The sequence below is a fragment of the Phyllobates terribilis genome, unplaced genomic scaffold (genome assembly GCF_046119375.1).
Source record: "Phyllobates terribilis strain yellow unplaced genomic scaffold, ASM4611937v1 Scaffold_3__8_contigs__length_932513732, whole genome shotgun sequence".
Taxonomy (NCBI): Eukaryota; Metazoa; Chordata; class Amphibia; order Anura; family Dendrobatidae; genus Phyllobates; species Phyllobates terribilis.
Window position 1 is genome coordinate 634,121,737 of NW_027362763.1, and position 72,089 is coordinate 634,193,825.

A 72,089-nucleotide genomic window follows, 5' to 3' on the forward strand; every position below is an offset into this window, starting at 1 on the left:
TCAAAAATTCAGAAAATTTGCTAAAAACGACTAAATATCAAGAACTCATCGGGCGAATCGCTCTGGAACTGAAATCGGAACACTCACTGACATTTTCCCTCTCTGAAAGTCTGATAAACTCCGGAGAAATGACTAAGTCCAAAAAAAATTTTCTTTAACTTTTTTAAATTTTACCCCCGTGGGATATATATTCTACCCACACACATTTGGAACTCTCCTGGGGTACCCTCACACATATTATTCCTTCATTTAATGGATATTTTCACAAAAAAGTGAAATTTTGAAAAATTCAGAAAATTGGCTGAAAACGACTAAATATCAAGAACTTATCGGGCGAATCGCTCTGGAACTGAAATCGGAACACTCACTGACATTTTCCCTCTCTGAAAGTTTGATAAGCTCCGGAGAAATTACTAAGTCCAAAAAAAAATTATTTACAACTTTTTTCAATTTTATCCCCGTGGGATATATATTCTACCCACACACATTTGGAACTCTCCTGGGGTACCCTCACACATATTATTCCCTCATTTAGCAGATATTTTCACAAAAATGTGAAATTTTCAAAAATTCAGAAAATTGGCTGAAAACGACTAAATATCAAGGACTCATCGGGCGAATCGCTTTGGAACTGAAATCGGAATGCTCACTGACACTTCCCCTCTCTGAAAGTCTGATAAACTCCGGAAAAATGACTAGGTTAAAAAAAAAATTTTTTTTAACTTTTTTCAATTTTACACCGTGGAATACATATTCTACCCATACACATTTGGAACTCTCCTGGGGTACCCTCACACATAAAATTCCCTCATTTAGCGGATATTTTCACAAAAAGTGAAATTTTCAAAAATTCTGAAAATTGGCTGAAAACGACTAAATATCAAGAGCTCATCGGGCGAATCGCTCTGGAACTGAAATGGTAACACTCACTGACATTTTCCCTCTCTGAAAGTCTGATAAACGCCGGAAAAATGACTAAGTCCAAAAAAAATTTATTTATAACTTTTTTCAATTTTACACCCGTGGGATATATATTGTACCCACACACATTTGGAACTCTCCTGGGGTACCCTCACACATATTATTCCCTCATTTAGCGGATATTTTCACAAAAAAGTGAAATTTTCAAAAATTCAGAAAATTGGCTGAAAACGACTAAATATCAAGGACTCATCGGGCGAATCGCTCTGGAACTGAAATCGGAACACTCACTGACATTTTCCCTCTCTGAAAGTCTGATAAACTCCGGAGAAATGACTAGGTTAAAAAAAAATTTTTTTTTAACTTTTTTCAATTTTACACTGTGGGATACATATTCTACCCACACACATTTGGAACTCTCCTGGGGTACCCTCACACATATTATTCCCTCATTTAGCGGATATTTTTACAAAAAAGTGAAATTTTTAAAAATTCCGAAAATTGGCTGAAAACGACTAAATATGAAGAACTCATCGGGCGAATCACTCTGGAACTGAAATCGGAACACTCACTGAAATTTCCCCTCTCTGAAAGTCTGATAAATGCCTGAAAAATGACTAAGTCCAAAAAAGAATTTTTTTTAACTTTTTTCAATTTTTACCCCCGTGGGATATATTTTCTGTCCACACACATTTGGAACTCTCCTGGGGTACCCTCACACATATTATTCCCTCATTTAGCGGATATTTTCACAAAAAAGTGAAATTTTCAAAAATTCTGAAAATTGTCTGAAAACGACAAAATATCAAGGACTCATCGGGCAAATCGCTCTGGAACTGAAAACGGAACGCTCACTGACATTTCCCCTCTCTAAAAGTGTGATAAACGGCGGAAAAATGACTAAGTCGAAAAAAGAATTTTTTTTAACTTTTTTCAATTTTTACCCCCGTGGGATATATATTCTACCCACACACATTTGGAACTCTCCTGGGGTACCCTCACACATATTATTCCCTCATTTAGCGGATATTTTCACAAAAAAGTGAAATTTTCAAAAATTCAGAAAATTGGCTGAAAACGACTAAATATCAAGAACTCATCAGGCGAATCGCTCTGGAACTGAAAGCGGAACACTCACTGACATTTTCCCTCTCTGAAAGTCTGATAAACGCCGGAAAAATGACTAAGTCCAAAAAAGAATTTTTTTTAACTTTTTTCAATTTTTACCCCCGTGGGATATATTTTCTGTCCACACACATTTGGAACTCTCCTGGGGTACCCTCACACATATTATTCCCTCATATAGCGGATATTTTCACAAAAAAGTGAAATTTTCAAAAATTCAGAAAATTGGATGAAAACGATTAAATATCAAGGACTCATCGGGCAAATCGCTCTGGAACTGAAATCGGAATGCTCACTGACATTTCCCCTCTCTGAAAGTCTGATAAACGACGGAAAAATGACAGTCCAAAAAAAATTTTTTTTCGACTTTTTTCAATTTTACCCCCGTGGGATATATATTCTACCCACACACATTTGCAACACTCCTGGGGTACCCTCACACATATTATTCCCTCATTTAGCGGATATTTTCACAAAAAAGTGAAATTTTCAAAAATTCTGAAAATTGTCTGAAAACGACAAAATATCAAGGACTCATCGGGCAAATCGCTCTGGAACTGAAATCGGAATGCTCACTGACATTTCCCCTCTCTGAAAGACTGATAAACTCCGGAAAAATGAATAAGTCCAAAAAAAAATTATTTACAACTTTTTTCAATTTTATCCCCGTGGGACATATATTCTACCCACACGCATTTGGAACTCTCCTGGGGTACCCTCACACATATTATTCCCTCATTTAGCGGATATTTTCTCAAAATAGTGAAAATTTCAAAAATTCAGAAAATTGGCAGAAAACCACTAAATATCAAGAACTCATCGGGCGAATCACTCTGGAACTGAAATCGGAACACTCACTGAAATTTCCCCTCTCTGAAAGTCTGATAAATGCCTGAAAAATGACTAAGTCCAAAAAAGAATTTTTTTTAACTTTTTTCAATTTTTACCCCCGTGGGATATATTTTCTGTCCACACACATTTGGAACTCTCCTGGGGTACCCTCACACATATTATTCCCTCATTTAGCGGATATTTTCACAAAAAAGTGAAATTTTCAAAAATTCTGAAAATTGTCTGAAAACGACAAAATATCAAGGACTCATCGGGCAAATCGCTCTGGAACTGAAATCGGAACGCTCACTGACATTTCCCCTCTCTAAAAGTGTGATAAACGGCGGAAAAATGACTAAGTCCAAAAAAGAATTTTTTTTAACTTTTTTCAATTTTTACCCCCGTGGGATATATATTCTACCCACACACATTTGGAACTCTCCTGGGGTACCCTCACACATATTATTCCCTCATTTAGCGGATATTTTCACAAAAAAGTGAAATTTTCAAAAATTCAGAAAATTGGCTGAAAACGACTAAATATCAAGAACTCATCAGGCGAATCGCTCTGGAACTGAAAGCGGAACACTCACTGACATTTTCCCTCTCTGAAAGTCTGATAAACGCCGGAAAAATGACTAAGTCCAAAAAAGAATTTTTTTTAACTTTTTTCAATTTTTACCCCCGTGGGATATATTTTCTGTCCACACACATTTGGAACTCTCCTGGGGTACCCTCACACATATTATTCCCTCATATAGCGGATATTTTCACAAAAAAGTGAAATTTTCAAAAATTCAGAAAATTGGATGAAAACGATTAAATATCAAGGACTCATCGGGCAAATCGCTCTGGAACTGAAATCTGAATGCTCACTGACATTTCCCCTCTCTGAAAGTCTGATAAACGACGGAAAAATGACAGTCCAAAAAAAATTTTTTTTCGACTTTTTTCAATTTTACCCCCGTGGGATATATATTCTACCCACACACATTTGCAACACTCCTGGGGTACCCTCACACATATTATTCCCTCATTTAGCGGATATTTTCACAAAAAAGTGAAATTTTCAAAAATTCTGAAAATTGTCTGAAAACGACAAAATATCAAGGACTCATCGGGCAAATCGCTCTGGAACTGAAATCGGAATGCTCACTGACATTTCCCCTCTCTGAAAGACTGATAAACTCCGGAAAAATGAATAAGTCCAAAAAAAAATTATTTACAACTTTTTTCAATTTTATCCCCGTGGGACATATATTCTACCCACACGCATTTGGAACTCTCCTGGGGTACCCTCACACATATTATTCCCTCATTTAGCGGATATTTTCTCAAAATAGTGAAAATTTCAAAAATTCAGAAAATTGGCTGAAAACCACTAAATATCAAGAACTCATCGGGCGAATCACTCTGGAACTGAAATCGGAACACTCACTGACATTTCCCCTCTCTGAAAGTCTGATAAATGCCTGAAAAATGACTAAGTCCAAAAAAGAATTTTTTTTAACTTTTTTCAATTTTTACCCCCGTGGGATATATTTTCTGTCCACACACATTTGGAACTCTCCTGGGGTACCCTCACACATATTATTCCCTCATTTAGCGGATATTTTCACAAAAAAGTGAAATTTTCAAAAATTCTGAAAATTGTCTGAAAACGACAAAATATCAAGGACTCATCGGGCAAATCGCTCTGGAACTGAAATCGGAACGCTCACTGACATTTCCCCTCTCTAAAAGTGTGATAAACGGCGGAAAAATGACTAGGTCGAAAAAAAAAAATGTTCAACTTTTTTCGATTTTACCCCCGTGGGATAGATATTCTACCCACACACATTTGGTACTCTCCTGGGGTACCCTCACACATATTATTCCCTCATTTAGCTGATATTTTCTCAAAAAAGTGATATTTTCAAAAATTCAGAAAATTGGCTGAAAACGACTAAATATCAAGAACTCATCGGTCGAATCGCTCTGGAACTGAAAGCAGAACACTCACTGACATTTTCCCTCTCTGAAAGTCTGATAAACGCCGGAAAAATGACTAAGTCCAAAAAAATTTTATTTATAACTTTTTTCAATTTTACATCCGTGGGATATATATTCTACCCACACACATTTGGAACTCTCCTGGGGTACCCTCACACATATTATTCCCTCATATAGCGGATATTTTCACAAAAAAGTGAAATTTTCAAAAATTCAGAAAATTGGATGAAAACGATTAAATATCAAGGACTCATCGGGCAAATCGCTCTGGAACTGAAATCGGAATGCTCACTGACATTTCCCCTCTCTGAAAGTCTGATAAACGACGGATAAAAGACAGTCCAAAAAAAATTTTTTTTCGACTTTTTTCAATTTTACCCCCGTGGGATATATATTCTACCCACACACATTTGGAACTCTCCTGGGGTACCCTCACACATATTATTCCCTCATTTAGCGGATATTTTCACAAAAAAGTGAAATTTTCAAAAATTCAGATAAATTGGCTGAAAACGAATAAATATCAAGGACTCATCGGGCGAATCGCTCTGACACTGAAATCGGAACGCTCACTGACATTTTCCCTCTCTGAAAGTCTGATATGCTCCGGAGAAATGACTAGGTTCAAAAAAAAATTTTTTTTAACTTTTTTCAATTTTACACCGTGGGATACATATTCTACCCACACACATTTGGAACTCTCCTGGGGTACCCTCACACATATTATTCCCTCATTTAGCGGATATTTTCACAAAAAAGTGAAATTTTCAAAAATTCTGAAAATTTGCTGAAAACGACAAAATATCAAGGACTCATCGGGAAATCGCTCTGGAACTGAAATCGGAATGCTCACTGACATTTCCCCTCTCTGAAAGTCTGATAAACGCGGGAAAAATGACTAAGTCCAAAAAGAATTTTTTTTCAACTTTTTTCAATTTTACCCCGTGGGATATATATTCTACCCACACACATTTGGAACTCTCCTGGGGTACCCTCACGCATATTATTCCCTCATTTAGCAGATATTTTCACAAAAAAGTGAAATTTTCAAAAATTCTGAAAATTGGCTGAAAACGACTAAATGTCAAGGACTCATCGGGCAAATCGCTCTGGAACTGAAATCGGAACGCTCACTGACATTTCCCCTCTCTGAAAGACTGATAAACTCCGGAAAAATGAATAAGTCCAAAAAAAAATTATTTACAACTTTTTTCAATTTTATCCCCGTGGGACATATATTCTACCCACACGCATTTGGAACTCTCCTGGGGTACCCTCACACATATTATTCCCTCATTTAGCGGATATTTTCTCAAAATAGTGAAAATTTCAAAAATTCAGAAAATTGGCAGAAAACCACTAAATATCAAGAACTCATCGGGCGAATCACTCTGGAACTGAAATCGGAACACTCACTGAAATTTCCCCTCTCTGAAAGTCTGATAAATGCCTGAAAAATGACTAAGTCCAAAAAAGAATTTTTTTTAACTTTTTTCAATTTTTACCCCCGTGGGATATATTTTCTGTCCACACACATTTGGAACTCTCCTGGGGTACCCTCACACATATTATTCCCTCATTTAGCGGATATTTTCACAAAAAAGTGAAATTTTCAAAAATTCTGAAAATTGGCTGAAAACGACTAAATGTCAAGGACTCATCGGGCAAATCGCTCTGGAACTGAAATCGGAACGCTCACTGACATTTCCCCTCTCTGAAAGACTGATAAACTCCGGAAAAATGAATAAGTCCAAAAAAAAATTATTTACAACTTTTTTCAATTTTATCCCCGTGGGACATATATTCTACCCTCACGCATTTGGAACTCTCCTGGTGTACCCTCACACATATTATTCCCTCATTTAGCAGATATTTTCTCAAAATAGTGAAAATTTCAAAAATTCAGAAAATTGGCTGAAAACCACTAAATATCAAGAACTCATCGGGCGAATCACTCTGGAACTGAAATCGGAACACTCACTGACATTTCCCCTCTCTGAAAGTCTGATAAACTCCGGAGAAATGACTAAGTTCAAAAAAAAAATTTTTTTACTTTTTTAAATTTTACCCCAATGGGATATATATTCTACCCACACACATTTGGAACTCTCCTGGGGTACCCTCACACATATTATTGCCTCATTTAGCGGATATTTTCACAAAAAAAGTGAAATTTTCAAAAATATTGCAAATTGGCTGAAAACGACTAAATATCAAGGACTCATCGGTCGAATCGCTCTGGAACTGAAATCGTAACACTCACTGACATTTCCCCTCTCTGAAAGTCTGATAAACGCTGGAAAAATGACTAAGCCAAAAAAAAATTATTTACAACTTTTTTCAATTTTATCCCCGTGGGATATATATTCTACCCACTCACATTTGGAACTCTCCTGGGGTACGCTCACACATATTATTCCCTCATTTAGCGGATATTTTCACAAAAAAGTGAAATTTTGAAAAATTCAGAAAATTGGCTTAAAACGACTAAATATCAAGCACTCATCAGGCGAATCGCTCTGGAACTGAAATCGGAACACTCACTGTCATTTTCCCTCTCTGAAAGTATGATAAACGCCGGAAAAATGACTAAGTCCAAAAAAAAATTATTTACAACTTTTTTAAATTTTACCCCCATGGGATATATATTCTACCCACACACATTTGGAACTCTCCTGGGGTACCCTCACACATATTATTGCCTCATTTAGCAGATATTTTCACAAAAAAGTGAAATTTTCAAAAATTTAGAAAATTTGCTAAAAATGACTAAATATCAAGGACTCATCAGGCAAATCGCTCTGGAACTGAAATCGGAACACTCACTGACATTTCCCCTCTCTGAAAGACTGATAAACTCTGGAAAAATGACTAAGTCCAAAAAAAATTTTTTTTAACTTTTTTAAATTTTACCCCCGTGGGATATATATTCTACCCACACACATTTTGAACTCTCCTGGGGTACCCTCACACATATTATTGCCTCATTTAGCGGATATTTTCACAAAAAAAGTGAAATTTTCAAAAATACTGCAAATTGGCTGAAAACGACTAAATATCAAGGACTCATCGGTCGAATCGCTCTGGAACTGAAATCGTAACACTCACTGACATTTCCCCTCTCTGAAAGTCTGATAAACGCCGGAAAAATGACTAAGTCCAAAAAAAAAATTTTTTCAACTTTTTTCAATTTTACCCCCGTGGGATATATTTTCTGTCCACACACATTTGGAACTCTCCTGGGGTACCCTCACACATATTATTCCCTCATTTAGCGGATATTTTCACAAAAAAGTGAAATTTTCAAAAATTCTGAAAATTGTCTGAAAACGACAAAATATCAAGGACTCATCGGGCAAATCGCTCTGGAACTGAAATCGGAACGCTCACTGACATTTCCCCTCTCTAAAAGTGTGATAAACGGCGGAAAAATGACTAGGTCGAAAAAAAAAAATGTTCAACTTTTTTCGATTTTACCCCCGTGGGATAGATATTCTACCCACACACATTTGGTACTCTCCTGGGGTACCCTCACACATATTATTCCCTCATTTAGCTGATATTTTCTCAAAAAAGTGAAATTTTCAAAAATTCAGAAAATTGGCTGAAAACGACTAAATATCAAGAACTCATCGGTCGAATCGCTCTGGAACTGAAAGCAGAACACTCACTGACATTTTCCCTCTCTGAAAGTCTGATAAACGCCGGAAAAATGACTAAGTCCAAAAAAATTTTATTTATAACTTTTTTCAATTTTACATCCGTGGGATATATATTCTACCCACACACATTTGGAACTCTCCTGGGGTACCCTCACACATATTATTCCCTCATATAGCGGATATTTTCCCAAAAAAGTGAAATTTTCAAAAATTCAGAAAATTGGATGAAAACGATTAAATATCAAGGACTCATCGGGCAAATCGCTCTGGAACTGAAATCGGAATGCTCACTGACATTTCCCCTCTCTGAAAGTCTGATAAACGACGGAAAAGAGACAGTCCAAAAAAAATTTTTTTTCGACTTTTTTCAATTTTACCCCCGTGGGATATATATTCTACCCACACACATTTGGAACTCTCCTGGGGTACCCTCACACATATTATTCCCTCATTTAGCGGATATTTTCACAAAAAAGTGAAATTTTCAAAAATTCAGATAAATTGGCTGAAAACGAATAAATATCAAGGACTCATCGGGCGAATCGCTCTGACACTGAAATCGGAACGCTCACTGACATTTTCCCTCTCTGAAAGTCTGATATGCTCCGGAGAAATGACTAGGTTCAAAAAAAAATTTTTTTTAACTTTTTTCAATTTTACACCGTGGGATACATATTCTACCCACACACATTTGGAACTCTCCTGGGGTACCCTCACACATATTATTCCCTCATTTAGCGGATATTTTCACAAAAAAGTGAAATTTTCAAAAATTCAGAAAATTTGCTGAAAACGACAAAATATCAAGGACTCATCGGGAAATCGCTCTGGAACTGAAATCGGAATGCTCACTGACATTTCCCCTCTCTGAAAGTCTGATAAACGCGGGAAAAATGACTAAGTCCAAAAAGAATTTTTTTTCAACTTTTTTCAATTTTACCCCGTGGGATATATATTCTACCCACACACATTTGGAACTCTCCTGGGGTACCCTCACGCATATTATTCCCTCATTTAGCAGATATTTTCACAAAAAAGTGAAATTTTCAAAAATTCTGAAAATTGTCTGAAAACGACAAAATATCAAGGACTCATCGGGCAAATCGCTCTGGAACTGAAATCGGAACGCTCACTGACATTTCCCCTCTCTGAAAGACTGATAAACTCCGGAAAAATGAATAAGTCCAAAAAAAAATTATTTACAACTTTTTTCAATTTTATCCCCGTGGGACATATATTCTACCCACACGCATTTGGAACTCTCCTGGGGTACCCTCACACATATTATTCCCTCATTTAGCGGATATTTTCTCAAAATAGTGAAAATTTCAAAAATTCAGAAAATTGGCAGAAAACCACTAAATATCAAGAACTCATCGGGCGAATCACTCTGGAACTGAAATCGGAACACTCACTGAAATTTCCCCTCTCTGAAAGTCTGATAAATGCCTGAAAAATGACTAAGTCCAAAAAAGAATTTTTTTTAACTTTTTTCAATTTTTACCCCCGTGGGATATATTTTCTGTCCACACACATTTGGAACTCTCCTGGGGTACCCTCACACATATTATTCCCTCATTTAGCGGATATTTTCACAAAAAAGTGAAATTTTCAAAAATTCTGAAAATTGTCTGAAAACGAGAAAATATCAAGGACTCATCGGGCAAATCGCTCTGGAACTGAAATCGGAACGCTCACTGACATTTCCCCTCTCTAAAAGTGTGATAAACGGCGGAAAAATGACTAAGTCCAAAAAAGAATTTTTTTTAACTTTTTTCAATTTTTACCCCCGTGGGATATATATTCTACCCACACACATTTGGAACTCTCCTGGGGTACCCTCACACATATTATTCCCTCATTTAGCGGATATTTTCACAAAAAAGTGAAATTTTCAAAAATTCAGATAAATTGGCTGAAAACGAATAAATATCAAGGACTCATCGGGCGAATCGCTCTGACACTGAAATCGGAACGCTCACTGACATTTTCCCTCTCTGAAAGTCTGATAAGCTCCGGAGAAATGACTAGGTTCAAAAAAAAATTTTTTTTTACAATTTTTTCAATTTTACACCCGTGGGATACATATTCTACCCACACACATTTGGAACTCTCCTGGGGTACCCTCACACATATTATTCCCTCATTTAGCGGATATTTTCACAAAAAAGTGAAATTTTCAAAAATTCTGAAAATTTGCTGAACACGACAAAATATCAAGGACTCATCGGGCAAATCGCTCTGGAACTGAAATCGGAATGCTCACTGACATTTCCCCTCTCTGAAAGTCTGATAAACGCGGGAAAAATGACTAAGTCCAAAAATAATTTTTTTTCAACTTTTTTCAATTTTACCCACGTGGGATATATATTCTACCCACACACATTTGGAACTCTCCTGGGGTACCCTCACGCATATTATTCCCTCATTTAGCGGATATTTTCACAAAAAAGTGAAATTTTCAAAAATTCTGAAAATTGGCTGAAAACGACTAAATGTCAAGGACTCATCGGGCAAATCGCTCTGGAACTGAAATCGGAACGCTCACTGACATTTCCCCTCTCTGAAAGACTGATAAACTCCGGAAAAATGAATAAGTCCAAAAAAAAATTATTTACAACTTTTTTCAATTTTATCCCCGTGGGACATATATTCTACCCTCAAGCATTTGGAACTCTCCTGGGGTACCCTCACACATATTATTCCCTCATTTAGCAGATATTTTCTCAAAATAGTGAAAATTTCAAAAATTCAGAAAATTGGCTGAAAACGACTAAATATCAAGGACTCATCGGTCGAATCACTCTGGAACTGAAATCGTAACACTCACTGACATTTCCCCTCTCTGAAAGTCTGATAAACGCCGGAAAAATGACTAAGTCCAAAAAAAAATTATTTACAACTTTTTTCAATTTTACCCCCGTGGGATATATATTCTACCCACACACATTTGGAACTCTCCTGGGGTACCCTCACACATATTATTGCCTCATTTAGCGGATATTTTCACAAAAAAGTGAAATTTTCAAAAATTCTGAAAATTTGCTAAAAATGACTAAATATCAAGGACTCATCAGGCAAATCGCTCTGGAACTGAAATCGGAACACTAACTGACATTTCCCCTCTCTGAAAGACTGATAAACTCCGGAAAAATGACTAAGTCCTAAAAAAATTTTTTTTAACTTTTTTAAATTTTACCCCCGTGGGATATATATTCTACCCACACACATTTTGAACTCTCCTGGTGTACCCTCACACATATTATTGCCTCATTTAGCGGATATTTTCACAAAAAAGTGAAATTTTCAAAATTACTGCAAATTAGCTGAAAACGACTAAATATCAAGGACTGATCGGGCGAATCGCTCTGGAACTGAAATCGGAACACTCACTGACATTTTCCCTCTCTGAAAGTCTGATAAACGCTGGAAAAATGACTAACTTCAAAAAAAATTTTTTTTAACTTTTTTAAATTTTACCCCAATGAGACATATATTCTACCCACACACATTTGGAACTCTCCTGGGGTACCCTCACACATATTATTCCCTCATTTAGTGGATATTTTCGCAAAAAAGTGAAATTTTTAAAAAATCTGAAAATTGGCTGAAAACGACTAAATATCAAGAACTCATCGGGCGAATCGCTCTGGAACTGAAACTGTAACACTCACTGACATTTCCCCTCTCTGAAAGTCTGATAAACACCGGAAAAATGACTAAGTCCAAAAAAAAATTATTTACAACTTTTTTCGATTTTACCCCCGTGGGATATATATTCTACCCACACACATTTGGAACTCTCCTGGGGTACCCTCACACATATTATTCCCTCATTTAGCGGATATTTTCACAAAAAAGTGAAATTTTCAAAAATTCAGAAAATTGGCTGAAAACGACTAAATATCAAGGACGCATCGGGTGAATCGCTCTGGAACTGAAATCGGAACGCTCACAGACATTTCCCCTCTCTAAAAGTGTGATAAACGGCGGAAAAATGACTAGGTCGAAAAAAAAAATTTCAACTTTTTTCGATTTTACCCCCGTGGGATATATATTCTACCCACACACATTTGGTACTCTCCTGGGGTACCCTCACACATATTATTCCCTCATTTAGCGGATATTTTCACAAAAAAGAGAAATTTTCAAAAATTCAGAAAATTGGCTGAAAACGACTAAATATCACGAACTCATCGGTCGAATCGCTCTGGAACTGAAATCGGAACGCTCACAGACATTTCCCCTCTCTAAAAGTGTGATAAACGGCGGAAAAATGACTAGGTCGAAAAAAAAAAATTTCAACTTTTTTCGATTTTACCCCCGTGGGATATATATTCTACCCACACACATTTGGTACTCTCCTGGGGTACCCTCACACATATTATTCCCTCATTTAGCGGATATTTTCACAAAAAAGAGAAATTTTCAAAAATTCAGAAAATTGGCTGAAAGCGACTAAATATCAAGAACTCATCGGTCGAATCGCTCTGGAACTGAAATCGTAACACTCACTGACATTTCCCCTCTCTGAAAGTCTGATAAACGCCGGAAAAATGACTAAGTCCAAAAAAAAATTATTTACAACTTTTTTCAATTTTACCCCCGTGGGATATATATTCTACCCACACACATTTGGAACTCTCCTGGGGTACCCTCACACATATTATTCCCTCATTTAGCGGTTATTTTCACAAAAAAGTGAAATTTTCAAAAATTCAGAAAATTTGCTAAAAATGACTAAATATCAAGAACTCATCGGGCGAATCGCTCTGGAGCTGAAATCGGAACACTCACTGACATTTTCCCTCTCTGAAAGTCTGATAAATGCCGGAAAAATGACTAAGTCCAAAAAAAAATTATTTACAACTTTTTTCAATTTTACCCCCGTGGGATATATATTCTACCCACACACATTTGGAACTCTCCTGGGGTACCCTCACACATATTATTGCCTCATTTAGCGGATATTTTCACAAAAAAGTGAAATTTTCAAAAATTCAGAAAATTTGCTAAAAATGACTAAATATCAAGGACTCATCAGCCAAATCGCTCTGGAACTGAAATCGGAACGCTCACAGACATTTCCCCTCTCTAAAAGTGTGATAAACGGCGGAAAAATGACTAGGTCGAAAAAAAAAAAATTTCAACTTTTTTCGATTTTACCCCCGTGGGATATGTATTCTACTCACACACATTTGGTACTCTCCTGGGGTACCCTCACACATATTATTCCCTCATTTAGCGGATATTTTCACAAAAAAGAGAAATTTTCAAAATTACTGCAAATTGGCTGAAAACGACTAAATATCAAGGACTCATCGGGCGAATCGCTCTGGAACTGAAATCGGAACACTCACTGACATTTTCCCTCTCTGAAAGTCTGATAAACGCTGGAAAAATGACTAACTTCAAAAAAAATTTTTTTTAACTTTTTTAAATTTTTCCCCAATGGGATATATATTCTACCCACACACATTTGGAACTCTCCTGGGGTAACCTCACACATATTATTGCCTCATTTAGCGGATATTTTCACAAAAAAAGTGAAATTTTGAAAATTACTGCAAATTGGCTGAAAACGACTAAATATCAAGGACTCATCGGTCGAATCGCTCTGGAACTGAAATCGTAACACTCACTGACATTTCCCCTCTCTGAAAGTCTGATAAACGCCGGAAAAATGACTAAGTCCAAAAAAAAAATTTTTTCAACTTTTTTCAATTTTACCCCCGTGGGATATATTTTCTGTCCACACACATTTGGAACTCTCCTCGGGTACCCTCACACATATTATTCCCTCATTTAGCGGATATTTTCACAAAAAAGTGAAATTTTCAAAAATTCTGAAAATTGGCTGAAAACGACTACATATCAAGGACTCATCGGGCGAATCACTCTGGAACTGAAATCGGAACGCTCACAGACATTTCCCCTCTCTAAAAGTGTGATAAACGGCGGAAAAATGACTAGGTCGAAAAAAAAAAATTTCAACTTTTTTCGATTTTACCCCCGTGGGATATATATTCTACCCACACACATTTGGTACTCTCCTGGGGTACCCTCACACATATTATTGCCTCATTTAGCGGATATTTTCACAAAAAAAGTGAAATTTTCAAAAATATTGCATATTGGCTGAAAATGACTAAATATCAAGGACTCATCGGTCGAATCGCTCTGGAACTGAAATCGTAACACTCACTGACATTTCCCCTCTCTGAAAGTCTGATAAACGCTGGAAAAATGACTAAGTCCAAAAAAAAATTATTTACAACTTTTTTCAATTTTATCCCCGTGGGATATATATTCTACCCAATCACATTTGGAACTCTCCTGGGGTACGCTCACACATATTATTCCCTCATTTAGCGGATATTTTCACAAAAAAGTGAAATTTTCAAAAATTCTGAAAATTTGCTAAAAATGACTAAATATCAAGGACTCATCAGGCAAATCGCTCTGGAACTGAAATCGGAACAGTCACTGACATTTCCCCTCTCTGAAAGACTGATAAACTACGGAAAAATGACTAAATCCCCAAAAAAATTATTTACAACTTTTTTCAATTTTATCCCCGTGGGATATATATTCTACCCACACACATTTGGAACTCTCCTGGGGTACGCAAACACATATTATTCCCTCATTTAACGGATATTTTCACAAAAAAGTGAAATTTTGAAAAATTCAGAAAATTGGCTGAAAACGACTAAATATCAAGAACTCATCAGGCAAATCGCTCTGGAACTGAAATCGGAACACTCACTGTCATTTTCCCTCTCTGAAAGTCTGATAAACGCCGGAAAAATGACTAAGTCCAAAAAAAAATTATTTACAACTTTTTTCAATTTTACCCCTGTGGGATATATATTCTACCCACACACATTTGGTACTCTCCTGGGGTACCCTCACACATATTATTGCCTCATTTAGCGGATATTTTCACAAAAAAGTGAAATTTTCAAAAATTCAGAAAATTTGCTAAAAACGACAAAATATCAAGAACTCATCGGGCGAATCGCTCTGGAACTGAAATCGGAACACTCACTGACATTTTCCCTCTCTGAAAGTCTGATAAACTCCGAAGAAATGACTAAGTCCAAAAAAAATTTTTTTTAACTTTTTTAAATTTTACCCCCGTGGGATATATTTTCTACCCACACACATTTGGTACTCTCCTGGGGTACCCTCACACATATTATTCCCTCATTTAGCGGATATTTTCACAAAAAAGAGAAATTTTCAAAAATTCTGAAAATTGGCTGAAAACTACTAAATATAAAGGACTCATCGGGTGAATCGCTCTGACACTGAAATCGGAACACTCACTGACATTTTCCCTCTCTGAAAGTCTGATAAACTCCGGAGAAATGACTAAGTCCAAAAAAAATTTTTTTTAACTTTTTTAAATTTTACCCCTGTGGGATATATATTCTACCCACACACATTTTGAACACTCCTGGGTACCCTCGCACATATTATTGCCTCATTTAGCGGATATTTTCACAAAAAAAGTGAAATTTTCAAAAATACTGCAAATTGGCTGAAAACGACTAAATATCAAGGACTCATCGGTCGAATCACTCTGGAACTGAAATCGTAACACTCACTGACATTTCCCCTCTCTGAAAGTCTGATAAACGCCGGAAAAATGACTAAGTCCAAAAAAAAATTATTTACAACTTTTTTCAATTTTACCCCCGTGGGATATATATTCTACCCACACACATTTGGAACTCTCCTGGGGTACCCTCACACATATTATTGCCTCATTTAGCGGATATTTTCACAAAAAAGTGAATTTTTCAAAAATTCTGAAAATTTGCTAAAAACGACTAAATATCAAGGACTCATTGGGCGAATCGCTCTGGAACTGAAATCGGAACACTCACTGACATTTTCCCTCTCTGAAAGTCTGATAAACTCCGGAGAAATGACTAAGTTCAAAAAAAATTTTTTTTAACTTTTTTAAATTTTACCCCAATGGGATATATATTCTACCCACACACATTTGGAACTCTCCTGGGGTACCCTCACACATATTATTCCCTCATTTAGCGGTTATTTTCACAAAAAAGTGAAATTTTCAAAAATTCTGAAAATTTGCTAAAAATGACTAAATATCAAGAACTCATCGGGCGAATCGCTCTGGAACTGAAATCGGAACACTCACTGACATTTTCCCTCTCTGAAAGTCTGATAAATGCCGGAAAAATGACTAAGTCCAAAAAAAAATTATTTACAACTTTTTTCAATTTTACCCCCGTGGGATATATATTCTACCCACACACATTTGGAACTCTCCTGGGGTACCCTCACACATATTATTGCCTCATTTAGCGGATATTTTCACAAAAAAGTGAAATTTTCAAAAATTCAGAAAATTTGCTAAAAATGACTAAATATCAAGGACTCATCAGGCAAATCGCTCTGGAACTGAAATCGGAACACTCACTGACATTTCCCCTCTCTGAAAGACTGATAAACTCCGGAAAAATGACTAAGTCCTAAAAAAATTTTTTTTAACTTTTTTAAATTTTACCCCCGTGGGATATATATTCTACCAACACACATTTTGAACTCTCCTGGGGTACCCTCACACATATTATTGCCTCATTTAGCGGATATTTTCACAAAAAAGTGAAATTTTCAAAATTACTGCAAATTAGCTGAAAACGACTAAATATCAAGGACTGATCGGGCGAATCGCTCTGGAACTGAAATCGGAACACTCACTGACATTTTCCCTCTCTGAAAGTCTGATAAACGCTGGAAAAATGACTAACTTCAAAAAAAAATTTTTTTAACTTTTTTAAATTTTACCCCAATGGGATATATATTCTACCCACACACATTTGGAACTCTCCTGGGGTACCCTCACACATATTATTCCCTCATTTAGTGGATATTTTCGCAAAAAAGTGAAATTTTTAAAAAATCTGAAAATTGGCTGAAAACGACTAAATATCAAGAACTCATCGGGCGAATCGCTCTGGAACTGAAACTGTAACACTCACTGACATTTCCCCTCTCTGAAAGTCTGATAAACACCGGAAAAATGACTAAGTCCAAAAAAAAATTATTTACAACTTTTTTCGATTTTACCCCCGTGGGATATATATTCTACCCACACACATTTGGAACTCTCCTGGGGTACCCGCACACATATTATTGCCTCATTTAGCGGATATTTTCACAAAAAAGTGAAATTTTCAAAAATACTGCAAATTGGCTGAAAACGACTAAATATCAAGGACTCATCGGTCAAATCGCTCTTGAACTGAAATCGTAACACTCACTGACATTTCCCCTCTCTGAAAGTCTGATAAACGCCGGAAAAATGACTAAGTCCAAAAAAAAAAATTTTTTCAACTTTTTTCAATTTTACCCTCTGGGATATATATTCTACCCACACACATTTGGAACTCTCCTGGGGTACCCTCACACATATTATTCCCTCATTTAGCGGATATTTTTACAAAAAAGTGAAATTTTCAAAAATTCAGAAAATTTGCTAAAAACGACTAAATATCAAGAACTCATCGGGCGAATCGCTCTGGAACTGAAACTGTAACACTCACTGACATTTCCCCTCTCTGAAAGTCTGATAAACACCGGAAAAATGACTAAGTCCAAAAAAAAATTATTTACAACTTTTTTCGATTTTACCCCCGTGGGATATATATTCTACCCACACACATTTGGAACACTCCTGGGGTACCCTCACACATATTATTCCCTCATTTAGCGGATATTTTCACAAAAAAGTGAAATTTTCAAAAATTCAGAAAATTGGCTGTAAACGATAAAATATCAAGGACTCATCGGGTGAATCGCTCTGGAACTGAAATCGGAACGCTCACAGACATTTCCCCTCTCTAAAAGTGTGATAAACGGCGGAAAAATGACTAGGTTGAAAAAAAAAAAATTTCAACTTTTTTCGATTTTACCCCCGTGGGATATATATTCTACCCACACACATTTGGTACTCTCCTGGGGTACCCTCACACATATTATTCCCTCATTTAGCGGATATTTTCACAAAAAAGTGAAATTTTCAAAAATTCAGAAAATTGGCTGAAAACGACTAAATATCAAGGACTCATCGTGCGAATCGCTCTGACACTGAAATCGGAATGCTCACTCACATCTTCCCTCTCTGAAAGTCTGATAAACTCCGGAGAAATGACTAGGTTCAAAAAAAAATTTTTTTCAACTTTTTTCAATTTTACACCGTGGGATACATATTCTACCCATACACATTTGGAACTCTCCTGGGGTACCCTCACACATATTATTCCCTCATTTAGCGGATATTTTCACAAAAAGTGAAATTTTCAAAAATTCTGAAAATTGGCTGAAAACGACTAAATATCAAGAACTCATCGGGCGAATCGCTCTGGAACTGAAATGGTAACACTCACTGACATTTTCCCTCTCTGAAAGTCTGATAAACGCCGGAAAAATGACTAAGTCCAAAAAAATTTTTTTTTAACTTTTTTAAATTTTACCCCTGTGGGATATATATTCTACCCACACACATTTGGAACTCTCCTGGGGTACCCGCACACATATTATTGCCTCATTTAGCGGATATTTTCACAAAAAAGTGAAATTTTCAAAAATACTGCAAATTGGCTGAAAACGACTAAATATCAAGGACTCATCGGTCAAATCGCTCTTGAACTGAAATCGTAACACTCACTGACATTTCCCCTCTCTGAAAGTCTGATAAACGCCGGAAAAATGACTAAGTCCAAAAAAAAAAATTTTTTCAACTTTTTTCAATTTTACCCTCTGGGATATATATTCTACCCACACACATTTGGAACTCTCCTGGGGTACCCTCACACATATTATTCCCTCATTTAGCGGATATTTTTACAAAAAAGTGAAATTTTCAAAAATTCAGAAAATTTGCTAAAAACGACTAAATATCAAGAACTCATCGGGCGAATCGCTCTGGAACTGAAATCGGAACACTCACTGACATTTTCCCTCTCTGAAAGTCTGATAAACTCCGAAGAAATGACTAAGTCCAAAAAAAATTTTTTTTCACTTTTTTAAATTTTACCCCCGTGGGATATATATTCTACCCACACACATTTTGAACACTCCTGGGGTACCCTCACACATATTATTGCCTCATTTAGCGGATATTTTCACAAAAAAAGTGAAATTTTCAAAAATACTGCAAATTGGCTGAAAACGACTAAATATCAAGGACTCATCGGTCGAATCACTCTGGAACTGAAATCGTAACACTCACTGACATTTCCCCTCTCTGAAAGTCTGATAAATGCCGGAAAAATGACTAAGTCCAAAAAAAAAATTTTGTCAACTTTTTTCAATTTTACCCTCTGGGATATATATTCTACCCACACACATTTGGAACACTCCTGGGGTACCCTCACACATATTATTCCCTCATTTAGCGGATATTTTCACAAAAAAGTGAAATTTTCAAAAATTCAGAAAATTGGCTGTAAACGACAAAATATCAAGGACTCATCGGGTGAATCGCTCTGGAACTGAAATCGGAACGCTCACAGACATTTCCCCTCTCTAAAAGTGTGATAAACGGCGGAAAAATGACTAGGTCGAAAAAAAAAAAATTTCAACTTTTTTCGATTTTACCCCCGTGGGATATATATTCTACCCACACACATTTGGTACTCTCCTGGGGTACCCTCACACATATTATTCCCTCATTTAGCGGATATTTTCACAAAAAAGTGAAATTTTCAAAAATTCAGAAAATTGGCTGAAAACGACTAAATATCAAGGACTCATCGGGCGAATCGCTCTGACACTGAAATCGGAATGCTCACTGACATCTTCCCTCTCTGAAAGTCTGATAAACTCCGGAGAAATGACTAGGTTCAAAAAAAAATTTTTTTCAACTTTTTTCAATTTTACACCGTGGGATACATATTCTACCCATACACATTTGGAACTCTCCTGGGGTACCCTCACACATATTATTCCCTCATTTAGCGGATATTTTCACAAAAAGTGAAATTTTCAAAAATTCTGAATTTTGGCTGAAAACGACTAAATATCAAGAACTCATCGGGCGAATCGCTCTGGAACTGAAGTGATAACACTCACTGACATTTTCCCTCTCTGAAAGTCTGATAAACGCCGGAAAAATGACTAAGTCCAAAAAAAATTTTTTTTAACTTTTTTAAATTTTACCCCCGTGGGATATATATTCTACCCACACACATTTGGAACTCTCCTGGGGTACCCTCACACATATTATTGCCTCATTTAGCGGATATTTTCACAAAAAAAGTGAAATTTTCAAAAATACTGCAAATTGGCTGAAAACGACTAAATATCAAGGACTCATCGGTCAAATCGCTCTGGAACTGAAATCGGAACACTCACTGACATTTCCCCTCTCTGAAAGTCTGATAAACGGCGGAAAAATGACTAAGTCCAAAAAAAAAAATTTTTTCAACTTTTTTCAATTTTACCCTCTGGGATATATATTCTACCCACACACATTTGGAACTCTCCTGGGGTACCCTCACACATATTATTCCCTCATTTAGCGGATATTTTCACAAAAAGTGAAATTTTCAAAAATTCTGAAAATTGGCTGAAAACGACTAAATATCAAGAACTCATCGGGCGCATCGCTCTGGAACTGAAATGGTAACACTCACTGACATTTTCCCTCTCTGAAAGTCTGATAAACGCCGGAAAAATGACTAAGTCCAAAAAAAAATTATTTACAACTTTTTTCAATTTTACCCCCGTGGGATATATATTCTACCCACACACATTTGGAACTCTCCTGGGGTACCCTCACACATATTATTGCCTCATTTAGTGGATATTTTCACAAAAAAGTGAAATTTTCAAAAATTCAGAAAATTTGCTAAAAACGACTAAATATCAAGAACTCATCGGGCGAATCGCTCTGGAACTTAAATCGGAACACTCACTGACATTTTCCCTCTCTGAAAGTCTGATAAACTCCGGAGAAATGACTAAGTCCAAAAAAAATTTTTTTTATCTTTTTTCAATTTTACCCTCTGGGATATATATTCTACCCACACACATTTGGCACTCTCCTGGGGTACCCTCACACATATTTTTCCCTCATTTAGCGGATATTTTCGCAAAAAAGTGAAATTTTTAAAAATTCAGAAAATTGGCTGAAAACGACTAAATATCAAGAACTCATCGGGCGAATCACTCTGGAACTGAAACTGTAACACTCACTGACATTTCCCCTCTCTGAAAGTCTGATAAACACCGGAAAAATGACTAAGTCCAAAAAAAAATTATTTACAACTTTTTTCGATTTTACCCCCGTGGGATATATATTCTACCCACACACATTTGGAGCTCTCCTGGGGTACCCTCACACATATTATTCCCTCATTTAGCGTATATTTTCTCAAAAAAGTGAAATTTTCAAAAATTCAGAAAATTGGCTTAAAACGACTAAATATCAAGGACTCATCGGGCGAATCGCTCTGGAACTGAAATCGGAACGCTCACAGTCATTTCCCCTCTCTAAAAGTGTGATAAACGGCGGAAAAATGACTAGGTCGAAAAAAAAAAAATTTCAACTTTTTTCGATTTTACCCCCGTGGGATATATATTCTACCCACACACATTTGGTACTCTCCTGGGGTACCCTCACACATATTATTCCCTCATTTAGCGTATATTTTCACAAAAAAGAGAAATTTTCAAAAATTCAGAAAATTGGCTGAAAACGACTAAATATCAAGAACCCTCACACATATTATTGCCTCATTTAGCGGATATTTTCACAAAAATTTGCTAAAAACGACTAAATATCAAGAACTAATCGGGGGAATCGCTCTGGAACTGAAATCGGAACATTCACTGACATTTTCCCTCTCTGAAAGTCTGATAAATAGAGATGAGCGGTGTTCGACTAGAACTGTTCGCCAATCTCAAATTCGAGCTGTTTTGGGCGGTGTTCGAGTTGTTCGACGAACCCGAACGATTTGCAAAAAATTCGGCTGTTCGAGGTTATGTTCGATAACTGTTCGTGCACCAAAAGCGTGTCCTGCATGTCTGGTGCTATTTAGAGCACCAATCATGCAGGGATTGTCTGCCACTCACTGTAATGCCACAGCCATGGTGGTTGTGGCATTACAGTGATTGGCCAAATCGATGGGAACAGTGCCAACAGTGAAACATGAAAAGCCGGCAATTCAGCAGCGGCATACACCGGTACCCGACAATTTAGAACCGAAAGAATAGAGCTTCACACATAGATTAGATAGATATAAACATGTCAGCCACATATATACGAAGTACAGTGAAAGTGCTGCTTACTGTACTTGTCATTTAGCGTAAAGGATTTATCAAAAAAAATAATAGTGTTTTCATGCACCGTCTCTTTAAAAAAACCGGCCGGCAATTCAGCATCTGTACCCAACAATTTAGAATAGAAGGAATAGAGAATCACACATAGATTAGATAGATAGAAACATGTCAGTCACATATATATGAAGTACAGTGACAGTGTTGCTTACTGTACTTGTCATTTAGTGTAAAGGATTTATTAAAAAAAATAATAGTGTTTTCATGCACCGTCTCTTTAAGAAAGCCGGCCGGCAATTCAGCATCTGTACCCGACAATTTATAACAGACAGAATAGAGCTTCACACATAGATTAGATAGATAGAAACATGTCAGTCACATATATATGAAGTACAGTGATAGTGTTGGTTACTGTACTTGTCATTTAGTATTAAAATAAAGGATTTATCATTAAAAAAAATTGGCGTGGGGTTCCCTTTAATTTTAGGCTCTAGCGAAGGTTAAGCAGACAGCTGGGGCAGATGTTTGAAGCCTGGGAAGGGGGTAATACCCACGGAGCTTCCCAGGCTACTAATATCAGCCCCCAGCTGAATACATAGCCTTTACTAGCTATTAAAATGGGGGACCCCCCCAAAAAAATGACGTGGGGTCCCCCCTAATTTAATAGCTAGCAAAGGCTAGGCAGACAGCTGGGGCTGATATTAATAGCCCAGGAAGGGAGCCATGAATATTTTCCCCCTCCCAGGCTAGAAACACCAGCCGTCAGCCGCCCCAGAAATGGCGCATTCATAGGATGCGCCAATTCTGGCACTTAGCCTCGCTCTTCCACGCTGCCCTGGTGCGGTGGCAGGGGGTAATAGGGCTGGGGTTGATGTCAGCTTATAATGCCAGCTGACATCAAGCCCAGGTTAGTAATGGAGAGACGTCTACAAGAGACCCCCATTACTAACCCCATAGTCAAAGTTAAAAAAAACACAAACACCCATAATAAAGTCCTTTAATTGAAATAAAGACACAATTCTTTATTTTTCTAAATTAAACCATACTTACCGTCACGCCCATTCCAGCTGAAGCCAACGATCTCCTGTAATAAAAATAAAATAATAAAGCAACCTCATCCTTACCTTTCCATGGTTCCCACGACAGCTTCAGCTCTGCTACATCGAGATGACAGACTGGACCGCAGCAGAAAGCTGCCATCCAGCCTGTCATCCCGCAGACACTGAGAAGCGCAGGCATGCTTGCGCTCCACATTGTCTCTCTGTGACGGCATAAAGATGAGCCGAGGTCATGTCCAATGAACTCGGCTCACCTCATGCACGTCACTTCCAGCGTGGGAGAGTTCTCACGCTGAAGCGCTGAGTGCAGGAGAATTTTCCCACGCTGTCAGTGAGGTGCATGAGGTGAGCTGAGTTCATTGGACATGACCTCGGCTCATCTTTATGCCGTCACAGAGAGACAATGTGGAGCGCAAGCATGCCTGCGCTTCTCAGTGTCTGCGGGATGACAGGCTGGATGGCAGCTTTCTGCTGCGGTCCAGTCTGTCATCTCGATGTAGCAGAGCTGAAGCTGTCGTGGGAACCATGGAAAGGTAAGGATGAGGTTGGTTTATTATTTTTCTTTTATTGCAGGAGATCGTTGGCTTCAGCTGGAATGGGCGTGATCGTAAGTATAGTTTAATTTAGAACAATAAAGAATTGTGTGTTTATTTCAATTAAAGGACTTTATTCTGGGTGTTGTGTTTTTTTTAAATACTTTACTAGAAATTCATGGCGGTCATGTCTAATACTGGCGTGACCCCATGAATTTTGGGCTTGGGGCCAGCTGATAATACCAAGCTGGCCCTAACCCCTTTATTACCCAGTGAGCCACCGCACCAGTGCCCTGGATGAGTTGGGTACAGCGCCAGAAGATAGCGCTTCTATGAACGCGCCATTTTCCGGGGTGGCTGCGGACTGCAATTTGCAGCGGGGGGGGGCCCAGAAAGCTTGGGCCTCCCTGCGCTGCAGATTCCAGCCCCCAGCTGCCTAGTTGTACCTGGCTGGACACAAAAATAGGGCGAAGCCCCACATATTTTTTTTTTAATTATTTCATGAAATTCATGAAATAATTAAGAAAAAAAGGCCTTCCCTATATTGTTGTGTCCGGCCAGGTACAAATAGTCAGCTGGTGGTTGGGGGCAGCCCGTTCCTGCCTGCTGTACCTGGCTGGACACAAATATAGTGCGAAGCCCCACTTCAATTTTTTTTAATTATTTCATGAAATTCATGAAATAATTAAGAAAAAAAGGCCTTCCCTATATTGTTGTGTCCGGCCAGGTACAAATAGGCAGCTGGTGGTTGGGGGCAGCCCGTTCCTGCCTGCTGTACCTGACTGGACACAAATATAGTGCGAAGCCCCACTTCAATTTTTTTAAATTATTTCAGGAAATTCATGAAATAATTAAAAAAAAATTGACGTGGGGCTTCGCACTATATTTGTGTCCAGTCAGGTGCAGCAGGCAGGAACGGGCTGCCCCCAACCACCAGCTGCCTATTTGTACCTGGCCGGACACAACAATATAGGGAAGCCCTTTTTTTCTTAATTATTTCATGAAATAATTTAAAGAAAATTGACGTGGGGCTTCGCCCTGTTTTTGTGTCCAGACAGGTACAACTATGCAGCTGGGGGTTGGAATCCGCAGCGCAGGGAGGCCCAAGCTTTCTGGGCCACCCCCGCTGCAAATTGCAGTCCGCAGCCACCCCGGAAAATGGCGCGTTCATAGAAGCGCCATCTTCTGGCGCTGTACCCAACTCATCCAGGGCCCTGATGCGGTGGCTCACTGGGAAATAAAGGGGTTAGGGCCAGCTTGGCATTATCAGCTGGCCCTAAGCCCAAAATTCATGGGGTCACGCCAATATTAGACATGACCACCATGAATTTCTAGTAAAGTATTTAAAAAAAACACAACACCCAGAAAAAAGTCCTTTAATTGAAATAAACACACAATTCTTTATTGTTCTAAATTAAACCATACTTACCGTCACGTCCATTCCAGCTGAAGCCAATGATCTCCTGAAATAAAAGAAAAATAATAAAGCAACATCATCCTTACCTTTCCATGGTTCCCATGACAGCTTCAGCTCTGCTACATCGAGATGACAGGCTGGACCGCAGCAGAACGCTGCCATCCAGCCTGTCATCCCGCAGACACTGAGAAGCGCAGGCTTGCTTGCGCTCCACAGTGTCTCTCTGTGAGGGCATCCAGATGAGCCGAGTTAATGTCCAATGAACTCGGCTCACCTCATGCACGTCACTGACAGCGTGGGAAAATTCTCCTGCACTCAGCGCTTCAGCGTGGGAGAATTCTCACGCTGAAGCGCTGAGTGCAGGAGAATTCTCCCACGCTGTCAGTGACGTGCAGGAGGTGAGCTGAGTTCATTGGACATGAGCTCACCTTATGCACGTCACTGACAGCGTGGGAGAATTCTCCTGCACTCAGCGCTTCAGCGTGAGAATTTTCCCACGCTGTCAGTGACGTGCATGAGGTGCGCCGAGTTCATTGGACATGAACTCGTCTCATCTTTATGCCGTCACAGCCAGACACTGCAGAGCGCAAGCAAGCCTGCGCTTCTCAGTGTCTGCGGGATGACAGGCTGGATGGCAGCGTTCTGCTGCGGTCCAGCCTGTTATCTCGATGTAGCAGAGCTGAAGCTGTCGTGGGAACCATGGAAAGGTAAGGATGATGTTGCTTTATTATTTTTCTTTTATTGCAGGAGATCGTTGGCTTCAGCTGGAATGGGCGTGATGGTAAGTATGGTTTAATTTAGAACAATAAAGGATTGTGTCTTTATTTCAATTAAAGGACTTTATTCTGGGTGTTTGTGTATTCTTTTAACTTTGACTATGGGGTTAGTAATGGGGGTGTCTTATAGACGCCTCTCCATTACTAACCTGGGCTTGATGTCAGCTGGCATTATAAGCTGACATCAACCCCAGCCCTATTACCCCCTGCCACCGCTACAGGGCAGCGTGGAAGAGCGAGGCTAAATGCCAGAATTGGCGCATCCTATGAATGCGCCATTTCTGGGGCGGCTGACGGCTGGTGTTTCTAGCCTGGGAGGGGGCCAATATTCATGGCACCCTTCCTGGGCTATTAATATCAGCCCACAGCTGTCTGCCTAGCCTTTGCTAGCTATTAAATTAGGGGGGACCCCACGTCATTTTTTGGGGGGGGTCCCCCATTTTAATAGCTAGTAAAGGCTATGTATTCAGCTGGGGGCACATATTAGTAGCCTGGGAAGCTCCGTGGGTATTACCCCCTTCCCAGGCTTCAAACATCTGACCCAGCTGTCTGCTTAACCTCCGCTAGAGACTAAAATTAAGGGGAACCCCACGCCAGTTTTTTTTAATAATAAATCCTTTATTTTAATACTAAATGACAAGTACAGTAACCAACACTATCACTGTACTTCATATATATGTGACTGACATGTTTCTATCTATCTAATCTATGTGTGAAGCTTTATTCTGTCTGTTATAAATTGTCGGGTACAGATGCTGAATTGCCGGCTGGCTTTTTTAAAGAGACAGTGCATCAAAACACTATTATAGTTTTTAATAAATCCTTTACACTAAATGACAAGTACAGTAAGCAACACTGTCACTGTGCTTCTTATATGTGTGACTGACATGTTTCTATCTATCTAATCTATGTGTGAGGCTCTATTCCTTCTTGTCTAAATTGTCGGGTACCGGTGTATGCCGCTGCTGAATTGCCGGCCGGCTTTTTTAAAGAAAGCGTCTTCTGAGTAGTTTGTCAGCTTTTGGACACCTTTGAAGGTGTTTTCTATGTGTTTCTATGTGTTTTTGTTTGCCTGCCATTGGTTTTAACGGTGTTCGACGGTGTTCTAAGGTGTTCGACGAACAGTTCGACGAACATCCCGGAGTTCGACGAACTGAACCGAACCCGAACACTACGGGGGTGGCTCAACACTACTGATAAACTCCGGAGAAATGACTAAGTCCAAAAAAAATTTTTTTTAACTTTTTTAAATTTTACCCCCGTGGGATATATATTCTACCCACACACATTTGGAACTCTCCTGGGGTACCCTCACACATATTATTGCCTCATTTAGCGGATATTTTCACAAAAAAAGTGAAATTTTCCAAAATACTGCAAATTGGCTGAAAACGACTAAATATCAAGAACTCTTCAGTCGAATCGCTCTGGAAATGAAATCGTAACACTCACTGACATTTCCCCTCTCTGAAAGTCTGATAAACGCCGGAAAAATGACTAAGTCCAAAAAAAATAATTTTTTCAACTTTTTTCAATTTTACCCTCTGGGATATATATTCTACCCACACACATTTGGAACTCTCCTGGGGTACCCTCACACATATTATTCCCTCATTTAGCGGATATTTTCACAAAAAAGTGAAATTTTTAAAAATTCTGAAAATTGGCTGAAAACGACTAAATATCAAGGACTCATCGGGCGAATTGCTCTGGAAATGAAATCGGAACGCTCACAGACATTTCCCCTCTCTAAAAGTGTGATAAACGGCGGAAAAATGACTAGGTCGAAAAAAAAAAAATTTCAACTTTTTTCGATTTTACCCCCGTGGGATATATATTCTACCCACACCCATTTGGTACTCTCCTGGGGTACCCTCACACATATTATTCCCTCATTTAGCGGATATTTTCACAAAAAAGAAAAATTTTCAAAAATTCAGAAAATTGGCTGAAAACGACTAAATATCAATAACTCATCGAGCGAATCGCTCTGGAACTGAAATCGTAACACTCACTGACATTTTCCCTCTCTGAAAGTCTGATAAGCGCCGGAAAAATGACTAAGTCCAAAAAAAAATTATTTACAACTTTTTTCAATTTTACCCCCGTGGGATATATATTCTACCCACACACATTTGGAACTCTCCTTGGGTACCCTCACACATATTATTCCCTCATTTAGCAGATATTTTCACAAAAAAGTGAAATTTTCAAAAATTCAGAAAATTGGCTGAAAACGACTAAATATCAAGGACTCATCGGGCGAATCGCTCTGACACTGAAATCGGAACGCTCACTGACATCTTCCCTCTCTGAAAGTCTGATAAACTCCGGAGAAATGACTAGGTTCAAAAAAAATTTTTTTTCATCTTTTTTCAATTTTACACCGTGGGATACATATTCTACCCATACACATTTGGAACTCTCCTGGGGTACCCTCACACATATTATTCCCTCATTTAGTGGATATTTTCACAAAAAGTAAAATTTTCAAAAATTCTGAAAATTGGCTGAAAACGACTCAATATCAAGAACTCATCGGGCGAATCGCTCTGGAACTGAAATGGTAACATTCACTGACATTTTCCCTCTCTGAAAGTCTGATAAACGCCGGAAAAATGACTAAGTCCAAAAAAAAATTATTTATAACTTTTTTCAATTTTACCCCGTGGGATATATATTCTACCCACACACATTTGGAACTCTCCTGGGGTACCCTCACACATATTATTCCCTTATTTAGCGGATATTTTCACAAAAAAGTGAAATTTTCAAAAATTCTAAAAATTGGCTGAAAACGTCTAAATATCAAGAACGCATCAGGCGAATCGCTCTGGAACTGAAAGCGGAACACTCACTGACATTTTCCCTATCTGAAAGTCTGATAAACGCCAGAAAAATGACTAAGTCCAAAAAAAATTTATTTATAACTTTTTTCAATTTTACACCCGTGGGATATATATTCTACCCACACACATATGGAACTCTCCTGGGGTACCCTCACACATATTATTCCCTCATTTAGCGGATATTTTCACAAAAAAGTGAAATTTTCAAAAATTTAGAAAATTGGCTGAAAACGACTAAATATCAAGGACTCATCGAGCGAATCGCTCTGACACTGAAATCGGAACGCTCACTGACATTTTCCCTCTCTGAAAGTCTGATAAGCTCCGGAGAAATGACTAGGTTCAAAAAAAAAATTTTTTCAACTTTTTTCAATTTTACACCGTGGAATACATATTCTACCAACACACATTTTAACTCTCCTGGGGTACCCTCACACATATTATTCCCTCATTTAGCGGATATTTTCACAAAAAAGTGAAATTTTCAAAAATTCTGAAAATTTGCTGAAAACGACAAAATATCAAGGACTCATCGGGCAAATCGCTTTGGAACTGAAATCGGAATGCTCACTGACATTTCCCCTCTCTGAAAGTCTGATAAACGCGGGAAAAATGACTAAGTCCAAAAAGAATTTTTTTTCAACTTTTTTCAATTTTACCCCCGTGGGATATATATTCTACCCACACACATTTGGAACTCTCCTGGGGTACCCTCACGCATATTATTCCCTCATTTAGCGGATATTTTCACAAAAAAGTGAAATTTTCAAAAATTCTGCAAATTGGCTGAAAACGACTAAATATCAATGACTCATAGGGCGAATCGCTCTAGAACTGAAATCGGAACGCTCACTGACATTTTCCCTCTCTGAAAGTCTGATAAACGCCGGAAAAATGACTAAGTCCAAAAAAAATTTTTTCAACTTTTTTCAATTTTACCCCGTGGGATATATATTCTACCCACATGCATTTGGAACTCTCCTGGGGTACCCTCACACATATTATTCCCTCATTTAGCGGATATTTTCACAAAAAAGTGTAATTTTCAAAAATTAAGAAAATTTTCTGATAACGACTAAATATCAAGGACTCATCGGGCAAATCACTCTGGAACTGAAATCGGAACGCTCACTGACATTTCCCCTCTCTGAAAGCCTGATAAACTCGGGAAAAATGACTAAGTCCAAAAAGAAATTTTTTTCAACTTTTTTCAATTTTACCCCCGTGGGATATATATTCTACCCACACACATTTGGAACTCTCCTGGGGTACCCTCACACATATTATTCCCTCATTTAGCGGATATTTTTACAAAAAAGTGAAATTTTTAAAAATTCTGAAAATTGGCTGAAAACGACTAAATATCAAGAACTCATCGGGCGAATCGCTCTGGAACTGAAATCGGAACGCTCACTGACATTTTTCCTCTCTGAAAGTCTGATAAATGCCGGAAAAATGACTAAGTCCAAAAAAAAATTATTTTCAACTTTTTTCAATTTTATACCCGTGGGATATATATTCTACCCACACACATTTGGAACTCTCCTGGCGTACCCTCACACATATTATTCCCTCATTTAGCGGATATTTTCACAAAAAAGAGAAATTTTCAAAAATTCAGAAAATTGGCTGAAAACGACTAAAATCAAGGACTCATTGGGCGAATCGCTCTAGAACTGAAATCGGAACGCTCACTGACGTTTTCCCTCTCTGAAAGTCTGATAAACTCCGGAGAAATGACTAGGTCCAAAAAAAATTTTTTTTCAACTTTTTTCAATTTTACCCCGTGGGATATATATTCTACCCACACACATTTGGAACTCTCCTGCGGTACCCTCACACATATTATTCCCTCATTTAGCAGATATTTTCACAAAAAAGTGTAATTTTCAAAAATTCAGAAAATTGGCTGAAAATGACTAAATATCAAGAACTCATTGGGCGAATCGCTCTGGAACAGAAATCGAGACACTCACTGACATTTCCCCTCTCTGAAAGTCTGATAAATGCCGGAAAAATGACTAAGTCCAAAAAAAAATTATTTATAACTTTTTTCAATTTTACCCCCGTGGGATATATATTCTACCCACACACATTTGGAACTCTCCTGGGGTACCCTCACACATATTATTCCCTCATTTAGTGGATATTTTCACAAAAAAGTGAAATTTTCAAAAATTCAGATAATTTGCTGATAACGACTAAATATCAAGGACTCATCGGGCAAATCGCTCTGGAACTGAAATCGGAGCGCTCACTGACATTTTCCCTTTCTGAAAGTCTGATAAACGCCGGAAAAATGACTAAGTCCAAAAAAAAATTATTTATAACTTTTTTCAATTTTACCCCCGTGGGATATATATTCTACCCACACACATTTGGAACTCTCCTGGGGTACCCTCACACATATTATTCCCTCATTTAGCGGATATTTTTACAAAAAAGTGAAATGTTCAAAAATTCTGAAAATTGGCTGAAAACGACTAAATATCAAGAACTCATCGGGCGAATCGCTCTGGAACTGAAATGGTAACACTCACTGACATTTTCCCTCTCTGAAAGTCTGATAAACGTCGGAAAAATGACTAAGTCCAAAAAGAAATTTTTTTCAACTTTTTTCAATTTTACCCCGTGTAATATATATTCTACCCACACACATTTGGAACTCTCCTGGGGTACCCTCACACATATTATTCCCTCATTTAGCAGATATTTTCACAAAAAAGTGAAATTTTCAAAAATTCAGAAAATTTGCTGATAATGACTAAATATCAAGGACTCATCGGGCAAATCGCTCTGGAACTGAAATTCTAATGCTCACTGACATTTCCCCTCTCTGAAAGTCTGATAAACGCCGGAAAAATACTAAGTCCAAAAAGAATTTTTTTTCAACTTTTTTCAATTTTACCCCCGTGTAATATATATTCTACCCACACACATTTGGAACTCTCCTGGGGTACCCTCACACATATTATTCCCTCATTTAGCGGATATTTTCAAAAAAAAGTGAAATTTTCAAAAATTCAGAAAATTTGCTGATAACGTCTAAATAACAAGGACTCATCGGGCAAATCGCTCTGGAACTGAAATCGGAACGCTCACTGACATTTCCCCTCTCTGAAAGTCTGATAAACGCCGGAAAAATGACTAAGTCCAAAAAGAAATTTTTTTCAACTTTTTTCAATTTTACCCCCGTGTAATATATATTCTACCCACACACATTTGGAACTCTCCTGGGGTACTCTCACACATATTATTCCCTCATTTAGCGGATATTTTTACAAAAAAGTGAAATTTTCAAAAATTCAGAAAATTGGCTGAAAACGACTAAGTATCAAGAACTCTTCGGGCGAATCGCTCTGGAACTGAAATCGTAACACTCACTGACATTTTCCCTCTCTGAAAGTCTGATAAATGCCGTAAAATGACTAAGTCCAAAAAAAAATTATTATAACTTTTTTCAATTTTACCCCCGTGGGATATATATTCTACCCACACACATTTGGAACTCTCCTGGCGTACCCTAACACATATTATTCCCTCATTTAGTGGATATTTTCACAAAAAAGTGAAATTTTCAAAAATTCAGAAAATTTGCTTAAAACGACTAAATATCAAGGACTCATCGGGCAAATCGCTCTGGAACTGAAATCGGAACGCTCACTGACATTTCCCCTCTCTGAAAGTCTGATAAACACCGGAAAAATGACTAAGTCCAAAAAGAAATTTTTTTCAACTTTTTTCAATTTTACCCCCGTGCAATATATATTCTACCCACACACATTTGGAACTCTCCTGGGGTACCCTTACACATATTATTCCCTCATTTAGCGGATATTTTTACAAAAAAGTGAAATTTTCAAAAATTCAGAAAATTGGCTGAAAACGACTAAGTATCAAGAACTCATCGGGCGAATCGCTCTGGAACTGAAATCGGAACACTCACTGACATTTCCCCTCTCTGAAAGTCTGATAAACGCGGGAAAAATGACTAAGTCCAAAAAGAATTTTTTTTCAACTTTTTTCAATTTTACCCCCGTGGGATATATATTCTACCCACACACATTTGGAACTCTCCTGGGGTACCCTCACGCATATTATTCCCTCATTTAGCGGATATTTTCACAAAAAAGTGAAATTTTCAAAAATTCTGCAAATTGGCTGAAAACGACTAAATATCAATGACTCATAGGGCGAATCGCTCTAGAACTGAAATCGGAACGCTCACTGACATTTTCCCTCTCTGAAAGTCTGATAAACGCCGGAAAAATGACTAAGTCCAAAAAAAATTTTTTTCAACTTTTTTCAATTTTACCCCGTGGGATATATATTCTACCCACATGCATTTGGAACTCTCCTGGGGTACCCTCACACATATTATTCCCTCATTTAGCGGATATTTTCACAAAAAAGTGTAATTTTCAAAAATTAAGAAAATTTTCTGATAACGACTAAATATCAAGGACTCATCGGGCAAATCACTCTGGAACTGAAATCGGAACGCTCACTGACATTTCCCCTCTCTGAAAGCCTGATAAACTCGGGAAAAATGACTAAGTCCAAAAAGAAATTTTTTTCAACTTTTTTCAATTTTACCCCCGTGTAATATATATTCTACCCACACACATTTGGAACTCTCCTGGGGTACCCTCACACATATTATTCCCTCATTTAGCAGATATTTTCACAAAAAAGTGTAATTTTCAAAAATTCAGAAAATTGGCTGAAAATGACTAAATATCAAGAACTCATAGGGCGAATCGCTCTGGAACAGAAATCGAGACACTCACTGACATTTCCCCTCTCTGAAAGTCGGATAAATGCCGGAAAAATGACTAAGTCCAAAAAAAAATTATTTATAACTTTTTTCAATTTTACCCCCGTGGGATATATATTCTACCCACACACATTTGGAACTCTCCTGGGGTACCCTCACACATATTATTCCCTCATTTAGCAGATATTTTCACAAAAAAGTGAAATTTTCAAAAATTCAGAAAATTTGCTTATAACGACTAAATATCAAGGACTCATCGGGCAAATCGCTCTGGAACTGAAATCGAAACGCTCACTGACATTTCCCTTCTCTGAAAGTCTGATAAACGCCGGAAAAATGACTAAGTCCAAAAAGAAATTTTTTTCAACTTTTTTCAATTTTACCCCCATGCAATATATATTCTACCCACACACATTTGGAACTCTCCTGGGGTACCCTCACACATATTATTCCCTCATTTAGCGGATATTTTTACAAAAAAGTGAAATGTTCAAAAATTCTGAAAATTGGCTGAAAACGACTAAATATCAAGAACTCATCGGGCGAATCGCTCTGGAACTGAAATGGTAACACTCACTGACATTTTCCCTCTCTGAAAGTCTGATAAACGTCGGAAAAATGACTAAGTCCAAAAAGAAATTTTTTTCAACTTTTTTCAATTTTACCCCGTGTAATATATATTCTACCCACACACATTTGGAACTCTCCTGGGGTACCCTCACACATATTATTCCCTCATTTAGCAGATATTTTCACAAAAAAGTGAAATTTTCAAAAATTCAGAAAATTTGCTGATAATGACTAAATATCAAGGACTCATCGGGCAAATCGCTCTGGAACTGAAATTCTAATGCTCACTGACATTTCCCCTCTCTGAAAGTCTGATAAACGCCGGAAAAATACTAAGTCCAAAAAGAATGTTTTTTCAACTTTTTTCAATTTTACCCCCGTGTAATATATATTCTACCCACACACATTTGGAACTCTCCTGGGGTACCCTCACACATATTATTCCCTCATTTAGCGGATATTTTCAAAAAAAAGTGAAATTTTCAAAAATTCAGAAAATTTGCTGATAACGTCTAAATAACAAGGACTCATCGGGCAAATCGCTCTGGAACTGAAATCGGAACGCTCACTGACATTTCCCCTCTCTGAAAGTCTGATAAACGCCGGAAAAATGACTAAGTCCAAAAAGAAATTTTTTTCAACTTTTTTCAATTTTACCCCCGTGTAATATATATTCTACCCACACACATTTGGAACTCTCCTGGGGTACTCTCACACATATTATTCCCTCATTTAGCGGATATTTTTACAAAAAAGTGAAATTTTCAAAAATTCAGAAAATTGGCTGAAAACGACTAAGTATCAAGAACTCTTCGGGCGAATCGCTCTGGAACTGAAATCGTAACACTCACTGACATTTTCCCTCTCTGAAAGTCTGATAAATGCCGTAAAATGACTAAGTCCAAAAAAAAATTATTATAACTTTTTTCAATTTTACCCCCGTGGGATATATATTCTACCCACACACATTTGGAACTCTCCTGGCGTACCCTAACACATATTATTCCCTCATTTAGTGGATATTTTCACAAAAAAGTGAAATTTTCAAAAATTCAGAAAATTTGCTTAAAACGACTAAATATCAAGGACTCATCGGGCAAATCGCTCTGGAACTGAAATCGGAACGCTCACTGACATTTCCCCTCTCTGAAAGTCTGATAAACACCGGAAAAATGACTAAGTCCAAAAAGAAATTTTTTTCAACTTTTTTCAATTTTACCCCCGTGCAATATATATTCTACCCACACACATTTGGAACTCTCCTGGGGTACCCTTACACATATTATTCCCTCATTTAGCGGATATTTTTACAAAAAAGTGAAATTTTCAAAAATTCAGAAAATTGGCTGAAAACGACTAAGTATCAAGAACTCATCGGGCGAATCGCTCTGGAACTGAAATCGGAACACTCACTGACATTTCCCCTCTCTGAAAGTCTGATAAACGCGGGAAAAATGACTAAGTCCAAAAAGAATTTTTTTTCAACTTTTTTCAATTTTACCCCCGTGGGATATATATTCTACCCACACACATTTGGAACTCTCCTGGGGTACCCTCACGCATATTATTCCCTCATTTAGCGGATATTTTCACAAAAAAGTGAAATTTTCAAAAATTCTGCAAATTGGCTGAAAACGACTAAATATCAATGACTCATAGGGCGAATCGCTCTAGAACTGAAATCGGAACGCTCACTGACATTTTCCCTCTCTGAAAGTCTGATAAACGCCGGAAAAATGACTAAGTCCAAAAAAAATTTTTTTCAACTTTTTTCAATTTTACCCCGTGGGATATATATTCTACCCACATGCATTTGGAACTCTCCTGGGGTACCCTCACACATATTATTCCCTCATTTAGCGGATATTTTCACAAAAAAGTGTAATTTTCAAAAATTAAGAAAATTTTCTGATAACGATTAAATATCAAGGACTCATCGGGCAAATCACTCTGGAACTGAAATCGGAACGCTCACTGACATTTCCCCTCTCTGAAAGCCTGATAAACTCGGGAAAAATGACTAAGTCCAAAAAGAAATTTTTTTCAACTTTTTTCAATTTTACCCCCGTGTAATATATATTCTACCCACACACATTTGGAACTCTCCTGGGGTACCCTCACACATATTATTCCCTCATTTAGCAGATATTTTCACAAAAAAGTGTAATTTTCAAAAATTCAGAAAATTGGCTGAAAATGACTAAATATCAAGAACTCATAGGGCGAATCGCTCTGGAACAGAAATCGAGACACTCACTGACATTTCCCCTCTCTGAAAGTCGGATAAATGCCGGAAAAATGACTAAGTCCAAAAAAAAATTATTTATAACTTTTTTCAATTTTACCCCCGTGGGATATATATTCTACCCACACACATTTGGAACTCTCCTGGGGTACCCTCACACATATTATTCCCTCATTTAGCAGATATTTTCACAAAAAAGTGAAATTTTCAAAAATTCAGAAAATTTGCTGATAACGACTAAATATCAACGACTCATCAGGCAAATCGCTCTGGAACTGAAATCGGAACGCTCACTGACATTTCCCCTCTCTGAAAGTCTGATAAACGCCGGAAAAATGACTAAGTCCAAAAAGAAATTTTTTTCAACTTTTTTCAATTTTAAGCCCGTGTAATATATATTCTACCCACACACATTTGGAACTCTCCTGGGGTACCCTCACACATATTATTCCCTCATTTAGTGGATATTTTCACAAAAAAGTGAAATTTTCAAAAATTCAGATAATTTGCTGATAACGACTAAATATCATGGACTCATTGGGCAAATCGCTCTGGAACTGAAATTCTAATGCTCACTGACATTTCCCCTCTCTGAAAGTCTGATAAACGCCGGAAAAATACTAAGTCCAAAAAGAATTTTTTTTCAACTTTTTTCAATTTTACCCCCGTGTAATATATATTCTACCCACACACATTTGGAACTCTCCTGGGGTACCCTCACACATATTATTCCCTCATTTAGCGGATATTTTCAAAAAAAAGTGAAATTTTCAAAAATTCAGAAAATTTGCTGATAACGTCTAAATAACAAGGACTCATCGGGCAAATCGCTCTGGAACTGAAATCGGAACGCTCACTGACATTTCCCCTCTCTGAAAGTCTGATAAACGCCGGAAAAATGACTAAGTCCAAAAAGAAATTTTTTTCAACTTTTTTCAATTTTACCCCCGTGTAATATATATTCTACCCACACACATTTGGAACTCTCCTGGGGTACCCTCACACATATTATTCCCTCATTTAGCGGATATTTTTACAAAAAAGTGAAATTTTCAAAAATTCAGAAAATTGGCTGAAAACGACTAAGTATCAAGAACTCTTCGGGCGAATCGCTCTGGAACTGAAATCGTAACACTCACTGACATTTTCCCTCTCTGAAAGTCTGATAAATGCCGTAAAATGACTAAGTCCAAAAAAAAATTATTATAACTTTTTTCAATTTTACCCCCGTGGGATATATATTCTACCCACACACATTTGGAACTCTCCTGGCATACCCTCACACATATTATTCCCTCATTTAGCGGATATTTTCACCAAAAAGTGAAATTTTCAAAAATTCAGAAAATTTGCTTATAACGACTAAATATCAAGGACTCATCGGGCAAATCGCTCTGGAACTGAAATCGAAACGCTCACTGACATTTCCCTTCTCTGAAAGTCTGATAAACGCCGGAAAAATGACTAAGTCCAAAAAGAAATTTTTTTCAACTTTTTTCAATTTTACCCCCATGCAATATATATTCTACCCACACACATTTGGAACTCTCCTGTGGTACCCTTACACATATTATTCCCTCATTTAGCAGATATTTTTACAAAAAAGTGAAATTTTCAAAAATTCAGAAAATTGGCTGAAAACGACTAAGTATCAAGAACTCATCGGGCGAATCGCTCTGGAACTGAAATCGGAACACTCACTGACATTATCCCTCTCTGAAAGTCTGATAAATGCCGGAAAAATGACTAAGTCCAAAAAAAAATTATTTATAACTTTTTTCAATTTTACCCCCGTGGGATATATATTCTACCCACACACATTTGGAACTCTCCTGGCGTACCCTCACACATATTATTCCCTCATTTAGTGGATATTTTCACAAAAAAGTGAAATTTTCAAAAATTCAGAAAATTTGCTTAAAACGACTAAATATCAAGGACTCATCGGGCAAATCGCTCTGGAACTGAAATCGGAACGCTCACTGACATTTCCCCTCTCTGAAAGTCTGATAAACGCCGGAAAAATGACTAAGTCCAAAAAGAAATTTTTTTCAACTTTTTACAATTTTACCCCCGTGCAATATATATTCTACCCACACACATTTGGAACTCTCCTGGGGTACCCTTACACATATTATTCCCTCATTTAGCGGATATTTTTACAAAAAAGTGAAATTTTCAAAAATTCAGAAAATTGGCTGAAAACGACTAAGTATCAAGAACTCATCGGGCGAATCGCTCTGGAACTGAAATCGGAACACTCACTGACATTTCCCCTCTCTGAAAGTCTGATAAATGCCGGAAAAATGACTAAGTCCAAAAAAAAATTATTTATAACTTTTTTTCAATTTTACCCCCGTGGGATATATATTCTACCCACACACATTTGGAACTCTCCTGGGGTACCCTCACACATATTATTCCCTCATTTAGCAGATATTTTCACAAAAAAGTGAAATTTTCAAAAATTCAGAAAATTTGCTGATAACGACTAAATATCAAGGACTCATCGCGCAAATCGCTCTGGAACTGAAATCGGAACGCTCACTGACATTTCCCCTCTCTGAAAGTCTGATAAACGCGGGAAAAATACTAAGTCCAAAAAGACATTTTTTTCAACTTTTTTCAATTTTACCCCCGTGTAATATATATTCTACCCACACACATTTGGAACTCTCCTGGGGTACCCTCACACATATTATTCCCTCATTTAGCGGATATTTTCAAAAAAAAGTGAAATTTTCAAAAATTCAGAAAATTTGCTGATAACGTCTAAATAACAAGGACTCATCGGGCAAATCGCTTTGGAACTGACATCGGAACGCTCACTGACATTTCCCCTCTCTGAAAGTCTGATAAACGCCGGAAAAATGACTAAGTCCAAAAAAAAATTATTTATAACTTTTTTCAATTTTACCCCCGTGGGATATATATTCTACCCACACACATTTGGAACTCTCCTGGGGTACCCTCACACATATTATTCCCTCATTTAGCAGATATTTTCACAAAAAAGTGAAATTTTCAAAAATTCAGAAAATTTGCTGATAACGACTAAATATCAACGACTCATCAGGCAAATCGCTCTGGAACTGAAATCGGAACGCTCACTGACATTTCCAATCTCTGAAAGTCTGATAAACGCCGGAAAAATGACTAAGTCCAAAAAGAAATTTTTTTCAACTTTTTTCAATTTTACCCCGTGTAATATATATTCTACCCACACACATTTGGAACTCTCCTGGGGTACCCTCACACATATTATTCCCTCATTTAGCAGATATTTTCACAAAAAAGTGAAATTTTCAAAAATTCAGAAAATTGGCTGAAAACGACTAAGTATCAAGAACTCTTCGGGCGAATCGCTCTGGAACTAAAATCGTAACACTCACTGACATTTTCCCTCTCTGAAAGTCTGATAAATGCCGTAAAATGACTAAGTCCAAAAAAAAAATATTATAACTTTTTTCAATTTTACCCCCGTGGGATATATATTCTACCCACACACATTTGGAACTCTCCTGGCGTACCCTCACACATATTATTCCCTCATTTAGCGGATATTTTCACCAAAAAGTGAAATTTTCAAAAATTCAGAAAATTTGCTTATAACGACTAAATATCAAGGACTCATCGGGCAAATCGCTCTGGAACTGAAATCGAAACGCTCACTGACATTTCCCCTCTCTGAAAGTCTGATAAACGCCGGAAAAATGACTAAGTCCAAAAAGAATTTTTTTTCAACTTTTTTCAATTTTACCCCCGTGCAATATATATTCTACCCACACACATTTGGAACTCTCCTGGGGTACCCTTACACATATTATTCCCTCATTTAGCAGATATTTTTACAAAAAAGTGAAATTTTCAAAAATTCTGAAAATTGGCTGAAAACGACTAAGTATCAAGAACTCATCGGGCAAATCGCTCTGGAACTGAAATCGGAACACTCACTGACATTTCCCCTCTCTGAAAGTCTGATAAATGCCGGAAAAATGACTAAGTCCAAAAAAAAATTATTTATAACTTTTTTCAATTTTACCCCCGTGGGATATATATTCTACCCACACACATTTGGAACTCTCCTGGCGTACCCTCACACATATTATTCCCTCATTTAGCGGATATTTTCACAAAAAAGTGAAATTTTCAAAAATTCAGAAAATTTGCTTAAAACGACTAAATATCAAGGACTCATCGGGCAAATCGCTCTGGAACTGAAATCGGAACGCTCACTGACATTTCCCCTCTCTGAAAGTCTGATAAACGCCGGAAAAATGACTAAGTCCAAAAAGAAATTTTTTTCAACTTTTTTCAATTTTACCCCCGTGCAATATATATTCTACCCACACACATTTGGAACTCTCCTGGGGTACCCTTACACATATTATTCCCTCATTTAGCGGATATTTTTACAAAAAAGTGAAATTTTCAAAAATTCAGAAAATTGGCTGAAAACGACTAAGTATCAAGAACTCATCGGGCGAATCGCTCTGGAACTGAAATCGGAACACTCACTGACATTTCCCCTCTCTGAAAGTCTGATAAATGCCGGAAAAATGACTAAGTCCAAAAAAAAATTATTTATAACTTTTTTTCAATTTTACCCCCGTGGGATATATATTCTACCCACACACATTTGGAACTCTCCTGGGGTACCCTCACACATATTATTCCCTCATTTAGTGGATATTTTCACAAAAAAGTGAAATTTTCAAAAATTCAGATAATTTGCTGATAACGACTAAATATCAAGGACTCATCGGGCAAATCGCTCTGGAACTGAAATCGGAGCGCTCACTGACATTTTCCCTCTCTGAAAGTCTGATAAACGCCGGAAAAATGACTAAGTCCAAAAAAAAATTATTTATAACTTTTTTCAATTTTACCCCCGTGGGATATATATTCTACCCACACACATTTGGAACTCTCCTGGGGTACCCTCACACATATTATTCCCTCATTTAGCGGATATTTTTACAAAAAAGTGAAATGTTCAAAAATTCTGAAAATTGGCTGAAAACGACTAAATATCAAGGACTCATCAGGCAAATCGCTCTGGAACTGAAATTCTAATGCTCACTGACATTTCCCCTCTCTGAAAGTCTGATAAACGCCGGAAAAATGCTAAGTCCAAAAAGAAATTTTTTTCAACTTTTTTCAATTTTACCCCCGTGTAATATATATTCTACCCACACACATTTGGAACTCTCCTGGGGTACCCTCACACATATTATTCCCTCATTTAGCGGATATTTTCAAAAAAAAGTGAAATTTTCAAAAATTCAGAAAATTTGCTGATAACGTCTAAATAACAAGGACTCATCGGGCAAATCGCTCTGGAACTGAAATCGTAACACTCACTGACATTTTCCCTCTCTGAAAGTCTGATAAATGCCGTAAAAATGACTAAGTCCAAAAAAAAATTATTATAACTTTTTTCAATTTTACCCCCGTGGGCTATATATTCTACCCACACACATTTGGAACTCTCCTGGGGTACCCTCACACATATTATTCCCTCATTTAGCGGATATTTTCACAAAAAAGTGAAATTTTCAAAAATTCAGAAAATTTGCTTATAACGACTAAATATCAAGGACTCATCGGGCAAATCGCTCTGGAACTGAAATCGGAACGCTCACTGACATTTCCCCTCTCTGAAAGTCTGATAAACGCCGGAAAAATGACTAAGTCCAAAAAGAAATTTTTTTCAACTTTTTTCAATTTTACCCCCGTGTAATATATATTCTACCCACACACATTTGGAACTCTCCTGGGGTACCCTCACACATATTATTCCCTCATTTAGTGGATATTTTCACAAAAAAGTGAAATTTTCAAAAATTCAGATAATTTGCTGATAACGACTAAATATCAAGGACTCATCGGGCAAATCGCTCTGGAACTGAAATCGGAGCGCACACTGACATTTTCCCTCTCTGAAAGTCTGATAAACGCCGGAAAAATGACTAAGTCCAAAAAAAAATTATTTATAACTTTTTTCAATTTTACCCCCGTGGGATATATATTCTACCCACACACATTTGGAACTCTCCTGGGGTACCCTCACACATATTATTCCCTCATTTAGCGGATATTTTTACAAAAAAGTGAATTGTTCAAAAATTCTGAAAATTGGCTGAAAACGACTAAATATCAAGAACTCATCGAGCGAATCGCTCTGGAACTGAAATGGTAACACTCACTGACATTTTCCCTCTCTGAAAGTCTGATAAACGTCGGAAAAATGACTAAGTCCAAAAATAAATTATTTTCAACTTTTTTCAATGTTACCCCGTGTAATATATATTCTACCCACACACATTTGGAACTCTCCTGGGGTACCTCACACATATTATTCCCTCATTTAGCAGATATTTTCACAAAAAAGTGAAATTTTCAAAAATTCTGAAAATTTGCTGATAACGACTAAATATCAAGGACTCATCGGGCAAATCGCTCTGGAACTGAAATTCTAATGCTCACTGACATTTCCCCTCTCTGAAAGTCTGATAAACGCCGGAAAAATACTAAGTCCAAAAAGAAATTTTTTTCAACTTTTTTCAATTTTACCCCCGTGTAATATATATTCTACCCACACACATTTGGAACTCTCCTGGGGTACCTCACACATATTATTCCCTCATTTAGCAGATATTTTCACAAAAAAGTGAAATTTTCAAAAATTCAGAAAATTTGCTGATAACGACTAAATATCAAGGACTCATCGGGCAAATCGCTCTGGAACTGAAATCGGAACGCTCACTGACATTTCCCCTCTCTAAAAGTCTGATAAACGCCGGAAAAATGACTAAGTCCAAAAAAAAATTATTATAACTTTTTTCAATTTTACCCCCGTGGGATATATATTGTACCCACACACATTTGGAACTCTCCTGGGGTACCCTCACACATATTATTCCCTCATTTAGCGGATATTTTCACAAAAAAGTGAAATTTTCAAAAATTCAGAAAATTTGCTTATAACGACTAAATATCAAGGACTCATCGGGCAAATCGCTCTGGAACTGAAATCGGAACGCTCACTGACATTTCCCCTCTCTGAAAGTCTGATAAACGCCGGAAAAATGACTAAGTCCAAAAAAAAATTATTTATAACTTTTTTCAATTTTACCCCCGTGGGATATATATTCTACCCACACACATTTGGAACTCTCCTGGGGTACCCTCACACATATTATTCCCTCATTTAGCGGATATTTTTACAAAAAAGTGAAATGTTCAAAAATTCTGAAAATTGGCTGAAAACGACTAAATATCAAGGACTCATCAGGCAAATCGCTCTGGAACTGAAATTCTAATGCTCACTGACATTTCCCCTCTCTGAAAGTCTGATAAACGCCGGAAAAATGCTAAGTCCAAAAAGAAATTTTTTTCAACTTTTTTCAATTTTACCCCCGTGTAATATATATTCTACCCACACACATTTGGAACTCTCCTGGGGTACCCTCACACATATTATTCCCTCATTTAGCGGATATTTTCAAAAAAAAGTGAAATTTTCAAAAATTCAGAAAATTTGCTGATAACGTCTAAATAACAAGGACTCATCGGGCAAATCGCTCTGGAACTGAAATCGTAACACTCACTGACATTTTCCCTCTCTGAAAGTCTGATAAATGCCGTAAAAATGACTAAGTCCAAAAAAAAATTATTATAACTTTTTTCAATTTTACCCCCGTGGGCTATATATTCTACCCACACACATTTGGAACTCTCCTGGGGTACCCTCACACATATTATTCCCTCATTTAGCGGATATTTTCACAAAAAAGTGAAATTTTCAAAAATTCAGAAAATTTGCTTATAACGACTAAATATCAAGGACTCATCGGGCAAATCGCTCTGGAACTGAAATCGGAACGCTCACTGACATTTCCCCTCTCTGAAAGTCTGATAAACGCCGGAAAAATGACTAAGTCCAAAAAGAAATTTTTTTCAACTTTTTTCAATTTTACCCCCGTGTAATATATATTCTACCCACACACATTTGGAACTCTCCTGGGGTACCCTCACACATATTATTCCCTCATTTAGTGGATATTTTCACAAAAAAGTGAAATTTTCAAAAATTCAGATAATTTGCTGATAACGACTAAATATCAAGGACTCATCGGGCAAATCGCTCTGGAACTGAAATCGGAGCGCACACTGACATTTTCCCTCTCTGAAAGTCTGATAAACGCCGGAAAAATGACTAAGTCCAAAAAAAAATTATTTATAACTTTTTTCAATTTTACCCCCGTGGGATATATATTCTACCCACACACATTTGGAACTCTCCTGGGGTACCCTCACACATATTATTCCCTCATTTAGCGGATATTTTTACAAAAAAGTGAAATGTTCAAAAATTCTGAAAATTGGCTGAAAACGACTAAATATCAAGAACTCATCGAGCGAATCGCTCTGGAACTGAAATGGTAACACTCACTGACATTTTCCCTCTCTGAAAGTCTGATAAACGTCGGAAAAATGACTAAGTCCAAAAATAAATTATTTTCAACTTTTTTCAATGTTACCCCGTGTAATATATATTCTACCCACACACATTTGGAACTCTCCTGGGGTACCTCACACATATTATTCCCTCATTTAGCAGATATTTTCACAAAAAAGTGAAATTTTCAAAAATTCTGAAAATTTGCTGATAACGACTAAATATCAAGGACTCATCGGGCAAATCGCTCTGGAACTGAAATTCTAATGCTCACTGACATTTCCCCTCTCTGAAAGTCTGATAAACGCCGGAAAAATACTAAGTCCAAAAAGAAATTTTTTTCAACTTTTTTCAATTTTACCCCCGTGTAATATATATTCTACCCACACACATTTGGAACTCTCCTGGGGTACCTCACACATATTATTCCCTCATTTAGCAGATATTTTCACAAAAAAGTGAAATTTTCAAAAATTCAGAAAATTTGCTGATAACGACTAAATATCAAGGACTCATCGGGCAAATCGCTCTGGAACTGAAATTCTAATGCTCACTGACATTTCCCCTCTCTGAAAGTCTGATAAACGCCGGAAAAATACTAAGTCCAAAAAGAAATTTTTTTCAACTTTTTTCAATTTTACCCCCGTGTAATATATATTCTACCCACACACATTTGGAACTCTCCTGGGGTACCTCACACATATTATTCCCTCATTTAGCAGATATTTTCACAAAAAAGTGAAATTTTCAAAAATTCAGAAAATTTGCTGATAACGACTAAATATCAAGGACTCATCGGGCAAATCGCTCTGGAACTGAAATTCTAATGCTCACTGACATTTCCCCTCTCTGAAAGTCTGATAAACGCCGGAAAAATACTAAGTCCAAAAAGAAATTTTTTTCAACTTTTTTCAATTTTACCCCCGTGTAATATATATTCTACCCACACACATTTGGAATTCTCCTGGGGTACTCTCACACATATTATTCCCTCATTTAGTGGATATTTTTACAAAAAAGTGAAATTTTCAAAAATTCCGAAAATTGGCTGAAAACGACTAAGTATCAAGAACTCTTCGGGCGAATCGCTCTGGAACTGAAATCGTAACACTCACTGACATTTTCCCTCTCTGAAAGTCTGATAAATGCCGTAAAAATGACTAAGTCCAAAAAAAAATTATTATAACTTTTTTCAATTTTACCCCCGTGGGATATATATTCTACCCACACACATTTGGAACTCTCCTGGGGTACCCTCACACATATTATTCCCTCATTTAGCGGATATTTTCACAAAAAAGTGAAATTTTCAAAAATTCAGAAAATATGCTTATAACGACTAAATATCAAGGACTCATCGGGCAAATCGCTCTGGAACTGAAATCGGAACGCTCACTGACATTTCCCCTCTCTGAAAGTCTGATAAACGCCGGAAAAATGACTAAGTCCAAAAAGAAATTTTTTTCAACTTTTTTCAATTTTATCCCCGTGTAATATATATTCTACCCACACACATTTGGAACTCTCCTGGGGTACCCTCACACATATTATTCCCTCATTTAGTGGATATTTTCACAAAAAAGTGACATTTTCAAAAATTCAGATAATTTGCTGATAACGACTAAATATCAAGGACTCATCGGGCAAATCGCTCTGGAACTGAAATCGGAGCGCTCACTGACATTTTCCCTCTCTGAAAGTCTGATAAACGCCGGAAAAATGACTAAGACCAAAAAAAAATTATTTATAACTTTTTTCAATTTTACCCCCGTGGGATATATATTCTACCCACACACATTTGGAACTCTCCTGGGGTACCCTCACACATATTATTCCCTCATTTAGCGGATATTTTTACAAAAAAGTGAAATGTTCAAAAATTCTGAAAATTGGCTGAAAACGACTAAATATAAAGAACTCATCGGGCGAATCGCTCTGGAACTGAAATGGTAACACTCACTGACATTTTCCCTCTCTGAAATTCTGATAAACGTCGGAAAAATGACTAAGTCCAAAAAGAATTTTTTTTCAACTTTTTTCAATTTTACCCCGTGTAATATATATTCTACCCACACACATTTGGAACTCTCCTGGGGTACCCTCACACATATTATTCCCTCATTTAGCAGATATTTTCACAAAAAAGTGAAATTTTCAAAAATTCTGAAAATTTGCTGATAACGACTAAATATCAAGGACTCATCGGGCAAATCGCTTTGGAACTGAAATTCTAATGCTCACTGACATTTCCCCTCTCTGAAAGTCTGATAAACGCCGGAAAAATACTAAGTCCAAAAAGAAATTTTTTTCAACTTTTTTCAATTTTACCCCCGTGTAATATATATTCTACCCACACACATTTGGAACTCTCCTGGCGTACCCTCACACATATTATTCCCTCATTTAGCGGATATTTTCACCAAAAAGTGAAATTTTCAAAAATTCAGAAAATTTGCTTATAACGACTAAATATCAAGGACTTATCGGGCAAATCGCTCTGGAACTGAAATTGGAACGCTCACTGACATTTCCCCTCTCTGAAAGTCTGATAAACGCCGGAAAAATGACTAAGTCCAAAAAGAATTTTTTTTCAACTTTTTTCAATTTTACCCCCGTGCAATATATATTCTACCCACACACATTTGGAACTCTCCTGGGGTACCCTCACACATATTATTCCCTCATTTAGCGGATATTTTTACAAAAAAGTGAAATTTTCAAAAATTCAGAAAATTGGCTGAAAACGACTAAGTATCAAGAACTCATCGGGCGAATCGCTCTGGAACTGAAATCGGAACACTCACTGACATTTTCCCTCTCTGAAAGTCTGATAAATGCCGGAAAAATGACTAAGTCCAAAAAAAAATTATTTATAACTTTTTTCAATTTTACCCCCGTGGGATATATATTCTACCCACACACATTTGGAACTCTCCTGGGGTACCCTCAAACATATTATTCCCTCATTTAGCGGATATTTTCACAAAAAAGTGAAATTTTCGAAAATTTGCTGAAAACGACTAAATATCAAGGACTCATCGGGCAAATCGCTCTGGAACTGAAATTGGAACACTCACTGACATTTTCCCTCTCTGAAAGTCTGATAAATGCCGGAAAAATGACTAAGTCCAAAAAAAAATTATTTATAACTTTTTTCAATTTTACCCCCGTGGGATATATATTCTAGCCACACACATTTGGAACTCTCCTGTGGTACCCTCACACATATTATTCCCTCATTTAGCGGATATTTTCACAAAAAAGTGAAATTTTCAAAAATTCAGAAAATTTGCTGAAAACGACTAAATATCAAGGACTCATCGGGCAAATCGCTCTGGAACTGAAATTGGAACGCTCACTGACATTTCCCCTCTCTGAAAGCCTGATAAATGCAGGAAAAATGACTAAGTCCAAAAAGAAATTTTTTTCAACTTTTTTTAATTTTACCCCCGTGGGATATATATTCTACCCACACACATTTGGAACTCTCCTGGGGTACCCTCACACATATTATTCCCTCATTTAGCAGAAATTTTTACAAAAAAGTGACATTTTCAAAAATTCAGAAAATTGGCTGAAAACGACTAAGTATCAAGAACTCTTCGGGCGAATCGCTCTGGAACTGAAATCGTAACACTCACTGACATTTTCCCTCTCTGAAAGTCTGATAAATGCCGGAAAAATGACTAAGTCCAAAAAAAAATTATTTATAACTTTTTTCAATTTTACCCCCGTGGGATATATAATCTACCCACACACATTTGGAACTCTCCTGGGGTACCCTCAAACATATTATTCCCTCATTTAGCGGATATTTTCACCAAAAAGTGACATTTTCAAAAATTCCGAAAATTTGCTGATCACGACTAAATATCAAGGACTCATCGGGCAAATCGCTCTGGAACTGAAATCGGAACGCTCACTGACATTTCCCCTCTCTGAAAGTCTAATAAACGCCGGAAAAATGACTAAGTCCAAAAAGAATTTTTTTTCAACTTTTATCAATTTTACCCCCGTGCAATATATATTCTACCCACACACATTTGGAACTCTCCTGGGGTACCCTCACACATATTATTCCCTCATTTAGCGGATATTTTTACAAAAAAGTGAAATTTTCAAAAATTCAGAAAATTGGCTGAAAACGACTAAGTATCAAGAACTCATCGGGCGAATCGCTCTGGAACTGAAATCGGAACGCTCACTGACATTTCCCCTCTCTGAAAGTCTGATAAACGCCGGAAAAATGACTAAGTCCAAAAAAAATTATTTATAACTTTTTTCAATTTTACCCCCGTGGGATATATATTCTACCCACACACATTTGGAACTCTCCTGGGGTACCCTCACACATATTATTCCCTCATTTAGCGGATATTTTCACAAAAAAGTGAAATTTTCAAAAATTCAGAAAATTTGCTGAAAGCGACTAAATATCAAGGACTCATCGGGCAAATCGCTCTGGAACTGAAATTGGAACGCTCACTGACATTTCCCCTCTCTGAAAGCCTGATAAACGCGGGAAAAATGACTAAGTCCAAAAAAAATTATTTATAACTTTTTTCAATTTTACCCCCGTGCAATATATATTCTACCCACACACATTTGGAACTCTCCTGGGGTACCCTCACACATATTATTCCCTCATTTAGCGGATATTTTCACAAAAAAGTGAAATTTTCAAAAATTCAGAAAATTTGCTGAAAACGACTAAATATCAAGGACTCATCGGGCAAATCGCTCTGGAACTGAAATTGGAACGCTCACTGACATTTCCCCTCTCTGAAAGCCTGATAAACGCAGGAAAAATGACTAAGTCCAAAAAGAAATTTTTTTCAACTTTTTTCAATTTTACCCCCGTGTAATGTATATTCTACCCACACACATTTGGAACTCTCCTGGGGTACCCTCACACATATTATTCCCTCATTTAGCGGATATTTTTACAAAAAAGTGAAATTTTCAAAAATCCAAAATATTGGCTGAAAACAACTAAATATCAAGGACTCATTGGGCGAATCGCTCTGGAACTGAAATCGGAATGCTCACTGACTTTTGCCCTATCTGAAAGTCTGATAAACGCTGGAAAAATTACTAAGTCCAAAAAAAAATTTTTTTCAACTTTTTTCAATTTTACCCCCGTGGGATATATATTCTACCCACACACATTTGGAACTCTCCTGGGGTAACCTCACACATATTATTCCCTCATTTAGTGGATATTTTCTCAAAAAAGTGACATTTTCAAAAATCCAGAAAATTGGCAGAAAACTACTAAATATCAAGGACTCATTGGGCGAATCGCTCTGGAACTGAAATCGGAACAGTAGCTGACATTTGCCCTATCTGAAAGTCTGATAAACACCAGAAAAATGACTAAGTCCAAAAGAAAATTTTTTCAACTTTTTTCAATTTTACCACCGTGGGATATATATTCTACCCACACACATTTGTAACTCTCCTGGGGTACCCTCACACATATTATTCCCTCATTTAGTGGATATTTTCACTAAAAAGTGAAATTTTCAAAAATCCAAAATATTGGCTGAAAACGACGAAATATCAAGGACTCATTGGGAGAATCGCTCTGGAACTGAAATCAGAATGCTCACTGACTTTTGCCCTATCTGAAAGTCTGATAAACGCTGGAAAAATTACTACGTCCAAAAAAAAATTTTTTCAACTTTTTTCAATTTTACCCCCGTGGGATATATATTCTACCCACACACATTTGGAACTCTCCTGGGGTACCCTCACACATATTATTCCCTCATTTAGTGGATATTTTCACAAAAAAGTGAAATGTTCAAAAATCCAAAATATTGGCTGCAAACGACTAAATATCAAGGACTCATTGGACGAATCACTCTGGAACTGAAATCGGAACGCTCACTGACATTTCCCCTTTCTGAAAGTCGGATAAACGCCAGAAAAATGACTAAGTCCAAAAAAAAATGTTTTCAACTTTTTTCAATTTCACCCCCGTGGGATATATATTCTAACCACACACATTTGTAACTCTCCTGGGGTACCCTCACACATATTATTCCCTCATTTAGCGGATATTTTCACCAAAAAGTGAAATTTTCAAAAATTCAGAAAATTTGCTTATAACGACTAAATATCAAGGACTTATCGGGCAAATCGCTCTGGAACTGAAATCGGAACGCTCACTGACATTTCCCCTCTCTGAAAGTCTGATAAATGCCGGAAAAATGACTAAGTCCAAAAAGAATTTTTTTTCAACTTTTTTCAATTTTACCCCCGTGCAATATATATTCTACCCACACACATTTGGAACTCTCCTGGGGTACCCTCACACATATTATTCCCTCATTTAGCGGATATTTTTACAAAAAAGTGAAATTTTCAAAAATTCAGAAAATTGGCTGAAAACGACTAAGTATCAAGAACTCATCGGGCGAATCGCTCTGGAACTGAAATCGGAACACTCACTGACATTTTCCCTCTCTGAAAGTCTGATAAATGCCGGAAAAATGACTAAGTCCAAAAAAAAATTATTTATAACTTTTTTCAATTTTACCCCCGTGGGATATATATTCTACCCACACACATTTGGAACTCTCCTGGGGTACCCTCAAACATATTATTCCCTCATTTAGCGGATATTTTCACAAAAAAGTGAAATTTTCGAAAATTTGCTGAAAACGACTAAATATCAAGGACTCATCGGGCAAATCGCTCTGGAACTGAAATTGGAACACTCACTGACATTTTCCCTCTCTGAAAGTCTGATAAATGCCGGAAAAATGACTAAGTCCAAAAAAAAATTATTTATAACTTTTTTCAATTTTACCCCCGTGGGATATATATTCTAGCCACACACATTTGGAACTCTCCTGTGGTACCCTCACACATATTATTCCCTCATTTAGCGGATATTTTCACAAAAAAGTGAAATTTTCAAAAATTCAGAAAATTTGCTGAAAACGACTAAATATCAAGGACTCATCGGGCAAATCGCTCTGGAACTGAAATTGGAACGCTCACTGACATTTCCCCTCTCTGAAAGCCTGATAAATGCAGGAAAAATGACTAAGTCCAAAAAGAAATTTTTTTCAACTTTTTTTAATTTTACCCCCGTGGGATATATATTCTACCCACACACATTTGGAACTCTCCTGGGGTACCCTCACACAAATTATTCCCTCATTTAGCAGAAATTTTTACAAAAAAGTGACATTTTCAAAAATTCAGAAAATTGGCTGAAAACGACTAAGTATCAAGAACTCTTCGGGCGAATCGCTCTGGAACTGAAATCGTAACACTCACTGACATTTTCCCTCTCTGAAAGTCTGATAAATGCCGTAAAAATGACTAAGTCCAAAAAAAAATTATTATAACTTTTTTCAATTTTACCCCCGTGGGATATATATTCTACCCACACACATTTGGAACTCTCCTGGCGTACCCTCACACATATTATTCCCTCATTTAGCGGATATTTTCACCAAAAAGTGAAATTTTCAAAAATTCAGAAAATTTGCTTATAACGACTAAATATCAAGGACTCATCGGGCAAATCGCTGTGGAACTGAAATCGGAACGCTCACTGACATTTCCCCTCTCTGAAAGTCTGATAAACGCCGGAAAAATGACTAAGTCCAAAAAGAATTTTTTTTCAACTTTTTTCAATTTTACCCCCGTGCAATATATATTCTACCCACACACATTTGGAACTCTCCTGGGGTACCCTCACACATATTATTCCCTCATTTAGCGGATATTTTTACAAAAAAGTGAAATTTTCAAAAATTCAGAAAATTGGCTGAAAACGACTAAGTATCAAGAACTCATCGGGCGAATCGCTCGGGAACTGAAATCGGAACACTCACTGACATTTTCCCTCTCTGAAAGTCTGATAAATGCCGGAAAAATGACTAAGTCCAAAAAAAAATTATTTATAACTTTTTTCAATTTTACCCCCGTGGGATATATATTCTACCCACACACATTTGGAACTCTCCTGGGGTACCCGCAAACATATTATTCCCTCATTTAGCGGATATTTTCACAAAAAAGTGAAATTTTCAAAAATTCAGAAAATTTGCTGAAAACGACTAAATATCAAGGACTCATCGGGCAAATCGCTCTGGAACTGAAATCGGAACGCTCACTGACATTTCCCCTCTCTGAAAGTCTGATAAACGCCGGAAAAATGACTAAGTCCAAAAAAAATTATTTATAACTTTTTTCAATTTTACCCCCGTGGGATATATATTCTACCCACACACATTTGGAACTCTCCTGTGGTACCCTCACACATATTATTCCCTCATTTAGCGGATATTTTCACCAAAAAGTGAAATTTTCAAAAATTCCGAAAATTTGCTGATCACGACTACATATCAAGGACTCATCGGGCAAATCGCTCTGGAACTGAAATCGGAACGCTCACTGACATTTCCCCTCTCTGAAAGTCTGATAAACGCCGGAAAAATGACTAAGTCCAAAAAGAATTTTTTTTCAACTTTTTTCAATTTTACCCCCGTGCAATATATATTCTACCCACACACATTTGGAACTCTCCTGGGGTACCCTCACACATATTATTCCCTCATTTAGCGGATATTTTTACAAAAAAGTGAAATTTTCAAAAATTCAGAAAATTGGCTGAAAACGACTAAGTATCAAGAACTCATCGGGCGAATCGCTCGGGAACTGAAATCGGAACACTCACTGACATTTTCCCTCTCTGAAAGTCTGATAAATGCCGGAAAAATGACTAAGTCCAAAAAAAAATTATTTATAACTTTTTTCAATTTTACCCCCGTGGGATATATATTCTACCCACACACATTTGGAACTCTCCTGGGGTACCCTCAAACATATTATTCCCTCATTTAGCGGATATTTTCACAAAAAAGTGAAATTTTCAAAAATTCAGAAAATTTGCTGAAAACGACTAAATATCAAGGACTCATCGGGCAAATCGCTCTGGAACTGAAATCGGAACGCTCACTGACATTTCCCCTCTCTGAAAGTCTGATAAACGCCGGAAAAATGACTAAGTCCAAAAAAAATTATTTATAACTTTTTTCAATTTTACCCCCGTGGGATATATATTCTACCCACACACATTTGGAACTCTCCTGTGGTACCCTCACACATATTATTCCCTCATTTAGCGGATATTTTCACCAAAAAGTGAAATTTTCAAAAATTCCGAAAATTTGCTGATCACGACTAAATATCAAGGACTCATCGGGCAAATCGCTCTGGAACTGAAATCGGAACGCTCACTGACATTTCCCGTCTCTGAAAGTCTGATAAACGCCGGAAAAATGACTAAGTCCAAAAAGAATTTTTTTTCAACTTTTTTCAATTTTACCCCCGTGCAATATATATTCTACCCACACACATTTGGAACTCTCCTGGGGTACCCTCACACATATTATTCCCTCATTTAGCGGATATTTTTACAAAAAAGTGAAATTTTCAAAAATTCAGAAAATTGGCTGAAAACGACTAAGTATCAAGAACTCATCGGGCGAATCGCTCTGGAACTGAAATCGGAACACTCACTGACATTTTCCCTCTCTGAAAGTCTGATAAATGCCGGAAAAATGACTAAGTCCAAAAAAAAATTATTTATAACTTTTTTCAATTTTACCCCCGTGGGATATATATTCTACCCACACACATTTGGAACTCTCCTGGGGTACCCTCAAACATATTATTCCCTCATTTAGCGGATATTTTCACAAAAAAGTGAAATTTTCGAAAATTTGCTGAAAACGACTAAATATCAAGGACTCATCGGGCAAATCGCTCTGGAACTGAAATTGGAACACTCACTGACATTTTCCCTCTCTGAAAGTCTGATAAATGCCGGAAAAATGACTAAGTCCAAAAAAAAATTATTTATAACTTTTTTCAATTTTACCCCCGTGGGATATATATTCTAGCCACACACATTTGGAACTCTCCTGTGGTACCCTCACACATATTATTCCCTCATTTAGCGGATATTTTCACAAAAAAGTGAAATTTTCAAAAATTCAGAAAATTTGCTGAAAACGACTAAATATCAAGAACTCATCGGGCAAATCGCTCTGGAACTGAAATTGGAACGCTCACTGACATTTCCCCTCTCTGAAAGCCTGATAAATGCAGGAAAAATGACTAAGTCCAAAAAGAAATTTTTTTCAACTTTTTTTAATTTTACCCCCGTGGGATATATATTCTACCCACACACATTTGGAACTCTCCTGGGGTACCCTCACACATATTATTCCCTCATTTAGCAGAAATTTTTACAAAAAAGTGACATTTTCAAAAATTCAGAAAATTGGCTGAAAACGACTAAGTATCAAGAACTCTTCGGGCGAATCGCTCTGGAACTGAAATCGTAACACTCACTGACATTTTCCCTCTCTGAAAGTCTGATAAATGCCGTAAAAATGACTAAGTCCAAAAAAAAATTATTATAACTTTTTTCAATTTTACCCCCGTGGGATATATATTCTACCCACACACATTTGGAACTCTCCTGGCGTACCCTCACACATATTATTCCCTCATTTAGCGGATATTTTCACCAAAAAGTGAAATTTTCAAAAATTCAGAAAATTTGCTTATAACGACTAAATATCAAGGACTCATCGGGCAAATCGCTCTGGAACTGAAATCGGAACGCTCACTGACATTTCCCCTCTCTGAAAGTCTGATAAACGCCGGAAAAATGACTAAGTCCAAAAAGAATTTTTTTTCAACTTTTTTCAATTTTACCCCCGTGCAATATATATTCTACCCACACACATTTGGAACTCTCCTGGGGTACCCTCACACATATTATTCCCTCATTTAGCGGATATTTTTACAAAAAAGTGAAATTTTCAAAAATTCAGAAAATTGGCTGAAAACGACTAAGTATCAAGAACTCATCGGGCGAATCGCTCGGGAACTGAAATCGGAACACTCACTGACATTTTCCCTCTCTGAAAGTCTGATAAATGCCGGAAAAATGATTAAGTCCAAAAAAAAATTATTTATAACTTTTTTCAATTTTACCCCCGTGGGATATATATTCTACCCACACACATTTGGAACTCTCCTGGGGTACCCTCAAACATATTATTCCCTCATTTAGCGGATATTTTCACAAAAAAGTGAAATTTTCAAAAATTCAGAAAATTTGCTGAAAACGACTAAATATCAAGGACTCATCGGGCAAATCGCTCTGGAACTGAAATCGGAACGCTCACTGACATTTCCCCTCTCTGAAAGTCTGATAAACGCCGGAAAAATGACTAAGTCCAAAAAAAATTATTTATAACTTTTTTCAATTTTACCCCCGTGGGATATATATTCTACCCACACACATTTGGAACTCTCCTGTGGTACCCTCACACATATTATTCCCTCATTTAGCGGATATTTTCACCAAAAAGTGAAATTTTCAAAAATTCCGAAAATTTGCTGATCACGACTAAATATCAAGGACTCATCGGACAAATCGCTCTGGAACTGAAATCGGAACGCTCACTGACATTTCCCCTCTCTAAAAGTCTGATAAACGCCGGAAAAATGACTAAGTCCAAAAAAAATTATTTATAACTTTTTTCAATTTTACCCCCGTGGGATATATATTCTACCCACACACATTTGGAACTCTCCTGGGGTACCCTCACACATATTATTCCCTCATTTAGCGGATATTTTCACAAAAAAGTGAAATTTTCAATAATTTGCTGAAAACGACTAAATATCAAGGACTCATCGGGCAAATCGCTCTGGAACTGAAATTGGAACACTCACTGACATTTCCCCTCTCTGAAAGTCTAATAAACGCCGGAAAAATGACTAAGTCCAAAAAGAATTTTTTTTCAACTTTTATCAATTTTACCCCCGTGCAATATATATTCTACCCACACACATTTGGAACTCTCCTGGGGTACCCTCACACATATTATTCCCTCATTTAGCGGATATTTTTACAAAAAAGTGAAATTTTCAAAAATTCAGAAAATTGGCTGAAAACGACTAAGTATCAAGAACTCATCGGGCGAATCGCTCTGGAACTGAAATCGGAACGCTCACTGACATTTCCCCTCTCTGAAAGTCTGATAAACGCCGGAAAAATGACTAAGTCCAAAAAAAATTATTTATAACTTTTTTCAATTTTACCCCCGTGGGATATATATTCTACCCACACACATTTGGAACTCTCCTGGGGTACCCTCACACATATTATTCCCTCATTTAGCGGATATTTTCACAAAAAAGTGAAATTTTCAAAAATTCAGAAAATTTGCTGAAAGCGACTAAATATCAAGGACTCATCGGGCAAATCGCTCTGGAACTGAAATTGGAACGCTCACTGACATTTCCCCTCTCTGAAAGCCTGATAAACGCGGGAAAAATGACTAAGTCCAAAAAAAATTATTTATAACTTTTTTCAATTTTACCCCCGTGCAATATATATTCTACCCACACACATTTGGAACTCTCCTGGGGTACCCTCACACATATTATTCCCTCATTTAGCGGATATTTTCACAAAAAAGTGAAATTTTCAAAAATTCAGAAAATTTGCTGAAAACGACTAAATATCAAGGACTCATCGGGCAAATCGCTCTGGAACTGAAATTGGAACGCTCACTGACATTTCCCCTCTCTGAAAGCCTGATAAACGCAGGAAAAATGACTAAGTCCAAAAAGAAATTTTTTTCAACTTTTTTCAATTTTACCCCCGTGTAATATATATTCTACCCACACACATTTGGAACTCTCCTGGGGTACCCTCACACATATTATTCCCTCATTTAGCGGATATTTTTACAAAAAAGTGAAATTTTCAAAAATCCAAAATATTGGCTGAAAACGACTAAATATCAAGGACTCATTGGGCGAATCGCTCTGGAACTGAAATCGGAATGCTCACTGACTTTTGCCCTATCTGAAAGTCTGATAAACGCTGGAAAAATTACTAAGTCCAAAAAAAAATTTTTTTCAACTTTTTTCAATTTTACCCCCGTGGGATATATATTCTACCCACACACATTTGGAACTCTCCTGGGGTAACCTCACACATATTATTCCCTCATTTAGTGGATATTTTCTCAAAAAAGTGACATTTTCAAAAATCCAGAAAATTGGCAGAAAACTACTAAATATCAAGGACTCATTGGGCGAATCGCTCTGGAACTGAAATCGGAACAGTAGCTGACATTTGCCCTCTCTGAAAGTCTGATAAACACCAGAAAAATGACTAAGTCCAAAAAAAAATTTTTTCAACTTTTTTCAATTTTACCACCGTGGGATATATATTCTACCCACACACATTTGTAACTCTCCTGGGGTACCCTCACACATATTATTCCCTCATTTAGTGGATATTTTCACTAAAAAGTGAAATTTTCAAAAATCCAAAATATTGGCTGAAAACGACGAAATATCAAGGACTCATTGGGAGAATCGCTCTGGAACTGAAATCAGAATGCTCACTGACTTTTGCCCTATCTGAAAGTCTGATAAACGCTGGAAAAATTACTATGTCCAAAAAAAAATTTTTTCAACTTTTTTCAATTTTACCCCCGTGGGATATATATTCTACCCACACACATTTGGAACTCTCCTGGGGTACCCTCACACATATTATTCCCTCATTTAGTGGATATTTTCACAAAAAAGTGAAATGTTCAAAAATCCAAAATATTGGCTGCAAACGACTAAATATCAAGGACTCATTGGACGAATCACTCTGGAACTGAAATCGGAACGCTCACTGACATTTCCCCTTTCTGAAAGTCGGATAAACGCCAGAAAAATGACTAAGTCCAAAAAAAAATGTTTTCAACTTTTTTCAATTTTACCCCCGTGGGATATATATTCTACCCACACACATTTGGAACTCTCCTGGGGTACCCTCACACATATTATTCCCTCATTTAGCGGATATTTTTACAAAAAAGTGAAATTTTCAAAAATTCAGAAAATTGGCTGAAAACGACTAAGTATCAAGAACTCATCGGGCGAATCGCTCTGGAACTGAAATCGGAACACTCACTGACATTTTCCCTCTCTGAAAGTCTGATAAATGCCGGAAAAATGACTAAGTCCAAAAAAAAATTATTTATAACTTTTTTCAATTTTACCCCCTTGGGATATATATTCTACCCACACACATTTGGAACTCTCCTGGGGTACCCTCAAACATATTATTCCCTCATTTAGCGGATATTTTCACAAAAAAGTGAAATTTTCGAAAATTTGCTGAAAACGACTAAATATCAAGGACTCATCGGGCAAATCGCTCTGGAACTGAAATTGGAACACTCACTGACATTTTCCCTCTCTGAAAGTCTGATAAATGCCGGAAAAATGACTAAGTCCAAAAAAAAATTATTTATAACTTTTTTCAATTTTACCCCCGTGGGATATATATTCTAGCCACACACATTTGGAACTCTCCTGTGGTACCCTCACACATATTATTCCCTCATTTAGCGGATATTTTCACAAAAAAGTGAAATTTTCAAAAATTCAGAAAATTTGCTGAAAACGACTAAATATCAAGGACTCATCGGGCAAATCGCTCTGGAACTGAAATTGGAACGCTCACTGACATTTCCCCTCTCTGAAAGCCTGATAAATGCAGGAAAAATGACTAAGTCCAAAAAGAAATTTTTTTCAACTTTTTTTAATTTTACCCCCGTGGGATATATATTCTACCCACACACATTTGGAACTCTCCTGGGGTACCCTCACACATATTATTCCCTCATTTAGCAGAAATTTTTACAAAAAAGTGACATTTTCAAAAATTCAGAAAATTGGCTGAAAACGACTAAGTATCAAGAACTCTTCGGGCGAATCGCTCTGGAACTGAAATCGTAACACTCACTGACATTTTCCCTCTCTGAAAGTCTGATAAATGCCGTAAAAATGACTAAGTCCAAAAAAAAATTATTATAACTTTTTTCAATTTTACCCCCGTGGGATATATATTCTACCCACACACATTTGGAACTCTCCTGGCGTACCCTCACACATATTATTCCCTCATTTAGCGGATATTTTCACCAAAAAGTGAAATTTTCAAAATTCAGAAAATTTGCTTATAACGACTAAATATCAAGGACTCATCGGGCAAATCGCTCTGGAACTGAAATCGGAACGCTCACTGACATTTCCCCTCTCTGAAAGTCTGATAAACGCCGGAAAAATGACTAAGTCCAAAAAAAATTATTTATAACTTTTTTCAATTTTACCCCCGTGGGATATATATTCTACCCACACACATTTGGAACTCTCCTGGGGTACCCTCACACATATTATTCCCTCATTTAGCGGATATTTTCACAAAAAAGTGAAATTTTCAATAATTTGCTGAAAACGACTAAATATCAAGGACTCATCGGGCAAATCGCTCTGGAACTGAAATTGGAACACTCACTGACATTTCCCCTCTCTGAAAGTCTAATAAACGCCGGAAAAATGACTAAGTCCAAAAAGAATTTTTTTTCAACTTTTATCAATTTTACCCCCGTGCAATATATATTCTACCCACACACATTTGGAACTCTCCTGGGGTACCCTCACACATATTATTCCCTCATTTAGCGGATATTTTCACAAAAAAGTGAAATTTTCAAAAATTCAGAAAATTTGCTGAAAGCGACTAAATATCAAGGACTCATCGGGCAAATCGCTCTGGAACTGAAATTGGAACGCTCACTGACATTTCCCCTCTCTGAAAGCCTGATAAACGCGGGAAAAATGACTAAGTCCAAAAAAAATTATTTATAACTTTTTTCAATTTTACCCCCGTGCAATATATATTCTACCCACACACATTTGGAACTCTCCTGGGGTACCCTCACACATATTATTCCCTCATTTAGCGGATATTTTCACAAAAAAGTGAAATTTTCAAAAATTCAGAAAATTTGCTGAAAACGACTAAATATCAAGGACTCATCGGGCAAATCGCTCTGGAACTGAAATTGGAACGCTCACTGACATTTCCCCTCTCTGAAAGCCTGATAAACGCAGGAAAAATGACTAAGTCCAAAAAGAAATTTTTTTCAACTTTTTTCAATTTTACCCCCGTGTAATATATATTCTACCCACACACATTTGGAACTCTCCTGGGGTACCCTCACACATATTATTCCCTCATTTAGCGGATATTTTTACAAAAAAGTGAAATTTTCAAAAATCCAAAATATTGGCTGAAAACGACTAAATATCAAGGACTCATTGGGCGAATCGCTCTGGAACTGAAATCGGAATGCTCACTGACTTTTGCCCTATCTGAAAGTCTGATAAACGCTGGAAAAATTACTAAGTCCAAAAAAAAATTTTTTTCAACTTTTTTCAATTTTACCCCCGTGGGATATATATTCTACCCACACACATTTGGAACTCTCCTGGGGTAACCTCACACATATTATTCCCTCATTTAGTGGATATTTTCTCAAAAAAGTGACATTTTCAAAAATCCAGAAAATTGGCAGAAAACTACTAAATATCAAGGACTCATTGGGCGAATCGCTCTGGAACTGAAATCGGAACAGTAGCTGACATTTGCCCTATCTGAAAGTCTGATAAACACCAGAAAAATGACTAAGTCCAAAAAAAAATTTTTTCAACTTTTTTCAATTTTACCACCGTGGGATATATATTCTACCCACACACATTTGTAACTCTCCTGGGGTACCCTCACACATATTATTCCCTCATTTAGTGGATATTTTCACTAAAAAGTGAAATTTTCAAAAATCCAAAATATTGGCTGAAAACGACGAAATATCAAGGACTCATTGGGAGAATCGCTCTGGAACTGAAATCAGAATGCTCACTGACTTTTGCCCTATCTGAAAGTCTGATAAACGCTGGAAAAATTACTATGTCCAAAAAAAAATTTTTTCAACTTTTTTCAATTTTACCCCCATGGGATATATATTCTACCCACACACATTTGGAACTCTCCTGGGGTACCCTCACACATATTATTCCCTCATTTAGTGGATATTTTCACAAAAAAGTGAAATGTTCAAAAATCCAAAATATTGGCTGCAAACGACTAAATATCAAGGACTCATTGGACGAATCACTCTGGAACTGAAATCGGAACGCTCACTGACATTTCCCCTTTCTGAAAGTCGGATAAACGCCAGAAAAATGACTAAGTCCAAAAAAAAATGTTTTCAACTTTTTTCAATTTTACCCCCGTGGGATATATATTCTAACAACACACATTTGTAACTCTCCTGGGGTACCCTCACACATATTATTCCCTCATTTAGCGGATATTTTCACCAAAAAGTGAAATTTTCAAAAATTCAGAAAATTTGCTTATAACGACTAAATATCAAGGACTTATCGGGCAAATCGCTCTGGAACTGAAATCGGAACGCTCACTGACATTTCCCCTCTCTGAAAGTCTGATAAATGCCGGAAAAATGACTAAGTCCAAAAAGAATTTTTTTTCAACTTTTTTCAATTTTACCCCCGTGCAATATATATTCTACCCACACACATTTGGAACTCTCCTGGGGTACCCTCACACATATTATTCCCTCATTTAGCGGATATTTTTACAAAAAAGTGAAATTTTCAAAAATTCAGAAAATTGGCTGAAAACGACTAAGTATCAAGAACTCATCGGGCGAATCGCTCTGGAACTGAAATCGGAACACTCACTGACATTTTCCCTCTCTGAAAGTCTGATAAATGCCGGAAAAATGACTAAGTCCAAAAAAAAATTATTTATAACTTTTTTCAATTTTACCCCCGTGGGATATATATTCTACCCACACACATTTGGAACTCTCCTGGGGTACCCTCAAACATATTATTCCCTCATTTAGCGGATATTTTCACAAAAAAGTGAAATTTTCGAAAATTTGCTGAAAACGACTAAATATCAAGGACTCATCGGGCAAATCGCTCTGGAACTGAAATTGGAACACTCACTGACATTTTCCCTCTCTGAAAGTCTGATAAATGCCGGAAAAATGACTAAGTCCAAAAAAAAATTATTTATAACTTTTTTCAATTTTACCCCCGTGGGATATATATTCTAGCCACACACATTTGGAACTCTCCTGTGGTACCCTCACACATATTATTCCCTCATTTAGCGGATATTTTCACAAAAAAGTGAAATTTTCAAAAATTCAGAAAATTTGCTGAAAACGACTAAATATCAAGGACTCATCGGGCAAATCGCTCTGGAACTGAAATTGGAACGCTCACTGACATTTCCCCTCTCTGAAAGCCTGATAAATGCACGAAAAATGACTAAGTCCAAAAAGAAATTTTTTTCAACTTTTTTTAATTTTACCCCCGTGGGATATATATTCTACCCACACACATTTGGAACTCTCCTGGGGTACCCTCACACATATTATTCCCTCATTTAGCAGAAATTTTTGCAAAAAAGTGACATTTTCAAAAATTCAGAAAATTGGCTGAAAACGACTAAGTATCAAGAACTCTTCGGGCGAATCGCTCTGGAACTGAAATCGTAACACTCACTGACATTTTCCCTCTCTGAAAGTCTGATAAATGCCGTAAAAATGACTAAGTCCAAAAAAAAATTATTATAACTTTTTTCAATTTTACCCCCGTGGGATATATATTCTACCCACACACATTTGGAACTCTCCTGGGGTACCCTCACACATATTATTCCCTCATTTAGCGGATATTTTCACAAAAAAGTGAAATTTTCAAAAATTCAGAAAATTTGCTGAAAACGACTAAATATCAAGGACTCATCGGGCAAATCGCTCTGGAACTGAAATTGGAACGCTCACTGACATTTCCCCTCTCTGAAAGCCTGATAAACGCAGGAAAAATGACTAAGTCCAAAAAGAAATTTTTTTCAACTTTTTTCAATTTTACCCCCGTGTAATATATATTCTACCCACACACATTTGGAACTCTCCTGGGGTACCCTCACACATATTATTCCCTCATTTAGCGGATATTTTTACAAAAAAGTGAAATTTTCAAAAATCCAAAATATTGGCTGAAAACGACTAAATATCAAGGACTCATTGGGCGAATCGCTCTGGAACTGAAATCGGAATGCTCACTGACTTTTGCCCTATCTGAAAGTCTGATAAACGCTGGAAAAATTACTAAGTCCAAAAAAAAATTTTTTTCAACTTTTTTCAATTTTACCCCCGTGGGATATATATTCTACCCACACACATTTGGAACTCTCCTGGGGTAACCTCACACATATTATTCCCTCATTTAGTGGATATTTTCTCAAAAAAGTGACATTTTCAAAAATCCAGAAAATTGGCAGAAAACTACTAAATATCAAGGACTCATTGGGCGAATCGCTCTGGAACTGAAATCGGAACAGTAGCTGACATTTGCCCTATCTGAAAGTCTGATAAACACCAGAAAAATGACTAAGTCCAAAAAAAATTTTTTTCAACTTTTTTCAATTTTACCACCGTGGGATATATATTCTACCCACACACATTTGTAACTCTCCTGGGGTACCCTCACACATATTATTCCCTCATTTAGTGGATATTTTCACTAAAAAGTGAAATTTTCAAAAATCCAAAATATTGGCTGAAAACGACGAAATATCAAGGACTCATTGGGAGAATCGCTCTGGAACTGAAATCAGAATGCTCACTGACTTTTGCCCTATCTGAAAGTCTGATAAACGCTGGAAAAATTACTATGTCCAAAAAAAAATTTTTTCAACTTTTTTCAATTTTACCCCCGTGGGATATATATTCTACCCACACACATTTGGAACTCTCCTGGGGTACCCTCACACATATTATTCCCTCATTTAGCGGATATTTTTACAAAAAAGTGAAATTTTCAAAAATTCAGAAAATTGGCTGAAAACGACTAAGTATGAAGAACTCATCGGGCGAATCGCTGGGGAACTGAAATCGGAACACTCACTGACATTTTCCCTCTCTGAAAGTCTGATAAATGCCGTAAAAATGACTAAGTCCAAAAAAAAATTATTATAACTTTTTTCAATTTTACCCCCGTGGGATATATATTCTACCCACACACATTTGGAACTCTCCTGGGGTACCCTCACACATATTATTCCCTCATTTAGCGGATATTTTCACAAAAAAGTGAAATTTTCAAAAATTCAGAAAATTTGCTGAAAACGACTAAATATCAAGGACTCATCGGGCAAATCGCTCTGGAACTGAAATTGGAACGCTCACTGACATTTCCCCTCTCTGAAAGCCTGATAAACGCAGGAAAAATGACTAAGTCCAAAAAGAAATTTTTTTCAACTTTTTTCAATTTTACCCCCGTGTAATATATATTCTACCCACACACATTTGGAACTCTCCTGGGGTACCCTCACACATATTATTCCCTCATTTAGCGGATATTTTTACAAAAAAGTGAAATTTTCAAAAATCCAAAATATTGGCTGAAAACGACTAAATATCAAGGACTCATTGGGCGAATCGCTCTGGAACTGAAATCGGAATGCTCACTGACTTTTGCCCTATCTGAAAGTCTGATAAACGCTGGAAAAATTACTAAGTCCAAAAAAAAATTTTTTTCAACTTTTTTCAATTTTACCCCCGTGGGATATATATTCTACCCACACACATTTGGAACTCTCCTGGGGTAACCTCACACATATTATTCCCTCATTTAGTGGATATTTTCTCAAAAAAGTGACATTTTCAAAAATCCAGAAAATTGGCAGAAAACTACTAAATATCAAGGACTCATTGGGCGAATCGCTCTGGAACTGAAATCGGAACAGTAGCTGACATTTGCCCTATCTGAAAGTCTGATAAACACCAGAAAAATGACTAAGTCCAAAAAAAAATTTTTTCAACTTTTTTCAATTTTACCACCGTGGGATATATATTCTACCCACACACATTTGTAACTCTCCTGGGGTACCCTCACACATATTATTCCCTCATTTAGTGGATATTTTCACTAAAAAGTGAAATTTTCAAAAATCCAAAATATTGGCTGAAAACGACGAAATATCAAGGACTCATTGGGAGAATCGCTCTGGAACTGAAATCAGAATGCTCACTGACTTTTGCCCTATCTGAAAGTCTGATAAACGCTGGAAAAATTACTATGTCCAAAAAAAAATTTTTTCAACTTTTTTCAATTTTACCCCCGTGGGATATATATTCTACCCACACACATTTGGAACTCTCCTGGGGTACCCTCACACATATTATTCCCTCATTTAGCGGATATTTTTACAAAAAAGTGAAATTTTCAAAAATTCAGAAAATTGGCTGAAAACGACTAAGTATGAAGAACTCATCGGGCGAATCGCTGGGGAACTGAAATCGGAACACTCACTGACATTTTCCCTCTCTGAAAGTCTGATAAATGCCGGAAAAATGACTAAGTCCAAAAAAAAATTATTTATAACTTTGTTCAATTTTACCCCCGTGGGATATATATTCTACCCACACACATTTGGAACTCTCCTGGGGTACCCTCAAACATATTATTCCCTCATTTAGCGGATATTTTCACAAAAAAGTGAAATTTTCAAAAATTCAGAAAATTTGCTGAAAACGACTAAATATCAAGGACTCATCGGGCAAATCGCTCTGGAACTGAAATCGGAACGCTCACTGACATTTCCCCTCTCTGAAAGTCTGATAAACGCCGGAAAAATGACTAAGTCCAAAAAAAATTATTTATAACTTTTTTCAATTTTACCCCCGTGGGATATATATTCTACCCACACACATTTGGAACTCTCCTGTGGTACCCTCACACATATTATTCCCTCATTTAGCGGATATTTTCACCAAAAAGTGAAATTTTCAAAAATTCCGAAAATTTGCTGATCACGACTAAATATCAAGGACTCATCGGGCAAATCGCTCTGGAACTGAAATCGGAACGCTCACTGACATTTCCCCTCTCTGAAAGTCTGATAAACGCCGGAAAAATGACTAAGTCCAAAAAAAATTATTTATAACTTTTTTCAATTTTACCCCCGTGGGATATATATTCTACCCACACACATTTGGAACTCTCCTGGGGTACCCTCACACATATTATTCCCTCATTTAGCGGATATTTTCACAAAAAAGTGAAATTTTCAATAATTTGCTGAAAACGACTAAATATCAAGGACTCATCGGGCAAATCGCTCTGGAACTGAAATTGGAACACTCACTGACATTTCCCCTCTCTGAAAGTCTAATAAACGCCGGAAAAATGACTAAGTCCAAAAAGAATTTTTTTTCAACTTTTATCAATTTTACCCCCGTGCAATATATATTCTACCCACACACATTTGGAACTCTCCTGGGGTACCCTCACACATATTATTCCCTCATTTAGCGGATATTTTTACAAAAAAGTGAAATTTTCAAAAATTCAGAAAATTGGCTGAAAACGACTAAGTATCAAGAAATCATCGGGCGAATCGCTCTGGAACTGAAATCGGAACACTCACTGACATTTTCCCTCTCTGAAAGTCTGATAAATGCCGGAAAAATGACTAAGTCCAAAAAAAAATTATTTATAACTTTTTTCAATTTTACCCCCGTGGGATATATATTCTACCCACACACATTTGGAACTCTCCTGTGGTACCCTCACACATATTATTCCCTCATTTAGCGGATATTTTCACAAAAAAGTGAAATTTTCAAAAATTCAGAAAATTTACTGAAAACGACTAAATATCAAGGACTCATCGGGCAAATCGCTCTGGAACTGAAATTGGAACGCTCACTGACATTTCCCCTCTCTGAAAGCCTGATAAATGCAGGAAAAATGACTAAGTCCAAAAAGAAATTTTTTTCAACTTTTTTTAATTTTACCCCCGTGGGATATATATTCTACCCACACACATTTGGAACTCTCCTGGGGTACCCTCACACATATTATTCCCTCATTTAGCAGAAATTTTTACAAAAAAGTGACATTTTCAAAAATTCTGAAAATTGGCTGAAAACGACTAAGTATCAAGAACTCATCGGGCGAATCGCTCTGGAACTGAAATCTTAACACTCACTGACATTTTCCCTCTCTGAAAGTCTGATAAATGGCGGAAAAATGACTAAGTCCAAAAAAAAATTATTTATAACTTTTTTCAATTTTACCCCCGTGGGATATATATTCTACCCACACACATTTGGAACTCTCCTGGGGTACCCTCACACATATTATTCCCTCATTTAGCGGATATTTTCACAAAAAAGTGAAATTTTCGAAAATTTGCTGAAAACGACTAAATATCAAGGACTCATCGGGCAAATCGCTCTGGAACTGAAATTGGAACACTCACTGACATTTTCCCTCTCTGAAAGTCTGATAAATGCCGGAAAAATGACTAAGTCCAAAAAAAAATTATTTATAACTTTTTTCAATTTTACCCCCGTGGGATATATATTCTACCCACACACATTTGGAACTCTCCTGTGGTACCCTCACACATATTATTCCCTCATTTAGCGGATATTTTCACCAAAAAGTGAAATTTTCAAAAATTCCGAAAATTTGCTGATCACGACTAAATATCAAGGACTCATCGGGCAAATCGCTCTGGAACTGAAATCGGAACGCTCACTGACATTTCCCCTCTCTGAAAGTCTAATAAACGCCGGAAAAATGACTAAGTCCAAAAAGAATTTTTTTTCAACTTTTATCAATTTTACCCCCGTGCAATATATATTCTACCCACACACATTTGGAACTCTCCTGGGGTACCCTCACACATATTATTCCCTAATTTAGCGGATATTTTTACAAAAAAGTGAAATTTTCAAAAATTCAGAAAATTGGCTGAAAACGACTAAGTATCAAGAACTCATCTGGCGAATCGCTCTGGAACTGAAATCGGAACGCTCACTGACATTTCCCCTCTCTGAAAGTCTGATAAACGCCGGAAAAATGACTAAGTCCAAAAAAAATTATTTATAACTTTTTTCAATTTTACCCCCGTGGGATATATATTCTACCCACACACATTTGGAACTCTCCTGGGGTACCCTCACACATATTATTCCCTCATTTAGCGGATATTTTCACAAAAAAGTGAAATTTTCAAAAATTCAGAAAATTTGCTGAAAACGACTAAATATCAAGGACTCATCGGGCAAATCGCTCTGGAACTGAAATTGGAACGCTCACTGACATTTCCCCTCTCTGAAAGCCTGATAAACGCGGGAAAAATGACTAAGTCCAAAAAAAATTATTTATAACTTTTTTCAATTTTACCCCCGTGCAATATATATTCTACCCACACACATTTGGAACTCTCCTGGGGTACCCTCACACATATTATTCCCTCATTTAGCGGATATTTTCACAAAAAAGTGAAATTTTCAAAAATTTGCTGAAAACGACTAAATATCAAGGACTCATCGGGCAAATCGCTCTGGAACTGAAATTGGAACACTCACTGACATTTTCCATCTCTGAAAGTCTGATAAATGCCGGAAAAATGACTAAGTCCAAAAAAAAATTATTTATAACTTTTTTCAATTTTACCCCCGTGGGATATATATTCTACCCACACACATTTGGAACTCTCCTGTGGTACCCTCACACATATTATTCCCTCATTTAGCGGATATTTTCACCAAAAAATGAAATTTTCAAAAATTCTGAAAATTTGCTGATCACGACTAAATATCAAGGACTCATCGGGCAAATCGCTCTGGAACTGAAATCGGAACGCTCACTGACATTTCCCCTCTCTGAAAGTCTAATAAACGCTGGAAAAATGACTAAGTCCAAAAAGAATTTTTTTTCAACTTTTATCAATTTTACCCCTGTGCAATATATATTCTACCCACACACATTTGGAACTCTCCTGGGGTACCCTCACACATATTATTCCCTCATTTAGCGGATATTTTTACAAAAAAGTGAAATTTTCAAAAATTCAGAAAATTGGCTGAAAACGACTAAGTATCAAGAACTCATCGGGCGAATCGCTCTGGAACTGAAATCGGAACACTCACTGACATTTTCCCTCTCTGAAAGTCTGATAAATGCCGGAAAAATGACTAAGTCCAAAAAAAAATTATTTATAACTTTTTTCAATTTTACCCCCGTGGGATATATATTCTACCCACACACATTTGGAACTCTCCTGTGGTACCCTCACACATATTATTCCCTCATTTAGCGGATATTTTCACAAAAAAGTGAAATTTTCAAAAATTCAGAAAATTTACTGAAAACGACTAAATATCAAGGACTCATCGGGCAAATCGCTCTGGAACTGAAATTGGAACGCTCACTGACATTTTCCCTCTCTGAAAGTCTGATAAATGCCGGAAAAATGACTAAGTCCAAAAAAAAATTATTTATAACTTTTTTCAATTTTACCCCCGTGGGATATATATTCTACCCACACACATTTGGAACTCTCCTGTGGTACCCTCACACATATTATTCCCTCATTTAGCGGATATTTTCACAAAAAAGTGAAATTTTCAAAAATTCAGAAAATTTACTGAAAACGACTAAATATCAAGGACTCATCGGGCAAATCGCTCTGGAACTGAAATTGGAACGCTCACTGACATTTCCCCTCTCTGAAAGCCTGATAAATGCAGGAAAAATGACTAAGTCCAAAAAGAAATTTTTTTCAACTTTTTTTAATTTTACCCCCGTGGGATATATATTCTACCCACACACATTTGGAACTCTCCTGGGGTACCCTCACACATATTATTCCCTCATTTAGCGGATATTTTTACAAAAAAGTGAAATTTTCAAAAATTCAGAAAATTGGCTGAAAACGACTAAGTATCAAGAACTCATCTGGCGAATCGCTCTGGAACTGAAATCGGAACGCTCACTGACATTTCCCCTCTCTGAAAGTCTGATAAACGCCGGAAAAATGACTAAGTCCAAAAAAAATTATTTATAACTTTTTTCAATTTTACCCCCGTGGGATATATATTCTACCCACACACATTTGGAACTCTCCTGGGGTACCCTCACACATATTATTCCCTCATTTAGCGGATATTTTCACAAAAAAGTGAAATTTTCAAAAATTCAGAAAATTTGCTGAAAACGACTAAATATCAAGGACTCATCGGGCAAATCGCTCTGGAACTGAAATTGGAACGCTCACTGACATTTCCCCTCTCTGAAAGCCTGATAAACGCGGGAAAAATGACTAAGTCCAAAAAAAATTATTTATAACTTTTTTCAATTTTACCCCCGTGCAATATATATTCTACCCACACACATTTGGAACTCTCCTGGGGTACCCTCACACATATTATTCCCTCATTTAGCGGATATTTTCACAAAAAAGTGAAATTTTCAAAAATTTGCTGAAAACGACTAAATATCAAGGACTGATCGGGCAAATCGCTCTGGAACTGAAATTGGAACACTCACTGACATTTTCCCTCTCTGAAAGTCTGATAAATGCCGGAAAAATGACTAAGTCCAAAAAAAAATTATTTATAACTTTTTTCAATTTTACCCCCGTGGGATATATATTCTACCCACACACATTTGGAACTCTCCTGTGGTACCCTCACACATATTATTCCCTCATTTAGCGGATATTTTCACCAAAAAGTG